General features: G+C 38.3%; 4 protein-coding genes across 7 annotated transcripts; 2 read left to right on the forward strand and 2 right to left on the reverse strand.

Moving 5' to 3' along the window:
- Positions 1–37,814: 37,814 nt before the first annotated feature.
- Positions 37,815–42,276, reverse strand: cbx5 (chromobox 5). The gene is made up of 5 exons (XM_005813559.3): positions 42,134–42,276; positions 41,433–41,613; positions 41,055–41,280; positions 39,817–39,917; positions 37,815–38,708 (listed from the first exon to the last, which is right to left on the reverse strand). Exons 2-5 carry the CDS (start codon positions 41,561–41,563, stop codon positions 38,567–38,569), a joined length of 600 nt encoding a protein of 199 aa, XP_005813616.1. The 5' UTR covers positions 41,564–41,613; positions 42,134–42,276; the 3' UTR covers positions 37,815–38,566.
- A 1,195-nt stretch (positions 42,277–43,471) lies between these two features.
- Positions 43,472–46,979, forward strand: LOC102223847 (heterogeneous nuclear ribonucleoprotein A1-like). 3 transcript variants are annotated; one of them, XR_002752978.1, is made up of 11 exons: positions 43,472–43,579; positions 44,060–44,176; positions 44,248–44,394; positions 44,491–44,701; positions 44,790–44,936; positions 45,031–45,078; positions 45,152–45,292; positions 45,373–45,516; positions 45,594–45,660; positions 46,734–46,786; positions 46,862–46,979. XR_002752978.1 is itself a non-coding variant. In XM_023336245.1 (10 exons), the coding sequence occupies exons 1-9, from the start codon at positions 43,568–43,570 to the stop codon at positions 45,650–45,652; spliced, it is 1,026 nt and encodes a 341-aa protein (XP_023192013.1). In that variant the 5' UTR covers positions 43,473–43,567; the 3' UTR covers positions 45,653–45,660; positions 45,825–46,134. The 3 variants fall into 3 exon arrangements, 1 of the variants encoding a protein (XP_023192013.1); XR_002752980.1 differs by lacking the exon at positions 45,594–45,660 and having other exon boundaries at positions 43,473–43,579; positions 45,373–45,559; XM_023336245.1 differs by lacking the exons at positions 46,734–46,786; positions 46,862–46,979 and adding an exon at positions 45,825–46,134 and having other exon boundaries at positions 43,473–43,579.
- A 7-nt stretch (positions 46,980–46,986) lies between these two features.
- On the reverse strand, positions 46,987–52,344 carry nfe2 (nuclear factor, erythroid 2). 2 transcript variants are annotated; one of them, XM_023336236.1, is made up of 5 exons: positions 52,172–52,344; positions 50,707–50,891; positions 50,548–50,620; positions 50,299–50,436; positions 46,987–48,349 (listed from the first exon to the last, which is right to left on the reverse strand). In XM_023336236.1, the coding sequence occupies exons 3-5, from the start codon at positions 50,593–50,595 to the stop codon at positions 47,102–47,104; spliced, it is 1,434 nt and encodes a 477-aa protein (XP_023192004.1). In that variant the 5' UTR covers positions 50,596–50,620; positions 50,707–50,891; positions 52,172–52,344; the 3' UTR covers positions 46,987–47,101. The 2 variants fall into 2 exon arrangements, with proteins under 2 accessions (XP_023192004.1, XP_005813625.2); XM_005813568.3 differs by lacking the exon at positions 50,707–50,891.
- A 6,570-nt stretch (positions 52,345–58,914) lies between these two features.
- On the forward strand, positions 58,915–62,943 carry copz1 (coatomer protein complex subunit zeta 1). The gene is made up of 9 exons (XM_005813562.3): positions 58,915–59,009; positions 59,397–59,465; positions 60,524–60,605; positions 60,732–60,823; positions 61,276–61,331; positions 61,419–61,496; positions 61,620–61,671; positions 61,762–61,800; positions 62,467–62,943. Exons 1-9 carry the CDS (start codon positions 58,992–58,994, stop codon positions 62,512–62,514), a joined length of 534 nt encoding a protein of 177 aa, XP_005813619.1. The 5' UTR covers positions 58,915–58,991; the 3' UTR covers positions 62,515–62,943.
- Positions 62,944–71,700: the final 8,757 nt, after the last annotated feature.

Below are 71,700 nucleotides of genomic sequence, written 5' to 3' on the forward strand. Positions count from 1 at the left end.
GCAGACCTACCAAGACATGATCATCCTCCTAAACTGATGTACATGATGATGAAAAAAGAGGGTTAATCAAAGAAGTATTCATCAGTTCAGGTGTGGAGGGAGAGAACAGTTGTAAATTGCAGAAATTTGACCTGTATGGATCCCAGATTTGTTGAATTGTTGAAGGTAAGGGGTAAGAAATCATACTTACAGTTGGCCACAAGCAATTTAGTGCCTCTGCAAATATTTGAAGAATGGTGCTCTAGTCAGATGAGATTGAAATTTTGTTTATTGAGTTTGGTAGAAAACAAAATCCCTTAACACATCATCCCAAGAATGAAACATGGTTGTGGCAGCATCATGCAGTGGGCTGCTTTCCCTTAGCCTGGTAGGGAATCTGGTCAGAGTTGACGGGAACATGGTTTGTGCTAAATAAACAACAATCCTGGACAAAACCCGGGGTATGGATGTTTATCTTCAGGAGTACATTGAACCTAGACATATAAATATCAACTGAATGGTCTTAATCATTGTGCGTTTCATTCAGCCTGACTGAAAAACCAAATGAAATCTATGTACCATTTGCCTTCCTACCTACTAGCTAAGTCTGGAGAGACTGGAATTTATTTTACTTTACGAGAGACGAAGGTCTTACAGGATTTTTCTTTTCCTTCAGTCTCAAACAAGTGAATTCAGTCAACTGTAGCAGTAAATCCACACAAAATCAGAGCAGAACACTGCTCCACTGGGTTCTGTATGAAACACTCTACTGCACAAACAAGAGTGTATCATTTCCAGTCTTGTGCCATATGTTTGGAGTTGCTGTATACATTGCCAATATTTACTATAGGCAAGGGGACCAGAAAGCTAAGAGCATTTAGTTGTGTGCGCAGCCCAATAGCTCAGCCCGGGCTAATGAAAGGAAACAACAGGAGCAATTAGCAGTGTAAACAAACTGCTCGCTGAGGCCCCAGACTCCAGCCTCCCCCCTGACAACACGGGGACTGGCAGCCTGGAGAAGGAGGTAATTGGGAGCACTAGGAGCCGAGACAAAATCAATGGCAATGCATGGACAGGCCCAGCGTTATTACTCACCTTCCTACTTCTCAACTCAGGGGACTCAAATGCAACAAGATACAGTAAGGAGTTTGAAGTTTACACCCAAAACCGGAAGTGCGCCGGTTGTGTCTGCAGAGGCATTTGTATGTGCAGGGAACAATAAACAGACACGTCTGCTCACAGGTGTATTGACAGCTGACACAACACAGGATACAAGCACTGCACTCTGACCACTGCCCATATGAGAGCATAATGACCTTCCCCTCAGTCTAATTGATCTCATCTCGGTGCCATTTATGTGTCTGCCTGTACACTAATGTCTCCAACACACTCACTCATTGGAAAGTATCTGCATCTACTGTGCGACCGTGTGGCTACAGCCTACAGACAGCTGTAGAGAAGCCGCGGCCGTGTGCGTCTCCTCGCTCTCCCTGAGTGGAGCCACAGGACAGAGGAGCATCACTAATGCAGTTTGCTGGCTGGGATTTCTACTCTGCAGGGCACATTCTGCTGTAGGCGCAATGCTTTCGCTGTCTGAGTGCTGCCCAAGACAGTGATCAGCAAGAGACACTTTCCTGCAGAGTGTCATAAAAGTCCACTCATTAGAGGGGAAAGTGAATGTTTAATCTGAATAAGAACTTCGTGATAGTTTGATGTAAAGTTTGCAAACATTGTTGCAGCAGTACTGACTGTAACACTGGTGGAGTTTTATTGAGATGGTAATAAGAAGGCACACCTTCAGCCAGTTTTAGAGGCTTAGAATGATATGGCCTTTACCAGGTCTTAAAACTTTGTTTTAATCTAACGTATAGCTTCCCATAAAATCCCACATTACATTTTAGACCGTCTTTGCTTGAGACAAGAATACAGTCTCATTTTGTTCAAGGTGGGTTGAGATCACAGTGGAAAATCTGAAAAATTAGGCAAACCTAAAGATCCCCAAAACATAAAAAAGATATGTAAAACCACAGAATTGAAAGTTCACTTGCTATCTTTTTTGGCAGTCACTATAGTTTATACACTGACAAGTCATACAATATTTTGCCAAAGTATTGGGTGACCCATTCAAATCACTGAATTCAAGCAATTGCAATCACTTCCAAAATCACAGGTAAAAGCACCTCAGCACCTAGACAATACTGACTGCTTCTGAAAGAACGGGTTGGTCCAAAGGCCTCAGTGAATTCCAGCATGGTGCTGTGACAGGATGTCACCTATGCAATAAGTCCTATCTTGAATTTGGTTCTCACTAAATATTTCACAGTTGACTTTTAGTAGTACTAAAGAAAATCGGGTATGATTTGGTGTGGTTTGGAAATTGACTGGTCACAAAAAAAATCACAGAGCAGTGTCAGCTGATTCAAAGGTCAACAGCTTATTGCAGAATGAATGGCCACAAATCTCCAAACCTCACATTAGTTCAAGAGAAGTGCACAGAGATCTTCATGAGATGAATTTCCATGGCTCAGCATGTGTATTCACAGAGTGCAATCAAAAGTGTCGGATGAACTGATGAAGAACACAGCAGCACTGGGCTCTAGAGCAGTGGAGACATGTTCTCTGGAGTGAAGATTTATGGCTCTGTGTCTGGTATGCCATTGGACGGGTCTGGGTTTGACAGTTGACAGGAGAATGGCACTTTCCCGATGCACCATTTCAAGTATGCAGTTTGGTTCGGATATAATTATGGTGTGGATTTTTATTTTAGAAGTTCACTGGAATAATGGAATCAGAGAGCTGAGCCGATATCAATTTTACTTAATGGCAACGACATGACTGCGCAGTAGTCCGCAAACACAAGGCCCATTGGATGAGTGAGTTTACTGTGGAGGAACGGAGCTAGTCAGGGCAGACCTCTGACCTCAACCAAACAGAAAACCAGGCCTAATTGTCCATCAGTATCTGACCTTACAAATGTTCCTCTAGAAGAACAGTCAGATATATTTTTTTATAAACAGACGGTCTTCTCAGAACACATTAATCTGTTTTAAGGCTTAAAGTAGGCTGTCATTAAAGCTTATATGTGTGTGTGTAAAAGCAAAAAGACCTAATAAGTTTGTAAATGTAGTATAACATCAAGACCAGTGACAGCTAAGTAATTTTTTTGATTACAGCACTTGCTAATGAGTTGAACATTATTTTATGTATGAAGTCGTAAAAAGGTCAGATGCAAAAAAGTCGACAGGAATCACTTTGTCAAGATGACTGAGTCAGCGCATCTCCAAAACTAAAATGATCACTTGAATACTGCTTTTTGTATTGTTTTGTATTTACCCAGGTAATTTTTTGATGATCCGAATCATTTGATTAAAAGAAAAAAAAAAACATTTGTTAATAGTACAGTATTTTCCATTCACTTTCTGTATGCAGTTATCACCTTTCATCAGTCTTGATGTTTTTACTAAAAGAAATGCTTTTCTCTTGAATGTTGTCATGCATAAAATGTCATCAGTACCAAGAACTGAGCAACAACACACCTGTATGTAGAGGCTAAATTTTGAATGAAATTCCAGACGCACGTGGACTTGGAGTCGATGCTCCAGCTTAATTTGCACCAAAGAGACTTTCATCATTTACGTTTTATCATTTATGATTCAGAAAATTGGAGAGGAACACTGCATTCATCACCTACGTCAGCCCCCTTTTTGATTTAATGGTCAAATGGATGGATATTGACTATATTAATCCTCATTATTACTTTAAATTTCAGCTGTACCGCCAGGTCGGCTCAGCGAGGATTATGGACAATTATTAGCAGAGCCGAGACGAGACTGAGCTTCCCCTCGCCACTTGTATGGATGCAGAGCAGACAAAACTATAAGGGCAGAGGAAAGAGGAGTGAGATTCGACTCCACATGATATTAATACAGGAGACAGAGTTCTGATCAGGGTGCCAAGCATTCCCATTCAGCTATACTTAACAACATCCTCCATAAAAGCAGCCTTTGGTTCAGGCAACCAAATGTCCGGATGTTGATAGTGTACACACACACACACACAGCCTGCCTTCTAAATACCAGTGCATTATTGCTCTGCAGCTCATTGACAGAGCTGCCACTCATCACAGAGATGGATGCATCTCCTGAGACGGTTGCAAACCTTGTTCATTAACTCATTTATTTTGCTGATCTAACTACCTTTAAAAATAAAAGTGAAGGAGAAAGCTTTTGAAGAGAGGAAGCGTCAGTGTTTTTGTGGATTTGTGCTAAAATGTGACCACAATTCTCTTTATGCTCCTAAAGCACACTCGTGGGATGTGCTAAGAGTCGGTACAGAATTAGAAAGCCTGGAACCGGCCCTTTTTTCCCTTCTACCCAACCCCAAGTAATGCGCTCCCTCCTGAGATGATGCTCTTTTATTCATGCTTCCCTCCAAATTCTTTGATTAAAAACATGTAAATGACCAGTGTGGAACCCCCAGCTTTCAGGGGTACACTGCATTAAGTTAAACAAGACTCAAATTTGCATTTTCATTAAACTAGAGGGGACCTGAGGATTCTAAAAACACCTTCATCTTCTGTCAATTTCCTATCGAAGTAGGTCACTACAGCAGACTTCAAACACACATAGGGGCAGCGCTGCATTCATCACACACACACGGCCTTGTCGATAATCGCCTGGCTGAGCAGGCTCATAATGAATTTGAACAGTTGCACACCTATAGCAAAGTCATTTACTTTATCGGCCGATAAAAGGAAACGATAAGATAGTGGCTTGGGACTGTAAGAGTATCAGCCTCTTATTCATCTTGCAAATATCTGCAAATGGCAAAGCTCATCCCTCACTGCAGCCACACTAGACCTTTATCTATGGATTAAAAAAAAAAGTAATATCTCATCAGCACGAGTGCTTATGAAGCCCCATGTTTTCATATTGATATCAGCAGCTGCATCTGCAATGCAAAGACTGATCAATCAATCAAATGTTATTTGTACAGCTTTGTCAAACACAATCTGCTTTACAAGATTTCAAAAAAGACACACGGCTCAGTAAAAAACAAGAAACAGACTAAATGCTTAAAGCAAAAGAGGATAAACCCCCACAAAATGCATTTGAATATGAAACTGTAGACCAGATGACGGCGGATGATCATTTTTTCTGTCATTTATTAACAGGAAAATGCTGAAGAATATAAAGTAAAATGATTTATAAAAATAAATAGAACGCATTCAAAAACCAAAATATCAGAAATCAGAAATATTTCTAAAATTTAAAAAAAAAAAAAAACATTTGAAAATGCATGAATAAAAAAAATTGTAAATAAAAAAATATTTTTAGTAAACTCGCTTATGGTAAAAAATAAGACATTTAAAAAATATTTTATAATTACAATGTCATATTCAATACATTTTAATATTATTGAAACATTAATTTATTTCACAAACTCAATTCACTAAGTGAAACACAGATAGACTAATGCTGTCAAGATTTTATTTCTGGTAATTATGATGATTTTCCACTTCGACCAAATGAAAACTGAGCATTTAAAATTAGAGTATTACATCAAGCCAATTTTAAAAAATGAACACATAAATATGGGCTTAATGAAAAGCATATTTACTACCTGCTGAAAGGTTGTTTTTTTTTTTTTTTTTTTAAAAAAAGCATATTCTAATTTACTAAATATGACTGTATATCCTCTAGGAACAAACCATTAAAGATTGAAAAAGCCATAATTATCTGATTGCATTCATGTGCACACCCTACAACTTTTTAAAGTATGTCTTTATTCAAAGACTGAGTTCAATCTTCTTTGATGTTAGGCTAAAAGCATTTACTAGCTCAAATTGGTAATATTTGGTTTGTGAGGACATCACTTAACCACTTCTTCAGATGACCTTAGAGTTAACCAAGTCAGTTTGGTTTCAAAACTAACTAATATTTGGAGCTGTTTATAGTTTTTTTAAATATTGACAAATACCCCACATTCCTTTGAAGAAAGGCAAGCCCAGATTATGATGCTATTACCAACACATGCTTATTAAGATAACTAACACTCACACCTAACACTTAATAAGATAAGTGATAGGTGTGAGATTTCCTTACAATTAAGTATTTTGCACTTGATATAGGCCAATGTCAAATTAAAGGTGGAAAACATTTTGAAACGGGGTGTAAAATATGAGGCAGATTTTACACCACAAAAGCTTGGCCATTTGACACTTTCGATTTTTACACTTTTAAGATTCACAAGATTTAGGTTAAAATGTTACCTAATTATTGTTCTTGCAATGGGAAGAATACACCCAATGTAGGTGAGTCTGCTCTAGGGTTGAAGGATTGTAAGGCACTGTTCGTGTTTATCTCTGCTCTCAACCTGGAGTGTCGGCCAGAACACCACTTAGGCCAGGATTCAGCTCAGGACCAGATGTCAGGATGAGGTGCAGCAGATGGAATAATGAAGACACGAGGCAGGATCCCTTTAACTGTTCTGTATTCCAAACTGTGTTACAGATCTCGATCCAATTGAACATGGATGGGCATAAATGTGTGTTTCGGTGTGTCTGGCTGAGGGTGTGTGTGGTTTCCTAGAATAAACAAAAATACAGAAAATAAGTTCAAAGTGTCCTATTATTACACATTACACCAAGTTATTATACCTTAGATGACCTAAGAAGGAAATACATAAAACCTAAATAATCTCAACCTCTAAATCACTATTAAAAAGCTAACTATGACAAGTTAACTAATAACCATGTTTCTACTCCCGCTAAGTAGATATGTATGTTCAGCACAACGCTCTACAATACACACATATAGCAGATAGCTCGGACTTAGCAACAGGTGAAATAATAGCAAACGAATAAACTTCAAATCCCTCAATTAGCTGCAGTAAACACTCAAATATCGCAACTTACGTATCATTGACGCACACTTCTAAGGAAAACACACATCTCTTGCGAATCTCTCCCACGTGTTAGCACAGCGGCTCAGCTACCAAACTTGCAACCAGATATCAGCGTGTTGACGTCATCGCTGCCCTAACTACGGTATGCCTTAAGGGACAAAAGTACCGCTGAACAGAAATCAAGTAATACCAACAGTAGTACTCAACGTCAAACTTAAACCATTTACGGGTCTTTTGAACACCCAAGTTAAACATTATGAAAAACTAAAATAATCCACCCATCCATTTTCTGTACACCCTTGTTGCTAGCGGGGTCGAGAGTGAATGTTTCGGGCGAGAGGCGAAGTACAGCTAAAATAATTCTTAAACTTAATTAAAGTAATTTTAAAGTTTATGGACTATGCTTGTGAAGAGCTTAGTGTATGGGTTCTAAAATCTACCCTGAAGATAAAAGGGTTTGAATGAAGAGCCTTTAAAATTAGTGTAATGTTAACCGTCTTCAGTTGAGTTTTTGCAGTGACTCCAGGCAGAGCTGAAAAAGAAATATATTTCTAGGAGTAGTTTTACTGTACAACACATTTTTACCTCTACTTGAATAAATGCTTTTGAAGTGGCACAACTCTTGCAGCTTCTGGCCTCTCTACCTACCTTTAGTTACTTCACAGTATGAAGAACAAATATGTTTTAACCAAAAATGCACTGGACAAAGACAAACTCTTTGTTTGCTTGACCTCTTGTGTGTACCCAAGTCTTATTGTTGTAATGTTGTTTTCTATCTACTCACCCATTCATGTCTTTCCATCTACCGTTGTGTTATTTGAAGGTCAAGTGAATGTTATTGAAATGTTATGCTGCGAGAAATTAGTGTTTCTTTCTCTTCAGTTATCTTGTATTGTTGTTGTTTATTTTTACTGATTTTAAATTTTTGAAATACCAGAATTTAAACAACTTCAATATTTTGTCTGCTTATAATTGTATCTATCATTTTGGAAATTAAATCAGATGTACATTTTTTGGATGACAACATTTACTTCTACTTGAATAGGACTACACTGAAGTGATTCTAATATTACTTGGGTACATTTTTATTGTGTACTCTACCAACCTCTGGCTGTGCTGTGGAGAAATTACATTGATAGATACCCTTTGGCTCCCTTGCATCTATTCTGCTACTGGCTCATGGAACTGATAGAAGGACACAGGTACAAATGCGATTTGGGCCTATTCCTCTTATGAAGTTGACCCTTTCTGTAATTGACAGAGACACACTGACAATTTGATTAGCTCCTGTTGCTGCTGGAGGGCTTCTGACTATGAAAACTTCACCATGTGCATCATGTATGTAGCTCCACCTACTGATCAAACAAGGGAATATCAGCTAGAGGGAAGGAAAAATAGACTTCTCTTGACTGACACCAGGACTGAAATTAAGCTCCTGAGCCAAATCAAATATTTAGAAAACTAGGCAACGTCTGAACCACACGCCTCAACCACTTATTGACTCTTAACCACTCTGTAGGAGGAAGTAGTATAATACATAATATAATTTAATCGTTTGCTGCTCCCTTTGTATGTTTTTAAAAAGTAGTTCAAGTTTAACTGCCTTTGCATCTCCTTTTCCACACATACTAGCCTATCTGTGTTGAATTTGAAAGCATACAGAGATGCAAAAACAATAATGTTTGAATGCACAATAAGCATGTGTGTGTCTGCAGCCGTCCCGTGTGTTACCCAGAATGCATGTGCCATTAAAGAGTACTTTACCCTATTATAACAAAGAAAACTGATAAGAGCCTCTTGAAGCACTTGAGATAACTTGCTGGGCTTAAGTGCACTGACACTGTCACTAAACCCGCACAAGGCGTGGGAATGCAAGCAAAGAAGAAAGAGAAACACATACACACATACGCACGCATGCAAACACACACACTTCAATGGTGCATCCATCCACGGCACTAAACAGGAACAAGTTCAATAGCAAAACATTGTGTCACACGAAGGGAAAATGACTGTACATCGATTCATCAAGAGACATCGTTAAAACTGTCAAACATCAAAGGCGCTCTGATCACAGCTCATTCTCAAGAGTGACACCAACAGCCTCATTTATCAGATTTGTTTGAGTAAGGAGAGGTAGAGAAAAGAGCCTGAAAAGGAGACCAGAGAAAGTGCTGGAAGGAAAAGATAACAGGGGAAGAAGTTTAGAAAGAAACATGTTCGAAGGCATTAACAAGGAAAAATTAGTGCGAACAACTTGAGAAAATAGAGCGGTGACAATAGATCAGAAATAAAAGTAGAAAAGAAGCTTGGAAATAAAGAGAGTTTTTTTTTCTCAAACACAAGCAACAAATGGGATTACAGGATCTGTATGTGAAGCAGGACTCCACCTGGACTGAGGTCTGGCCCCCGAGGCTCTGTGAGCTCTGGCTCACACAGCACACACCTGCACCTCACCAAAAATGTGCATAAAGCGCTATCTCCCCTTCCATCATGTCATTTTTATTATCTGCATATCTCACCTTCACCTTTGTTTGACCTCGCGAGGCTTCAAACATGTTGCTCGCACCGGTTCAGATTTATTATCATCTATCATTTTGCTAACATGGGAAACATTTCGGTGGGAGATTTTTATTTCCATCCAAGCTCCCCTTGTAAGCGGGACATCTTTAAAAGTTTACGCAGCTCGCAATCAAATGTTTTTTTATATATCCCCAGGCTCTTGTATTCTCCAAATTGCTCCAATAAATAACTTGTAAGTCTAATTATGCAGCAATTAATTGCAGCCAACATCGAATGCCCATCAATCTTGCATCATGAAAAAGTATTTTCCACCCCTGCCTGACAGAGCAAATAAGAAACCTGATTAGATTTTTATTTTATTTTATTTTTTTTGCAAGCATGTATGAGATTGTGTGCATGTGTGCCAGCTTGTCATTATGTGTGTGGCTGAACATGTGCCCATGGAGGTTACAGAAAGAGAGCTCCATCCCAGCAGCTCAGTGGAGCTGGGTCGTCCAGTTGCTATGGCAGCAGCAGCGATGAAGGCTGTATCCATGGCCAAAGGAGGAAGCTGGCATCCTCTAGTAACAGACCTCCCACCCCTTCCTCTCTCCCCGATATCTCCACCCCTCCCGCCTCGACTGGCTCCTGACCCGCCGGTGAACCTGCCTGGGGGTCGGAGGTCAATGGCTCAGAGCTGCAGAGTGACAGTGAGGGATGAAGAGGGAGAGAATGAGAAAGAGAGGAGTTGCACCACACAGATGGGGAGGGGAGATGAGAAAATGAAAAGATGAGACTAAATTTGATTACTATGAAGAGGTAGGGGGGGGGTGTTCGGATTGCGGTGGTTCCGAGTTTTCAGAAAATGGCTACGATTTCCAGAACACATTTTTTTTAAGATGAAGGTGTTGCCACCGATCTCTCTGTTGTGTTTGTTTACGGTTTGGTTTAATACGTGTGTCTGGATGTGTGTAAAGCTACAGAGATTTAAGTGACAGCAAAAGGATAGAAACGAGGACATTCACATCTATATTGTTTTTTGTACTGACTAATCAGGTGATCTGCAGAGTTAAAATGAAAGTGATTCTACCCTCTCTTGTTTCTGGTGAAAGTAAAATTATGTTTGGAGGTTGTTTTCTGTGGAGAAATCACAGGGGTTTACATGGTTTTGGGGAAGGGAGGGGGTCAAGTGAGTTGACCCCTGGCCTTCCTGCCCTGAAAGAGGTCAGACAGTCTCAGGTTTGCTCTCAGACCACAACATCGTTATCTTCATTCACCTCCAAAACTCTGAGCTGTCACATCTGTGTTTTTGAAAGATTTGCAGCTTTTTTCTTGTCTCCATAGCAAATTTGCAGACATGACTTTCAGAATTTATATTTGCCTATAAATCTTGATTTCAGTTAATTTATGTTAACTTTTAACGTGCATGATATACATATATATATATATATATATATATATATATATATATATATATATATATATATATATATATATATATATATATATATATATATATATATATATATATATATATATATATATATATATATATATATATATATATATTATACTGTACTGTACATTATATAGGCATAAAGCCTATATATTAGGCTATATTGCTATAGCCTAATATATATCCGTATATTGGTATATTGTTTGTTTATTGTTCTTTGTTTTTGTTTATTGTTCTATGACATAAGTTGGAGAAATCATATTTTTTGTTTGCTTCCTGCTGTTTGTTTTATGTATGTTTTTCTCCTCCTAGTCAGTCTATCTCAGTGTGAAGCCTTAGGAATTACTGAAGTAAAAGAGGTAAAGACCTGCACTCCTCCAAACAATCAACACCTACAGAGTTACAGTCTAAAATGACCTACTACTGTATTAGACCGAGCCATAGTCACGCCGTAGAACACTGCTCTGAGGGGGGATAACATTACCCCCCAGTGGCTAATGTTCGCAACTGCACCCTGATACTCATGAGTGAACCTCACCATCAATCTCCATCTGTAACACTCTGAGGTCCAACGAGTATATTTATAATAGAGTCTCTTAAACTCTGCTTTTTCTTTCTGATGCATGCAAAATGTCAGCACTATCTACTACATTATTTTCATTCATTTTCATCATCTGTATTGGCTGGTGTGGAGTGCCGGAATCACTGCTTTTGAACTATCAGCCTACACAGTAGCAGAGAGGATGTATGTTTGCTTTCCACAAATAAAACAGACACACATGCATGTGCTCAAGGCGCTACGCACGCAATATACGCAGCCCAGTTCACTGGTGCATTCTTTTTCTTCTGCATGTTCTCCAGATGTCGTGTCCTTTTCGTCACACCGTTCCTTCGCTCCGCTCTGCTCGGTTCCCTGCCTGGAGACTTGTCACAGCCCCTAACCGCATCAGGAGCACCGCTAGATTGGATATACATGATCTGTCCATCCATCAACAATGAGAGGGTGGAAGAGGGAAAGGGGAGAGAGAAATGGGCAGTCTATCTGAGAGGAGTGAGATAGAGATGAAAACAGAAGGGAAGGAGAAAAATTAGGCAAGGATTATCACATGCAAGCACAAAACACACACAAGGTAAATTCAGGACAAAAAGAAAAAGAAAATATACTGTATATATATAGTATATATATATAGGCTTCATGGGTTTATTTAAGGGATCATATTGGAATAAAATTGTGCTGTTTGTGGAGAAGGTTCAGATATGAATCTGTCCCTTACCGTCTGTCTCATCGGACTGGTGATGCTGAATCACTGCGTGCACTGAATGAGCTGGAGCACAAGTGTTGTGGCTCCTGCAGAATGTGGGCACACATAGGCAAAGCCTCTGGGAGCTGAGCCAACACTAGTTTGCACAGTTTTAAATCTGCAGGTGCTACAGTGTTTATTCCCTGTTGCAGACATTCTTAATCTAGCAAAACTACGATCCAGAGCAGAAGGCTGGGAGGATCGCCACAAAAATCAGTCCTTCATTGGATAGATTTTGCTTTTATGATGTTGAATAGAAATCTGAAGGCGAAACTAACCACAGGCCCATGTCAGTGTTACTTGTTGAATTGCCTGTTAAACCTTCAGATATGTGGTGACATGTAGCTGCTTTAAGCTGAATATATACTGTATAGGCAAGGTTCAGGCTGAGGTTGCCCCAACACTCCATTGTTCTCTGCTGTGATATCCATCTTATGTCTGCAGCTCTATCTTTTCCATACATTTCCAGATGATGTGCTATCACAAGCACATCTGTTTATCTCCTCCCTTTTCCTCCTCCATCTCCATCTTGCATCCTCTTTTCCCCTAAGTCTCCTTCTCTCTCTCTTTTCCCCACACCTTTACCTCTGTCCTCTCCTATCTTTGCTTCCATTATCGTACTGCCACCCTCCCTCCATCCCTTCCTCTCTGTCCCTGCTCTGCTCTGTCTTTCCCACTCTCTCTCTCTCTTTTCGCTGCGTTCTGATGAATTGCCTTCCCCTCCTGGTGAACTCGACCGATAATCCTGGGGAAGCAGTAAAAGACCATCGATCAGCCCCGCAGACAGGCCCACAAGCCAACAACAAGCCTCTGCACTTGGCTCTGCGTGCACGTACGGGTGAGTTTGCTCTGGCATACATGCAAGCATGTATATACCGATGCAAAATGTGTGTGTAAACCAGCAGGTGCCGTGTACAGCTGTCCACCAAAACACAGCACTTCTATCGTCTCAGTTCTTTCACATGTGCAAGCCACATGTGCCAGCGAGCTGGTCCCTGCTGAATGCGTTTCATGTGCCTTGCGTAGCTGCATGGAGTCACCAGCACATTCAGCGTACACTGACGACTTCCCTCTGTGCTCATCCTCTGTACATCCTCACGTGATCAACCCCCTGCTGTGACTCATTCTTTCAGAACATGTGCATATATGCCCTATGTGTCCATATATGTGCATAATTAACATTTTTGTGCTGTATTTACGTTTACGCATTTTCCTTTTTGTCAACATGTTTGTGTATTATTTGCCTACAGTATCAGCCATAAGTATTTGTAATGTGTAAAGTGCTTGAGAATTAATTTGTTTGTCATTACAGCAACATAATCTCACTGATATATATATATATATATATATATATATATATATATATATATATATATATATTAGAATAGCCCAATCTTTAATTTCATTATATTTTTTCAGTTAGGGAAAAAAAACAAGTTAAGAAACAATTCTTCACAAAATTACTAACAAGACAATCATGGTTCCTGATGTTGCTGAAGCATTTTTAGATGTAAGTTTTAAAACTGATCAAAGAGATTCTTATTGGTAAATTATGACTTTCTCTACAAATATGACACGAAGGCCATTTTCATTTGCCCAGTTCTTAAACTGAGAAGACAAAATAACATAGCATTCACATAGGATAGATGTGAGTCTGGCAGCAAGAAAAAATACTTGGACATCCAAGTGGTAATCAGATATTATCTTATATTATATTACCATAAATATCTAAAAACAGGAATCGCCTTTGTTTCCTCACTGATTGATATTAAATCAGACTAAACCTTTCCTGTTTTAGGTCCATTGGGGAAAAAATAGGAAAAAGAAACATTTTTGTATTACTTTCTTATGAAATGTACATACTGTAAACATATTTTTGTATTTACATAACATATTTTTCCTTCATAGGTTGCTCTGAAATGATCCAGTTACAATCATGTAGAACTTTTAGGGTTTTGCATATCAAAATTAATAAAAATATGATCACTTTGACTTTGTTAAAAGTAAGTAAACATCAGTATTTTTCACAATCCTGTGAATTTGTCCCAATTTCACACCCTTTCAGTTCTGATTGAAAAATTGTATGGGACTGAAATTAACTAAACTGGTCATACATTTGGGATTCTTGTTCATTTGGAAGAAGCATCCATGCCCATGCTTTGACTTCCAGGCAGATGTCTAAATGTTTCTTCAGTATTTCCACATGTTCTCATGTTGCCATCTATTTTAGGAAGTACTCTATGCTCCTTATGCAGTACTCAGCTGAGATTCCCTCCCAGTGTTCACTCAACATGATGCTGCCATTCCTGTATTCGCCTCTGAGTGACCGTTCTGCCCATGTTAATGTAGAACATGTTTAACTGTGGATAATGACATCCTCTTACCCACTACACCCATTCTCTTCACAATGTCCCTTAGTTTTGTTCTGGGGCTGATATGCACATTTTGAACCAAATGTGACATGTGGCACCTTCAGGATTTGGGAATGAAGCCAACTTGTGCAGGTTCATAATTATCTTCCTGATAACTTGACTGATTTGTTTTTATTGTTTCAATAATGCCACACAAGTAAGCATTGTGTGTGAGGTATTACCTTAAAATACATCCACAGGTGTGCTTCTATTTAAACTGAATGTTGTCCATGATCTATCAGAACATATGATGTCATCTTACTGGGTTAAGCAAATTGTTTAATGGGCTTAAACTTGTGACTGCAGAGACATAAGAAAATATCATTCTTAAGAGATTCAAATTCAACCATGAATTATGAGTCCAACTTATTTATGTGCTTTACCATATTCTAATGTCGTTTACCAACCAGATGTGTGACAAACAATTATAAATGATGGTTCACATTTATCTTGTCATCTACCCAGTCAGTGGGTCACCAAGTCTCCATCACAACTGTTAGATGCCATCTGAACTCCAACCAGATCATTTCAGAGTGATGCTAAATAATAATTAATAAAAATGAAATAAATACTATCCCAAACATAAATATGTTTGCTGAATTCAGCTGGGCCTTTAAATAGAACTGCGTGGTTTGCTCAGATAAAACAATCATTCATCGTTTTGACTGAAAACAAAACAGGCGAATCTGCAAGTGAATCTTTTTTTAAAACCCATGTTGCTGCAAACAGCTTGGTAGCTTGCATGTAACAACCATGTTACATGAAAATATATTTATTTTTCACTGAAAAGAAAATAAATAAATAGTTAACATAATTCATAAACAACTAATTTAGACAGAGGAAACACCTTTCTGCGTTATCCTTTTCTTATGAATTAATATTTTCAGTAGGTAATTTGAGAAGACACGTGCAATAACTAATTACATTTGTTCAGTTAGAGCCTATTTACTTAAATAACTTTTTTAAATGAATGTCATCCTATGAGCAGTTTTACAGTACCTCACTATTTGCATCTGCCTGACTAATATTATTTTGAAGTAACAGTACTCTACTTGAGTACAATCTCTGGTTAATCTTCACAGGCTGTCTCACTGAATGCATAATAACCTCATCTGTTAAACCTGCTGTACTACTTGGAGCTTAACTGAACATACAGTAAATTATAGTAACTGTCAATGGAAGTACTTCGCTGTGCTCTAACTACTTTAAGTCAGAGTTATGGTTTCAAAATATTTATGTTGTAAAAAAGTGTTATTTGTAAATGTGTTTCTCGTGCCTGAGTTGGTTATTTTGTTATAATGTAATTAAATCACAAGTTGCAATCAAACAGTGACTTATTCTTTGATCAGTCTTTGTGCCAAGTGCTCTTTTTTAACTCTTGCTTGAGTATTTTTTATTTTTTTTAATCACTATTCATTCACTTCTACTTGAGTAAAAATATATTGGAGCAGTGCTTCTCTTACTTTGAGTGCAACCTTTGCTACTCTGTCCTCCTCCGATTCCATTTTAGTTGACAGAGCTTATAAGCAATCAAGAATAATTGGTTTCAATTTTCTGAGACGTACTGTGAACAAACTGAGATCACAAAGAAAAGATTAAGCTTCTGCGCCAGATTGTAACTATATTAGCACAATAATAATAATAACAATAAAGCACTTTTTAGAAACGTGCCAATTTCTTTAAAACTATTTTTTTTTATCAATGGTAAAATTGATAAATCAAGTTTAATAATATTCTCAATCTCAATAAACAATGTTAAAACATTAGATGTATGACTGCGCTGGAATTCAAGCATTTTAGGTAGGCCCCTGATGGTTTGGGGACCCTAAGCAGCAGCTTAGTTTAGCCTTGAGCTTGCGCTGACTGAAACCAATAATTTGTGCAAAGCTTTTATTGCGGCGGGGCCAAGAGATCTTTTTTTTTTTGCAGCAACTAATACAGCAAGATAGTTTCCTTATTTTCACAGATACATATAAGGATAAGAATAAATGGTTACCACTTTATGTGGTGTGGTGTGATGTAATCCGAACTGTGCAAAACCAAGTATGAATTGTTTTCATATTTACTCTTTATTTCACCCAGAAACAAGACAATGAGTGATTCCAGCTCAAAGCAGCCACTGGTCATTATTCTACCCACTTAAACATGATGAATTGATGAAGGTTTATGTTGAGTCCTATTCCTTACATGCCGCATTACAACATTCTGCCTTCGCCTGTATGGGAAAGCTTGACCATAAAAAGCCAGTTTCTTTCCAAATAAATCTTTGTTCTGACATCCAAGGAACTGCTTTTCATTGAGGAGACTCACCACTCATACTTTATCTCACGTTTTTTTTCCATTTTGGAACTGTTTGTGATTTGTCCTTTAGTGTCTTCCCTCTCGCTTCCTTTGTTGCTAATGTACTGGCAAGCCTGACTTCATTAAGCCCTGTATGCAGCAAACACATTTATGTCCTATTTTCATTTCCTCACCTCTCTCCCCCCACTTTCATTTTGCTGTCCTACACCACAGCACCACCACCAAAGCGGAACATAGAGCCACTTCTGAGCTGGAAGCCTTCATCTCTTCGTGGATGAGGTGACACCTTGTGGCCGACGCTAAGAGCTGCAGCTGATTGAAATCTGACAAATACAGTTAACACATTGTGCTCTGCAGCTGGTTGTTACCAGAGGAGTTGCCTGCAGTTATCATGTGTTTTGAACGAATAGAATGAGCCTCTTGTAGAACACAAACAAGACACGCACAGACACCTGCAACAGGTATCTGAGGCATTTCCTAAGCGCGGGAAGGCGTTCCTGGCCCCGATTCTTCTAATGCTTGTGAAATGACTTAATGCAAGGGTGTGCATGAAGGTACGTGCGTCCCTGGGAGCTCTGCTGAGAGTGAAACGCCACCACGGACATTGACAGATCACAGGAGAATGTTCAATTGCAGGTTGTTGCGTCCTGCTGTCATTGGGCTCATCTGTCACAGGGCAAGGCTTGCTGGGAGGCAGGAGGAAGCAGGAGAGAGGAGGCGTCACTCCTCCTATGGATGATGATCACAGTGGAGCTCCTGCCAAGCCGGCTGCTGGCCCTGTCTTGCTCCTGCGGTCCCTTGGAATTCCTCTCTTTCACAGTCAGCTCCACAGCAATAATATTACGGCTTTGACAGAGCACGTTGTAGACAGAAGTTGTGGGCAAGAGAGGGATTTTCCCACTTGAATACACTACAGTTCTGTGTCTCTATCTTTCCATCTTTTGGCCATAGCGCTGTGTTGACGACTCTGTATCTTCGCTGAGATTAATTTGGCAGCTTGGGGGTTGTTTTGGCTCAATGTGTAGAAATTTATCGCTACAAATGCCACACACAGATGCTCTGTTTCTGTGATGAGTCAGTGCAGAGCCCTGCAGCGACTTCACTGATCAGACATGCTGCGGGAGCGAGAGACGAAGAGAACTCTGATAACCTTCCCCTGCGTCTCCCCCTGCCGAACGTTTCTGCGTCAACCTGGCCTTTCTATCCCCTCTTCCTGACTGTAAATCTGGTGGCACCCTAACACATGATGGCTGCACTTGCACATGTGCACCCTCTACAGATAAAGCTGGGAAGTGCCTTAGTTATCACATGAGAAAACATACAAACAGGAAGGCCAATTACAACCCAGCAGTCATCTATCTGTCATACATCTGACAGGAACATAGCAAAGCCAAATATACGACTGCCCCATAAATCACAGCATCTCTCTCTAACTATCCTGTCTCGTGTGAATAATTAGTACTATCATGCAAAAGCATTTTGGAGTCCCAAAATACCATTAGATCACTTTGCTTTTGATTTTCCATCACTTTTCTCCAAAACTTGCGCTCTCAAATAGCCAAATGTTCCTGAATATTGTAAGCATAAAACTGATTTAAGAGGCACTCAGCAAATCGATCATGCAACCGAATCGTTTAATGTTTAAGGAAGGGCCCTGTGATTTGTGGATGTGGAAGTCGAGTTCATATTCCACATTTTGAAGATTAAAAAAGAAAAGGACCTTGTATTTTCACAGTCAGTCCTATAACCACCTCATACCCCCTTGCAGCAGTCCCGCCCTGAGAGCTCCACTGCGAGTGCAGATGCTTTATGGTGGGCAATTTAGCTTCAGCTGCTATCTGAGCCATCTCAGGAATGGACGCGCTTAGAATCAAGTGCAATAAAGCAGAGAGGGAAGTGTAGAGAAAGAAAGAAAAAACAAAGAAGCACAGAGAGACGAGGGGGAAAAAAAGAGACAACAAGCTTGTCTGGACAGCCTCTCTGGACAAAAGGTTTGGGGGGTAGGGTCTCCTGCAGACACACAAACACAAACAGGGGATTCAAAGCTACTTGCCTTGATGAGGTGGAGCAAAATTCGCTTGCACAGGAGATTCTAAACAAAGATGGTCTCTGATAAAAAAAAAAGGAAAAGATTCACACTGTTTTTTAAGTGTCCATACCAGTGTGATTTCATACTATGTAAAATGGCTTTTTTAGAAATTATTTTATTTGTCTTTATGGTTTAGGTTTAACTAAGAAATTTGAGAAAATTGACAAGGATTAATGCCGCACAAAGTTAGTAAAAGCAGGCATTTGCAGTATTGTTGTTGATTACCACAGTTAATCTATATTGCCCTTACTCCTCATTAGCTTTAGTGGAGGTCAAATTTGTTGTTGACATGCAAATGGTGAATGCATGGCACTTATAATACAGTTACTTATCAATTGCATTTAAGAAGTCAGTTGCAATTGCGCCATTGCATACATGTGAAGTGTGAACCAACCCTTGAACTTTGACATTTTTATCACCAGAGAAACTCTGCTGTCTTGTCTACTTCAAATGACTTTTTTTTTTTATTAGATTTTATCATGGAGGTAAACTGATCTCTTAATCTCCAAAGAAAACACAGCATTGTTCTCAAATCAAGCTGATATTTTATAAGGATGTTCCAATTTTCAAAGATTTATCCTATGTAATGCCACATGAAACTGTTTTGGACAAGACGAAATCAAAGTTTAAAAATATATATATACATATATATATGCAGTATATATATATGCAGTATATATATATATATATATATATATATATATATAAATACTGTATATATATTTGATTTTGTATATATATTTGAAAATCAAAATTCATAAAAATTAAAAAATAAATTCTAGATATAACAAACTATGGTTAATTACTATGACATGATTATGTATCGTACTAATAAATGTTTTTCTTTACTGTGAATCAATATTTAGCAAACAAGGTTTTAAAAAAGGGTAAGAAAAATTATAAAGTCACATCTGAGAAATCTTCTGGCTTCAAAGAAAAACTATAATTGTTTAATCTAAGACTGTTTAGCTCATAATATGTTGGATAATATGTTGCAGCTTCCACATTGCCCATTATTCCTACTTTTTATTCCTACTTTCCTGGTTCCACACTTCAGAAATGAGAACTTTTGAGTTTGGGAAACCTCAGAAAAAAAGGGAAAAAAAGCTTTGGAGTCAAGTCACTTAGATAGGTCTTTAGAACTGTGTATGTAACTATTTTGTGTCTAAAATCACGTCGGGTAAAGTTTGTTTTCTTTCTAAGTTACGCTCCACAAGATGCCATTTTTGTATTTTCTCTAATCTCAGACACATGCTGACACCCTACCCTCAGTATTTTTTTTAACAAGCAGTCTTTGCAATAACAATTCATTTTCAATTCCAAAGTGAAGGATCTCCAGACATCTAAAACACTGTGCAATAAAGTCCACCACTGAATGACCCGAATGTGACCTCCATGGGACAACTTAAAAGAGCTGTGCATGTCTGCGGCTCTGTCTCTAAGCAAAAGAAACATATCTGTGGAACTCTGCTGTGAGCAGCTGACAGCAGTCTGGGTCAGACCCAACAGGCATCTTACCCGAATGTCCCGAGCAAATACCGTCGAGAATCGGGGTTTGTCACATAAAAAGACAAAAATTTTATCTTCTCCACTTTTCCCATCCTAATCTCCCTTCTCAGATTAGAAACTGGTTCTAAATCTATTAAATGGAATGTTAGAATTCAGTTTTCTGGAGGCTTAAATTAGCTTAATTTATAAAGGAAATAAAGTCATATTCCATTCTAACTCAGTCAAATGTAGAGTCAAGTCCATATTTATTTATTGTCCTATTTTTTATTTGCCATTTCTTATTAGTTAATAAGGATTGCTTTGTTTTATCCTTAGTTCGTCCAATAACAACAAATATCGATACAATATGTGATTTTTTTCCCTTAATAATTTTAATAAATTGCTGTTCATTATTTCAATATACATGAAACAAAAACATAAACAAATCTTTTTTCAAGCTCACATTAAACTCGTTGTAAAGAAAATCATTTATCTAGAGATGACTTTATTTCTGTGCCACCTATTTGATTTTGACAATAACTGTGCTCAGCTAAGAGGTTACTGAAACAAAAAAAAAAATCTGGTGAGAATCCTTGCTAAGATGGAAGCCCAAACCTGAGCAGGTTTGGGTGTTTACCATGTAACATTTGATGCTGCACATTGGCTGGGGCTTTTGTTGAGTCTGCTGAGCCCACAGGAAATCTCTTGAGACTGGGAGACAGATTTACACCCTTCCCCCTAGGAGGGCTTTAAAGCCTGGGACCCAGCAGAGCGAGGAAGAGCCAAGAGCACAGAGTGAAAAGCAGTGTGATGAGACAGGGAGGGAAAGAGGGGAAGGTAGAGAGAACAGATGAAATATGGCGGAGGCCACGATTGTGATATCGATGGAATGCAACATGGCTGCTATTTTGCTCGCTGCCCTTCACCTCTACTAGCATTCCCTCTCTGTCTTGTACCTTCTGTCTCTTGCCCTCAACTTATCCCTGCTGCTCCCTAACATACACACACACGCGCGCACACACACACACACACACGCCGACACACAGAAAGCTGTGGCAATAAATCTGCCAAAGAGTGCTGCTGGGATAGAGACACCTAAAGACAGACCCTGTTCTGTTTGGAGAGAATGCAGATGTACCTGCCTCCAGCGCATCATTGTCTGTCCCTTTCACTTCTCCTCTATCTCCTCCCTGCTCCTATTTTGTATCCTCTTGATGTCTTTCTGGAATTGTCTGTCTCATGATCTTAACCTCATTCAACCTTAACTTGTCTCATATCTCAGATCTGGCTCCCGACTTCCCCTTCTTCCCTTTGCTCGGACTTTAGGAGGCAATGCTCTCCCACTTAGGAAGAACAAAACGACTCCAGCCATATCCCACGCTTTTTTTGTGCTCTAGCAAGGCTAAGGTGACAGACAGATGATACTGGTCAGGATTCTCTTTAGGAGAGGTGCCATGTGCTACGGCAATACAAATACGAGGTCTGTGCTACCTGTGTGCTGCAGGTCCTTTGTCTTCATGCCCATATCCATCATCCTGTGACAGTCTAAGTACCTGCAGAGTGATAATTAGTAATAGCTATTCACAGCTATCCACCTGTACCTAATATGTGTGGGATAAAGACAGACAGAGTCATGAAAAGAAGTGAAAAGGTTTAGAGCAGGTTTCATGTTTGCTCATGATGGCAGGTGTATGTGTTGAGGGGATCTATAAAATGCATCTTTGTTAGTCATACAGCACAATAAGCCAAGCTTGAGTTTCGTCCCATCTGCGCGAGCTATGAAGGCCTCCAGACAAATCAGAGTGCAGCAAAACATTAACACTTATGCCTTGACATTATCAGTTAGGCCTCACATTGTCTTCCAGCAAAAACAAAGACTCAAACACAGGCGCACAAGAGTAAACACACGCCGTCCAAACAGATGTGGCCCCGTATGACCTGATTTACGGCGAAGTAAACGATTTAAGCTGCACATCTCACTCCAACACCTAAACATCTGACAGGGCTCTCATAAATAAGGCTGGCCAGAGACTCCCTCATAATTTACACCTTGGTTATCTCCTAAGTTAACATGTAACAGGTCTCCACTCCATATTTCACCAACCAGAGCTCAGCACTCAGTGGGAAAAGATAGACGCGTAAATGTAAGTCCAGAGGAAAGGGGGCAGAAGAACTTCAAAGACTCGGGGTAAGGATTGCATTTTGGGATGTGGTGTGGCCTGGGAGTAATGTATGTGCATTTGTGCATCAATGACCCTGGCCCAGGGCGTTGCCTGGACTAGAGCTAGCCACAGCCCAGCTCAGATCAAGGCCGACATCCACGAGTCCCACTCCAGCGCTGTCCATAAATCGCCCTGCTTTTGTCTGTTCTCTCTTTTCTCGGCTGAAACATATCCTCTTCCATTAAGAGTGATGGATCAGCAAATCTAAGAGCATGAGAGACTCTGAGGTTACAGGTCCTTGTTGAGATTGTGCTTTGCACTGAAAATGCAAAAGAAATCCTCACACAGACTTTAAAGATGGAAGGAGTCAAAAAGAATACAGCTGTCTAAAAATGATAATGATTAGTCCAGGGTTTGTGATCAATCACTGTGATTTATGAAGAACAATTATCCCCGCTACTGTTGATTTCCTTTATTATTATTTTCTCAAAAGCTCCTATCAGTTTGACAGCATCTGTGCGCCCTCTGGTGGACATATCCACCATTTGTCTGGATATGTTCACACATCCAGACGATCTAAGATCTTATATCTTTTTGTGGCTAAGCACGTTTATTGAACATCTCCAATATCAAGTCGACAATTAATTTAAGATTATGCGGCAACAATTTCCCGAAAATAAAATAAAAGTTGGATCCTGCATTAATTACACCAACACAGAGAACTACAAACACATAAACCAAAACGCTTTTCCTGCCAAAAGGAGTTGGTTGCAGATCTCTGTTTGCCCCTGAAGCATGAGGAAGATAATAGTTTGACAAAAAACATTACAGGGCTCCTGCACCTGTTAGAACGGCAACTTCACTCAGCAGATGTGGCGTGTCTGTGGGTGAGTCTGTTTATTTTAAAACATGGTAGCAATAACAGGGAAAAAAAGTGCTTTGCTATGTTTCTGGGCCATGTATTAAAGTGGGAGCTGTTAAAAAGATTAAATACCCAATATATCACTGCAGGATTCTTTTTTATACCTCATCATCCATCATTTAAATTGCAGAATTCTGTCATGAAACAAAGCAGACCTGAAGAAAAGTAAGAATCTATTTTGTGGCAATAAAGTTAACTTGGGGTGTAGCACAGATCAACTCTACACAACCCAAACAATTGCATGTTCAAATACATCACAGAGCTGTTGCGCAAGGCTGCAGCTGCATATGCCTGAATGATGTTGCCCTCAGGTGGTGAGAGTGCAGCACAGCAGCACTGAATGTGAAGTCCATCAGATGGCTCAAAGATTCACAGCGCCGGCTTCTATCAGCTGCAAGTTTAGCACCCTATTTGTGCCCTGAACGAGTCGCGTTGCTATGATTTAGATAGTGTGACCGTGTATTTGTGTGGCGCATTCCTTGAGCCTGTGTGGTGCTCATGCGCAGTCCAGTGGAACTGGAGAGAGGCGGCCTTTGTTTGGGAATGTCGCTTTCGTGCGCCTGCGCGGCCCTTTGCTGGACAGAGAAGGCACATAAAGCCTGGTAAATTGCACCAGGGCAATAAAATGGCAATAAAATGACACAACAGTGCATTAATCCATCAGCAGGGAGCGCTGAAGGTACTGTAAAGAGCTCTGGCTGGAGTCGGGAATGATTTCTAGGTTTATCAGCTGAGGGATGCAGCACCCAAACAGTTTGTCAGGGGGCAGTAAGGAGCAAAAAAGGGCCACGACTCTCAGTCACAGTAGAGCAAGCAAAAAAAAAAAAAAAGTAAGATAACAGCAATAAAACAACTCTTCCGTTTTGTCATTGAATGTTCTAGTTTGTGTTTATTAGAAGAATGAAATAATGTAACAACAGTCTCATCGAACTGAGAGATGGTCCCAGCTCCTCCTTTATCAGTTTACTTGCAACAGTATCTTTCATGCATTCTCTCACTTATAAGCAAATATTCTCTGCTGAGTTTCAGCCCCTTTGGTATTTCACCTCCCCTCCGACTCCCTGCTGCTCCTGGAGAAAGAGGAGCTTTATTTAGGAGCACCTGGATTTATGTGGAGGAACCAGAAGCAGCAAGTGATGGAAACTGCTGGCGCAGTAGGTTGGCCGTGGCCAGGGGGTTCTGGCAAGGTTGTAAGTGGACCCTGTGGGTCACACAGTCATTTCCTGTTTCCTTACCTCTTAGTTCTCTTTTTTACCATCTTTCTATTCCAGCCTGCCTTAATCTACTGCCGTTGCTTTCCTGCCAGCATTACTTCCTCCAATAGGAAACAGATGAGCAGCTAAGAGTCTGAAGTGGCCGGGATTTGCCCTTCCCATAGTCAAGGCAACACATCTGACATAGATTTTCACATAGTTAGAGCTAAAATATCCCTTTAAACATATCATTTTGAAGTGATGCAGTCATGCTGACAAACATTTCAAAGGAATATTTTCTTGGCCTGTTAAAATCTGCAAAGCTTTTTTCTTTTTTTTCAAAAACTGTCATTTTAACATTTGACTCTACCAACTAGCTCAATGCTGAATGTGTAGCTTTGATTTTGCACCAGCGATAATAAAGATACATCTCACCAGTGACATGACGACCAGTTTCTGAAAATAGCAGCTTTTCAGTCGGTGGTGTAAACGTTTCAGAGACCTTCTCAAACCCAAAGCTGGTAGCTATTTCACCAGAAAACAAAACAGCTCTAAACTGAGCCAGGTGTGTACATGCCAGAGCGAAAAGGTCAAAAGTAAAAACACATGATTCCCTCTTTCTTCTTGTTCCCTGCTCTTCTTCCACTAATAGCCTCTACCTGGTTAAATGAATAACAACTTTCTTCTAAAAGGGACCAATAAACATTCCAACAACACTTATGTAATGAGACGTTTGGTGCCTGGTCAACAGATTTTTAAGCCAGGCAACACAACTTTGGTGAAATGAAAAAGAAAGGAGGAGTGCTGTGGAACAAATTGGGTAGCAACAAAGAAAATAGAACTGTTTGTCAAAATGGTGGTGAGAACCATGGTGGGACACGTATGGATGGTGCTACTTGGGAGGCCTTTTAGTGGTACTAAGAGGAAATTTTGGTACAACTCGTTTCTGATCCTGTGCCAAGTCATTTAAAAATCTGCATCTTCTGAAACCAAGCCCCAAACAGATGCTTCATTAAAATCATGCTTTGTAGATATTTTTAAAATATATGGTCGATGTTAGTACTGTTGTCGTGTCCAACTGAACTTACTCAACAGTCACACAATGCGTACTACAATATCTGTTTTATTTGGGAGGAAACTATATTTCTATATTGATATATTTTGATAGAAATCTTGGATTATTTGCCGTGTAACATATTTTGTGCAGTCCCCGGTTTATCCTGTGCAGATAAAACTGCAAGAAAAACTTCTTGTTCTCCAGCTTCATAAATTTGGCACTGTGCATTTAACATCATAAAGTATATTGAGTAGTGTTCCAGTTCTCAGCTATCCGTCTGGAAAACACACACTGTTATCAACTCCACAGGAACAGTAGCAATTGGCTGTCCTGAATATCACTAAAGGTTGTTAATAAGTGACAGCATTGCTTAATTTCCGTACTTGGCCATGTAAATGTAATGGATGATGAGGGAGAGAGGACTAATACAATTATAGAGACACAAACTTGGTAAAAGCTCTAAGCATGCTAAGAATTACAAGCAAACTTTCAGATGATTGGTGTTTTAGTGTCACATCTCTCTGTTCTTTATCTAGTGTTGAGATTGTCAAAAATGTTCCAAAAAAAAAAAAACTCTGACATGGGGTTTTTAATGCTTTTATTTTTAGGGTTTTAGATCAGTTTTTAGAGGTCTTGTATGTTTTTTAAGCTTTTGAGTCACCTTATGTAGAATTTGATTAAGTTACAGCTTTGATGTGTGGGGGTGTAGTTCTCCTGATATGCCTGAAACTTGGAGGGGCTGTTGTTTGACGACTGGGCCTTGTGTCAATGGAGAAGGACCCTCACCAGAACCCAGTGCTAGCTAAAATGGCTCTCCGGAAGTCTTATACTATATCACAGCATCTTGCTAAATTTGCCATTTGTTCCTTTTTTGAAAGGAAAGTCTGAATGCTACAGAGTAGATCAAATGACACAAAGAGAAATGAAGCTGCACTCATCAATATACTGTCTGTTTCACTGCTGATGTCACTGTATGGGGTGAAAATTATTTGCAATGCTTTGCACATGAAAGCACAATTATATATATATATTTTCCTTTGTCTAGCTGATAGTAGATGCACATCTCATTGCTGTGCCCGATTTAATCTCAAACAATAGGATGCCTGCAGGTGCTTCACGCTGCAGTGGATTCTGTTATATTGAAAGGTACCTGTCTCATCACTAAATTGCAGCGGTCTGAGAGCGAGATGCTGTAACAGAAAGAGAGAAAGTAGAAAAGATAATGTGGTGAGAAAATGCAAACAGAACCAATTGCAATTAGCAGGAGAGAATATCTGGCCCATTGTCATGACAAAGAATAGATTTCATATGGTTTGGCTCTGCATAATGTTTCAGAAAAAGACTGAAGCCTGGCTCCCAGTTTGGTTGGCATGCTTTGAACATTGAAAGTTTGTCTCCATACCTTAAAATTTTCTTAGGTGTATTGCATCGAGCTCAAACAAGCAAAAAAAAAAAAGTTTAAACATATAGCAGCGTATTGTAACTATGTTAACACAACAATCATACAGTGAAGATTAATTCTTGCACTTTTACGTAGTAAACCTGCGTTTACATCTTAGCTAATAAAAAATGTTGTAGCTTATACTAAAACTACCAGAACAAATTTAACAGCATTCTTATTCTGAATAAATAAATACATTAAAAAAAATTAGATCAATGGTTAGAGTTAAAATTCAAGCATTTATGAGAGGCCCCTCATAAATACTTGTTGCTACACAGCAACTTCGTTCACTGATACCTTGGCCTGTCTAAGCCCATACGCATAGATAGGATTGGATTAGGACGTTCCTTGTTCCAACTATTTACGAGGTAAATATGAAGCAAATTAGCTATGACACAGAACTAATAGGCCTAAACAGTCAAAAGGATGAGTAGTTTAAGCACAACGGGCTTTGTGTTAATGACTCCTTAAAAAGTAAACACAATCCCTAGTGGAAAAACCAGTCAGCTTTGCCAGTTGTACTCAATGACCAGGGTAATTACTGTTGGCAAAACAAGCTAATAGCAGTTTATATGTCTACAGTTAAGGCTTTCAAACATTGAAGGAGGAGATCTATTTAATGAGATACAACCTGTCAGAAATGTAGATGAATAGTTCATTACCACAGTAATATGTTTGAAATACATATGCTGTTTTAGTGTTTGAGGAACATCTATTATTGCTTTATAAAAGTCTGCCTTTAGGGGATCGCCCTATTTACTTTTACAATTTTAAACAGAGATTTTTTTTTAATCTTGAAAATGTAATAAGAATTTATAGGAGGAAAATGAGCGGGTCCCAGTGATTTGTGATTCTTTGTTGTGACAAAACGCAGTTAAAAACCCCTAGCCCCTTTTGTACTTTTTTAAAATGTATTGACTGTGTGGTGGTAATTGGAAAACAAATAGTGAGGAGTTAAAGTTGGAATTTCTAGTCGTCCACAAGCAGGAAAAGTATTGGTAGCAATATGAGCTGCAGATGATATTGCATTATATTCAAACACTAACTGAATAGTTTAAAAAAATATTTATATGATCTACCCAGGAAAAATGCAATAAAATGCAAATTGCCAGAAACAAATAAAATGTTTCTTACTGGACGTACCTCTTTGTTTTAATATATGTTGAATTTTGAGGTCAGGGTTGTGAGGAACCATTTTCCTTGTAAAAATTAATGATGAATTTAGGGAATCTTGATGTAGATTTTTCCTAGTAGGGTTTTGGTAACCTTTACTTTGAACATGCGTCACAAATGGATAGAAATGTTGTCTTTTCTCACTGTTTTCTTTAAGTAACATTAAATTTCTCACTGATGTTGTACTATTTTGAAGGCCTTGGTTCTGTTGTATTATTTGGAAAACAATTTACTATAGAGGTTCTTGTTAATAAAAGTCTTAGAACCACTGGGAACAACTGTGGAGAGCTCGAAGGTAAAGTAAGAGGTGTCAGTGCTGTGGAAAACACATGTGTTTGGTCTGCTCTGTTTCCCAGATTCCTTCACATCTCCTGGAGCCCTCCGTCACACTTCTGTGTCTGGGGTTTATTTCTGGCTGGCGGTGGAAATGAGTGACTCAGTGTTTAGACATGAGCTGTTTGGATAAATTGGGCCACGTGTGTCACAGATCCTGCAAGTAAAAGCTTGTCCTGCTGCGCCCTCAGAAGTACGCTGTCCTGGACACGTTATATTTCACTGGGACCCGCTCATGAATCAGCTCACGGAGCGTCCTAATCTATTTCACTAAGTTTTATTACGAATGTGTTTACTGCTAATCAGTGTAATGGACTCAACTAATAGCACTTGAATGTGTGTTTAACTTATATATTCTGTGGGCCTTGAGAGATGACAGGGCTCTCATAGGGACGGTGGTTGTAACATTGAATTATAAAACCTATTCAACATCCTGACAGGAGCCAACCTTATCTTACGAGGAGTAACATCTATGCCTTCTTTTATGCGTTAGATTTGTTATGCAGCATGGCTTTATAAAGTATTTATCGAGGCTTTATAAGACACTAAAATTCTAATCAGTTCTGGAGCCACCTCCAGCAGCATGTTGTTGAAAGCTCTCTATTCTGAGGCTTGGGTGAGCCTTGCAGCAATTTGAGTTCTGCCAGAACTATTCCTTATGGATCAGTTAATATGAGACTCCATATCTCCTTTTGAAATCAATGCCACTGCTAAAAATCAAAGGGATTTCATGGCTTCTCTGAACTCCAGTTCTCGATAGCAATAGAAGGCATTTGGACTTAATGTTTATTCGGCATCCTATGATTAAAGTGTAAGAACTATACAGTTCTGCAGCAGACAGATGTGACTCTTTCCTACTTAAAAAGAATGAGCTGGAGTTTTCTTACTTGGTGGTAAGCATTCCTCACTGTACCTCAAGCATATTATACTTCGCATTAATATACAGTGTAACATTAGATATTTTACAGCTCTACATTATGTCAAGGCTGGCCGTGGCTGGGAACACGAATGAAGGGGAATGTTATGGTCAGCATCGGGTCAGAAACACTGTCAGCTTAGGGTTGGCGGGAAGCCAGCCTCTGATACGTGTCTGCTTCGAATGTTAATGGATTAGCGCTTACCACACATCCAGCCAGGCCAGGGAAACTCAAGATGACTTTTAACGTGAAAGGCCGCCCGTAAGTCGCCGTTGTAAATTCAGTGACACATGCTGTCTGTACAAGCATGTCCAGTCAGGAGGGTTTTTCCTTCCACAGGGCAGGAGTTGTGTGATGGGGGAGCAGGTGGGCTCTGTGTTGGCTGACCTTACCTCCAAGCCTCAAGTAGATATGATCAGTGTGCTGGCAGCAGTGGCTTTTAAAGTGTGTAGTCTAATGTACCCCACCTGAAACATAGACATCCGGTTGAATGATTGTCCCAGGGACTGAGTTTAGCAAGGAACCACAAACCTAAACCTTGACATCATCTCCTCAGATGTAACAACAGCAAGCCCATGCTAAGTGAATTTACTTGCTAACAAAAATTCAGGTCTTTGTGTTTTTACTCCCACTTAGATGAATGCTCAGTTGAATACAATACATGCAACATACGTAACTTAGCATGATTCCAGCCCTAATAACAGCAAAGTGCTTCTAATACTATCATCAGTTTGTGTTAAATATACAGAATTATTCAGTAATTTACGAGAGGTTAAGGGCATGCCCTGGGCCTCCTGGTTTGTTGTGGATGTTTTGTTTGTGTTTTTTACAGACTTTTACATTGTCAGATACAAGTCTGGTGTAGATACTGTAACATTTTGGGTAATTTTTGGATGGTTTTCAGAAGTTATGCTGTCCTTTGGGAGAACACAATGAAATGCCTAAATACATAGTGCTGCACTGTGGAGCAGCTGTTAGCACTGTTCCCTTGCAGCAAGATGGTCCTGAATTTGAATACTGGCCAAGATTTTTCTGCATGGAGTTTTCAAATTTTTTTGAGTCCTCCAGTTTCCTTCCACAGTAAAAAAGCATGCATGCCAGATAAACTACCCACTCCAGATTGTCTTCAAGTATGGATATGTGTGTGTTTGTTCTGCGTCTTTGTGATGGACTGGCAAACAGTCATGGGTAATCCCCCATCTCTTCCCAATAATGTGTTGAAGGGATCCACTATTAGAAGAACATGTTGGCCTAAATATGGTGTCATTTTCCTATTAGCTAAAAAATGTGTGGTCCGTAAAACCTCATAATAACTTCAAAAATTTCATATATTTTATTATATTTTTCACCCGTGGAGGTTGATAACGCAATGATGTCCCTTCTGTAATGGAATCTACCGAGTAACTTAGGAAGGCTAACTTTACCCAAGTTGTTTTTTATTATATTGCATTTGACTGGTGTAAATTTAGACAATGCCACACTGCATCGCTGTTGGCTGTAATTTAAAAAAAAAAAAGAATTGTGAGATGAGTCTGCATCTAATCCCACATGAAAACAAAAAGAAAGCAGTGGGAAAGAGCCGAACACAACTTTCAAAGGACCCACATTTGTGCTCTCAACATTTCTCTCCAGAACACTTTGAGCCATTTGTACGAGCAAAATTGATGAAGGACCTTACAGATGGCTGTTACCCTCGCAAGCTAAAACCAAATGCCATGCTAACAGTTTTAACCACAAGCGCCGAAACCCACCCCTTTCCCTCCATTAGCTGGAGAAACATCACAGACAGGCAATGATTGAATCTCTTTTAAATATTAAGGAAGCTATTGCTAGTCCTGCAGGCACTGAATGTGAAACCATGGACCTGACACCAGACCAAAGACCAGGCCATAAACAGGTGCTACCGGACTGAGGACCAGACCTGACACAGAGCATGTCAGCCACTTATTGGATCACACAGTCCAAGTCATTCATCATTTCCTTCACAAAGTTGAAGTTGGCAGCAGCAGCACAAACATCAGCTTCCTCAGCCAAGTCTTTTCTCTTTCTCTGTTTGGTCCTCTTCTTCTTCAGTACCTCTTGTGATTTCTACATTGCCATAAATTTCAACGCACTCTGGTTCAAATTGAAAAGGCTTAACGGCATTACTTAATGCTGTTTTGGCTGAACGAAGCTAGAGCAATCAGATCTAGCCTACGTCATTTACCCAGAATTCATTGCAGCGTAAACAACATGGCAATGTCCATCTGACAATATTTTATTTAAATTTAGAAAAACCAAACAGCCTACAGTTTTTTACCGTATTGATTTTTTAAAAATCTAAAATAAATATTTTTTAACTAAAGTCTGTTGTTACAAGTAATGGTGGATCCATTTAAAGACACCAAACACCCAGAAACACTGTAATGAACAAGCGGGTGTAGAAAATGGATGAATGTTTGGACAAATATAAACATTAGGAAAATGTGTTCTCATGTGTGCAAGGTCTAAAAACTTTAAAGTGAATATGCGCCCATCAAACTATTGGAATCCCCACATGATAAAGAAGCTTTTTTGAATGCTTCTTTTGCGAGGAGTCGGACCTGAACAGAGCGTAGAACTGACTCTTGCCCAAAGGTCCGCATCTTCCTAAATCCTGCCCTGCTCGCACACAGTGTTTAAAGCCTACAGTTTTAACATTTTATAGTGCAACATAAGGCCATTATTTGACAGACTTTTCTCTTAACTGTTGTAAGCAAGCAACTTATGCTTGTCTAATGTGAATTCCCACATGGCAAAGAGAGCTGTCAAGACACTGTGCTGCGACAGCGTCAATTGCTATGTGTAATTTAGCAGCAGGGGACAATGAGCTAATCTTGCAGAAGAGCGTATACTACCAATTTAAAATCAATAAAGATGCATTGTTTTTTTTTTTTTAAAGACCTCCGCTTGAGATGTGCTGTAAATAAGAGCTTGGTTTGGAAGCCCACAGTTGTCTGCCCTCTGTGGAGGTAGAGGGGGTTGTGGCATTTAAATCCACTGACTGATTTAACTGCAAAGTTTCACACACATTTTGACAGTAATGTACCCTATTTTTCCTAATCATTTTTGCTGTTTCACCGCAAGCAATTGGGTATAACAATGTCAATGGATGATTTCTCGTCCTGCATTGATAAAGTGAAGCTAAGAAAAAATCATTAGCTGCATGGTTTTAAATTGCGGAAAGAAAAACAAGTGACATGCCTGGGGAAAAAAAACTTATGGTGTTGGAATTTGTAATCCAATTATCTTATTCTAGTAAATAAAGCACTGTAGTTTTCTATGATTTTCTGTCTCCAGCATCCACTGACTTACTTAATGCCTTCAATCTTTTTTTTTTTTTTTTTTTGCTCTCTCTGTTCTGTGCAAATTAATTTATGGTCTAATTACAAGACAAGCCCCCAGATATGAAGGAACACAAATCACTGGTCCTTACCAGATGGCAGAAAAACGGCACAGGATAATTGAAAATCTCGAAGTGGATCAATATTTAGAAGCCCAAGGTTACACAGAGTGTGACACTACTACTAACATGGAAATATGATGCATTACATCCGCAGGCAAATTGGCTTCAGTTATTTGATGCTGAATGCATTGTTTCTGGGAATCTGTTTGTGCTGGTTCCCCAGTGGCCACACTTCTAAGCAGGTACGTCTCTACTGCCGTAGCTTCCAATACGTGTGCAGCCATGTTCGCACTCCCGCTCGGACAGTGGAACTTGGTGCAGGTCTCAGGGTCTCCTTTATGACACAATGTGCCATGAAATCTTAAAGCCTCGTGGTGTCACAGACTATCTCTGCCCACCCAACCCCTCTCTAGCATTTACCTCTGGCCTGTTAAAAATGATATCAGCGCATGGAGGGCAAGCATTAGCATTTGCATTTTATTGGAAGCACAGAGATTTAGAGCGGAGGATATATCAGCTCTGAGCAGACAGAATTAGTTAACAATGCATTACCTGCCTTTTATGGTGGCTATAACTCTTACCCCCTGGTGGGGAGAGGAGATGAAGGGAGGAGTGTGGAGGAGGAGAGGAGAGGTGGGAGGTGGAGGTGGAAGCACAGCCAGCAGAAGGTGGGTGTTGAGGGCTGTGTGGCGCACAAGAGGGGGACATTACGAAACTCGAGGCTTTGTCTGTGGTGCTTTACTGCACATTAAGTGTGATCGCCGCACAAATTAGAGCATCACTTTGCAATCACCTTCACACAGATCAGTGCTCGGCGCTGAGGGGTGATGAGCCGATTGTCACTGCAGACATTTTTATCTGCATGTAACAAGGAAGAGGAGACCCAGCTGGTTTGCAGCTGTGCTCACCCGATCACAGCAAAATCAAATTTCACACTACTTTGTACACATTTTCTCAATTCCTTGCTTTTGTTTTTTTCTCCTGCAAACAGCTGGATGCCACAAATCTTGCTTTATGCCCTTTTCTGCACCCTGATATGAGTTTGCATTATTGGCGTGAGTGCACATTTATCTGTTTGTTGTTTTAGCCGTATCCTTGAGCAAACTTTGATTCTGATTGGACCCACTGCGTCAATCCGTTCCCTCTCACCACAGCTGCACAGTAGCTCCCCCAGCACTCGTTTATTGTAATGTGCTGTGCAAGACGACCCCACCTCTGCTGTGGGCAATGCCCCATGGAACTCATTTGCACCTAGAAGTTACTGGTCGGGGGAGTACGTTTGAAGTGCAAAGAGCCTGTTGCGAATAAATAAAAAAAATTTACAGCAAGGCATAATCGCCACTGAAATAAAGAGGGTTTTCTAAAAGACACGCATGGGCCAAAACAGGGAAAATGTTTTCGGTTTGGAATTAAAAACATCAGGAGGAGGCAGAGTCAAAAAATTGCATTTTAATGTCCAATATAGCTAGGACCTTTCAGACTGGGTTCTTTTAACTTTCCTTACATAAAAATGCAATAATTTCTGAGGGATTTTTTTCATTTAGAATACTATCTTTTATTATTATTATAAATTATTATTATTATTATTATTATTATTATTATTATTATTATTATTATTATTATTATTATTATTATTATTATTATTATTATTCTGTACTCCCATACCACTCATACTATGACTGAGATCCACAGTGGCTTTTCCCTTAAAAAATCTACTGGCTTGAGTTTGTCAGCAGACAGTTCCAAGCTCCATAAAACAAGCCTGCCGCTCTCTGCCTTTGCCCAGCTTAATGGTCCCAGGGGCTGGATATTTACTAGTGACCTTTGCATTCCATTTGGAGAGTAAAAGGTTTTTTGCAGAGAAAATTCTATCAGCTTCAGCGTATGGTAGCAGCACTGTATAGGTGTGTGTCTGAATACCACAAAGAGCTGCAGTCCAAGCCAGTTGCAAAAAAAAAAAATAAAAAAATAAAGGAGAGGTAATGGTGAGACAGATTAAAGAGAATAAACCCTGCAGGTCAAGCAAGTCTTGCAAAACAAAAGTAATACGAGAGTCTAGTGAGGTTTAACACAAATTGGTAAATTCTTCTATTTTTTCCTATACTAAAAGGAAGTTAATTCAGGCTAGGAACTCACTTTGCAATTTGTAATTTGGCGTTTGTGAAAACGATTTGGAAATTCAGCTGCTTCACACGTTACGGCGTCCAAGTTTTCCTTGTGTTCAGCTTGGTATTCAGGCTGTGTTATTTTCCCTCACTGACTGGTATTTTTGCGATGCTCCATCACTGCCTTGGAACCGACCATGCATGAACCATAACGACCAGCCGGTTCACATCCGACCTTCACCGTGAGTCACACTCCATCTCCTTCTCCACTCATTTCTCCACATTAATCTTAGAGACAATTTCAGAAGAAGAAAACAGCAAACAGGAGCAGGCTGACTTTCAGTTTATCTTTTTTTTATGAGTGTATGTTGTTATTCCAGGCAGCAAATTTTGCTAAAAGAGTTTCTTGTTTGTGTGGGTTAAAGGAAACAAGATGATACTTCCACTGCTGGGTCTAAGCAAACTCTAATTTGAGAGCTCCTTTAGGTTTTCGAGCTGAGAAAATAAGATGTCTTCTGGAGACGCCACTGGCTGCATCTAACAGCGCCATCTGCTGAGTGAGAATAGCTAGTGCACTTGAAATTATGAAGAAAGAATTTCAATTTCTGGCGCGTCAAAATACACTGGACTGCAAAATAGGTGCATGTCGCTACATGCATTGGTATGAGGAGGGGCGCCGTATAGGAGGGAGAAGTTATGACAATTCTAAGGGCCCCTGACCGACAGGGGGCCCTCCACAATTTTTTATTTTTTATTTCATAGAAATGTTAAAAACTTACAACCTCCTTGCATGCTGTATGTAGACTGTTTTATGTAAAATTCATGAGCAGTAAATATTGTGCTAGTTATCAGTATTAGAACAAAGAAAGCAATTCAGTTGCAAGCCTTTAAAATTGTGACCCTTTTGATAGGTCAAATAGACTCAAAAAATTGTAACAGCAGCTGCATGGGGGGGCCCAATTTAATTTTTTGTCAGGGGGGCCCAACATTCCTGGCGGTGCCCCTGGGTATGAGGGATTGCTGTAAAGTCAGCAGCACAATACAAGTGATTTTCTGCTGTCACTACATGGTCATCCAGGATGATTGAATGCTGCAAGTCAATGTGCTGAAGTCTGCTGGGTTTCCTTAGATAGAAACTTTTTAAACTACTTTGAATAGTTAATTGAGCTTGCTGTACTGTTTCATAATTACCATCAATTGTACTGTGTGTGATTGAATTGCCATTTTTGATTGTGCATGTCGCTTTGAAGCAAAAGTGCTTTGAAGTGACATTTGTTGTGAATAGAAGCTATATAAATATACTGCTCAAAAAAATAAAGGGAACACTTTAAGTGTTAAACACCTGTTTAAGTGTTCCCTTTATTTTTTTGAGCAGTGTACATTGATTTGAATTAGGTTGAAGTTTCTCCATTTCCACTGTTCTTTAAAACTCTGGAACCTTAATTTAATGTAAAAAGACAATTTTGGAACACTCAGAACACCCAGTCTTTCTCCTTAGTTTGGGCATTATGCTCCAAACATGGCCATTAGTTCATTTGTGGCTTAACACAAAGAAAGTGCTAGTTATGGTCCAGATCCTGGATACTTTGGTGAGAGGCAGCTGTTTGAATCACTGAATTTAGCTGCAGTTTTTTTTTTTTTTTTTGCAAATCTTCCTCAGAGTCTAATGAGTTTTGCTTCACAAATCCCTCAACACCATGTTCCATTTCTTCTTGGATACAGTTCCGTTAGTAGCCTTTTGTGACTTACCTTTTTTGAAGTGTGTAAATCTCTACAAGTCAGATCAGTAGTGTTTGTAATTTTGTAGGCATTGACATATTTTAAGCTCATGTAGTATTCTTAAAAAAATGTTCTAAACTGAAAATCAGCACATTTAAAAACAACTTCTTGAAGTAGTTTTGATCCATAACTCCATTTTACCATTACCGAAACAAATCACTGGTTCAATATTCTAATTTATTAAGATGCACCTATAAGCTGCCATGTAGTCCTTTGTCAAATTAAATTTAACCTACGGAACAAAAGCTTACTGACAGCAACTTCAACACTGAAAATGTTTATTAAAGGGTGCTACTATACACATACTGATATTAGACACAAACGTTTACTTTTTTTAAAAAAAATGGCAAAAATGACTAAGTTTTTGAGATTTGGGGGAAATAAAAAAAAGAAAAATAAAGTGAACTGCATGTATAAACAAGGGAATACAAACTCCTTTCCCTTACAAGGGAAATTATGCTAAACATTTGGTCCAAACTTTCCATGCTGGAGAACAGAGCAAACTTTTAACAGAAAACCAAACGGCATCAATTTTTAAAAATCAAACTGCTGGTTTTTAGCACCCATTAGATAAAAATCGTCAACGCCTAATACAAAAACATCCGACTTGCCCATATATATGCCATTACCATTAAAGACATACTTCAACCAACCTCCATGTCTTCTCCAAGTAGTAATGAGTCGCCATAAAAACAAAACATTCAGTGACCCCAACATTGATCTCAAAGTAGTTTACATTTAGCTGCCACTAGGTGGCAAACTCCAATAATGTCTGAACCATTTCAATTCTTGAATATGGTCAAGATTGTCTGACTATTAAATATTTTCTTAACTTGAGACTTCAGCTGGAGAAAAAAAAAGATAAAATAAATCAAAAGTGAGTAAAACATTTTATTGTACTTTATCAGATAATAGTGTAACAAAATTAAAAATCACATGAGAATAACTGGAAACATAAGAAGGAAAAAAATAAAGTCACTACGCAGAAAAAAAACGTTTCTTCAGACTTAGAAGCTGTATTTTGGTAGACATGACAAGAATAACAAAAAAGAAAACTCTCAAAAACTACATGATTAAAAACAGCTCTCAAAAAGGAAGAAATTATGCAGTCAAGAAAACACTCCGGTGGCAGCGTCACAAATATAAAAGCTAAGGTGGATTTAGTACGGGGGACATTGACCAGTAACAATTAATGTTTAGAATGGTAGTCAACAGGTAATACAGTTTGCTCCATATCTCCAATGACAATTTTTTTTTTAAAGGATTCAGTCTCTTGAAGTTACAGTTACATATTCCTCACTGCTATAATCCCATCCTTTTTGTTCTAAAAACATATGCTAAGATAATAAAAAACGTTCATCAAGACAAAGACAAGAACAGTAGAATCTTTCCCCATTAGCAAATCACCCACAGCCACTACAGCTTCTTTTTAGTAGGAGCCCCCTACCCCCTCAGCAGTCTGGGGCCATTGTGCTCCGATGGGGACATGGATGGAGGAAACAACCGTGTCTACCGTCTTTGTGTCATCACTGGACATGGTACAGGTGAAAGATGAGGGAGGTTTCAGGTGTGGGAAAAAAAATGTCTGACTCAAGGTTGTCCCTGCAGTGGAGCTTTTCCTCTTGAAAACTCACGCGCTGACAGCATCCTTCTCCTTCTTGTCGCTGTCTTCATGCCAGGTCAGACGCTCCTCGTAAAAGGCTATGACTATCTGTGGGCACTTATGATTGGCCTCCTTGGCGAGCACGAGATCAGCCTCATCAGAATCTTTCCTGAAAGGGATAATTGTAAGTTATATGCACTGTACCAGATCACCACGATGCTCACTAGGCACATTTACAATTGTAGATGTGAAAGTTTCACTTCAGTTTAATACATAAGGTGCTTCCGAATTTACGACATACGATTGACCTTAATACAACAACAAAAAGAGACACACACCATAACCATCAGATAAGGCCTTAGGCTCATGTTCTGAGATATTGCATCAACATCTGTGCTGATAAGTGTGTATCAATAATACTCTCCTATGAAGCCACTGGAGTCAACCCTACAAGAATCGAGTGTTCGAGATCACACCCAAAATGTACGTTTCTTTACAAAGTTCTGAAGATTTTATTTTCCTCATCAACTATCACTTATAATGAAATAGTGTAGTAGAGACATCACCATGGAAACGGGACATGCCCAAGCATGAATGAAGATGTACAACATGTAACAACTGAGATAATATGCAAACACATAAAGCTTTATGAACTGGCTTACTGTTTATATAGCTAGACAGCCATTTCATGCTAGTAATAAGTAATGACATAGTAAGCATCCCAAGCCTTTACACCTGTACACCAGAATTAAGTCTGCAAATCTCAAACAAGTAATATCCTGGAAGATAAAAAAACAAAAAACAAAGACCAAAACAAAAAGAACCCCTTAGGATCTCATCAGCCACATCACAAGTCCTCTTAGAATAAATGTTTTGTAATGAAAGAAGAATTTAAAAAATCTTGGGCCTTGATTTTGAATCAGTAGTTGTTTTAGGGTCAGAAATTTTATGGAAAACATGTCTTTCAAAACGGGTCTATTTTTTTTCATTGCAGCAGGTGTACTTTAGGTCAAACCGTTTGCTAAGAAATGCTAAGTTAGTCACTCATTTTTGTTGGGATTAAGGATTTCAGTCAGACATATTGTGCTAATTCTCCAGTCACCCAAAGATTGCTTGAATGGCTTGTCCAAGCAGAAACAAAACGGCCAAGACAACATCTAATCAGACAGTTTAACTGCAAAATGGACTTGTATCTAAATGAATCCCAAAGGAATGGAGTAATCTTAACAATACAAAGGCTTCCAAAGAATATGGATAACATGATCAACAAAACTTACCATTTCATGAGAAACATTAAGTCTCCACACGAGTCAGTCGCTCCTATGATCTTCTCTGGCTCGAGCCCCCTCTCAAAGCCACGTGCAACAAGGATTTCATCCTGAAATAAATAAAAATAATACAGTTGAAAACTAGAGATGTTAGAATTATTTGAATTTATATCCGTTTTCTGAAAAAGGATAACATTAAATGGACTGACCAAGATTTTTTTGTTTTGCATGACATTTCGATAAATGTTCATCTTAGATCATAGTGATATCCAAGGTAACGCTTAACTGCACTTCAGAGGGGCAGTGTTATGTGTTTTCCAGCCACACAGTGGCATTTTGTAGCAAAATCAAGTAAATATGTTGCAATCAGTCATTATAAAAAATACTGTAACTATCAAATACGACAAACAAAATGTGTCCTGGTAATGCCTTTAAATTGGGCCTCTGTCTCTTTAAGAAACTTGCTCTGACACTCTGCCTTCAGAAAGTCATCACAACGTCACTCCTCTGTTAACAATTTAACGTTTTTACCAGGATTGCACGAAAAAGTAGCTGCTATAATGAACTCGGCTGACGTGAGGTTCCACTAGGTTTTTACTAATTGCTGCTGGATAGTTTGAAGGAGCTGACTGGGGGCAGTCGAGATGGAGGGGGAGCACTCTGAGGTGGAAGCTTGGAAATTTGGTATTTGAAGGCAACACTCGATCCCCCCCCCCCTTTACATTTTTCACAGCTGAATGGTTGCCATGAGAGATTCAAGTATTTCTCAAACATGCATGAAAACAAAAGAAAAAACAAGGCAACACTCAAGGTGTGTTTTTGATGAGGGAACAACATAACATGATGCAAGGCTTTAAAAAAAAGTTTATTTTACACAACACTAAATTTAAGAAGCTTTCCAGAACAGGTATGCTTGCTAAAAAAGTCAAATGGAATTATTTGAGTGAACCAACTGAACTGAATGGTCCATTTCAAGATTTCACATCGAGAGACGCACAAAAAACTGATACCATACTGATCCGTTGGTAAATTTACATTAAGAACTAGAGTCAGTTAAATTAAGAGCTGCCTAACCCATAAATCACAAATCTCTAAATGAAGAGATTAATTCAGAACAAAAAGCTACATTTGACTCCCCTGTGAACCACAAAGGTGCCAATCCCACATATGCTGATGTATCAAATCAGACTCAACCTAAATGACCCAATATGTTGCATTGATTTGTGCATATAAAACGTACTATGTACCTCTTTCTTTTTCTTGGGCTTGCTACTACCCTCCTCATCATCATCAGAGCTCCTCTTCTTGGAGCTGCCGGATTCTTTGGAGCGCCCCGAGGGTCCAGTGGTGGATTTGCTGGCCCCGCTACTTGGTGTAGCACTACCAGTGCTGCCTTTCTTGTAGGTCTTCATGAACTCTGATATTAGCTCAGGACAGTCCAGATTTTTCTCCGGCTCCCATGTGTTGTGCTTGCTGCAAAAATATCACAGAAAATCAGTACTGGTAAGGGTTGCGATAGTATTTTGACACTATTTCATAAACTGTCTCAAAAATCAAAACTGCACATCATGTGCATTGCACTTTCTGTTTCTGGCCGTTGTTTTTTTTTTTTTTTTTGTACTTACTCCGAGTATCCTTTCCATTTCAGGTAGAACTCCACCCTGCCTTTCACCACCCTCCTGTCCAGCACCTTCTCCACAACATATTCTTCCTCGTCAGAGGATGAGGATTCTTCGTCGCGAGACTTTTTGCCCATGGCACTGTTCGGAGATTAGCAACACGTTGTCTCAAGTCGTCGATACTTCCCTGTTCAAAAGGAAAATAAACAGGGCAATGGTTTAGCAAAATGTGACTCGTATCGGTATTAAAAACACATTCAAACATATATTGTTGTAAAATTGTAAAAAAAAAAACCCTCTAGATATAACACATGATGCACGAATGAATTCTTAGTCGACCACTCATACACTCTTTTTGTTATGATTTACAAACGAAAGCAAGCGTCTCATTGTAGTTAGTTCAGTCTGCAACATGCTAAATATGGTGAAAACTCGATGAATAGAGTAGCCGAAATCGAGAAAAATGATTTTTCTACCCCAAACATACCTTCCTAAAAGAGAAATGGGTCAGATAGCATCAAGACATTAGCACATAAAGTGCACATTGAAACGAGGCATGATGCAGTCGTGAGCTAACCCAACCCGTGTTAGCTTGTCGTATAGCCCGACAAGCTAGCATTTAAACAAACACGTTGACTTCAGACATCAAACCACAAATCTATACTTGCAACAGCACAAGTCACGCTCATGAAGAACGTGTTTCTTACCGTCCGGGTGGAAGAAACAGCGTTTTTCAGCCCTTAACAGCAGCAAAGTACACCGTCTATTGTGAAGCAGCAGAAAGAGGCCAAACGCAAAGGCTACTTTAGCATCTAGCTTGGACACATAAAAGGTGCTGTGCGCAGAAAAAGCGCGCGTTAAGGCGCACAATGAATGTACCCGCCCCCTTTTCGATAACGTGTTCCTTTTTAATTTTTTTTCTTCTTGGAGTGCTTTTGCAAAGTTCTATATATAAAAAAAAAAAATTTTTTAGATATCATGCATAGTTACATTTTTACCCTTATAATACGTTTTTTATGTTCTGTTCGTCGTTTCATGGTCGAGTTTAATTTTTATTTAAATCTTAATAATACATCTCACTATAAACTTTGCCTCTCTTTGACCATTTCCTAATGTCATTTCTTTCATCTGGTTACTCTTATATACACAGCAATTTTATTTCTTCGTTTAAAAGAAGATAACAACAACAAACGGACTGTTTTCTTCACACACACATACAACCTGTAAATTTTATCTGCCATTATTTATCTATAATCCATTCCCTAACATTCTTATATATTCTGTATAATCTGTGCATATAGCTCCCAATATTTATATTTATACACAATATCTATATCTCTTGCTATAACCCCTTATAGTCCATACATACATAGTCTTGTACATCTGTAATATTATATCTCGTAGAGCACTTCTGGATAGATGCAAACTACATCTCGTTGCTTGTACTTGTGACAGTGCAATGACAATAAAGTTGAATTCTATTCTATTCTATTCTATTCTATTCTATTCTATTCTATTCTATTCTATTCTATTCTATTCTATTCTATTCTATTCTATTCAGAAGTGGTCATGTTGCAAGTTTAGTAGCCCTGGATGGTTGCTGGGTCTATTTTGCATTCCCTCGTTTATTTTAGTGGGATTCACATTGGATAGTGTCCACGTATTCTGAATGTCCTTTTTGTTCGTTGGAGTAAACAAGGGTCTTCCTAACTCTTTTCACCTATGTGGCCATTTACATCTGCCAATCTTTTATAATGCATACATAAAAACTAAGTACGCTAAATCAATCTCGGAATAAAATAAAAAGATGCTAAAGTAGCCTTTGCAGTTACATCTGTAATTGTAACTGCTTTGAGTCTACAGACTATTTTAATGGTCAATATTTTTCTTTTCCTTAAACATCAATAAAACACGTATCCTGTCTCGTGATTGGCTGTTCATAGTGATTGACAGCGTTTAGACCTATCAAAGTCCGATGTAAGACTCTAAGAGCCATAGCGGGAACTACCACCCAATGGCAGAGTAGAAGAGGCGTAACTTTCCCTATTTATTCTACTATCCAGGAGGAGTCGGATCGCGCCTGACGCAGAATTCTGCTCTGCGGTCGTTTTACGAGGAGTCTTCAAGGATAAACCTGCAAGATGTCAAAAGACGTAAGTTTAATGCATTTTTCCACCCATTATAACTCAGAAATTATTTTTGTTAGCGTTTAGACGAGTCTTAAGTTTCAATTTGGTGGCTGTGTTTGGATCGCGAACGCAGCGTCTGCTACCGTTTTCCTCCACAGTGGAGCCGCCATTTTATAGCATCCGGGCCTCGTGCTCTTTTGTTCGTTTGTCCAGCTTCTTACGGTACTTAAGTTTATGTTCTTAATAAACGTAACTATCAAATTCGTTTAAGAAGTAATGAAACAACACACTGATGGGGTTTACGTGTAATGACTGCGTTCAAGATGTAGTATTTAATGTAATTCAGTAGTCATGCTTTAATGGCGGCAGATCCCTCCTCCGATTTTAGCTGCTTAGTGAAAAGTGGGGGTTGGGAGGGAGCTGAAGGACACAAGCATTGTTTATACTTATTAAATCACGGTTAATAACACTTTACATGATCGGCTACCTTTTTTTCTGCTTCAGGTCCCACGTGAGCCGGAGCAGCTCCGCAAGCTGTTCATTGGAGGCCTGAGCTTTGAGACAACAGATGAGAGCCTGCGGGCTCATTTTGAACAATGGGGGTCCCTTACAGACTGTGTGGTAAGTGTCTGTTTATTTGTCCCTTACTTAGAGAAAGCTACGTTTTAGTGAATAACAATTTCTACCTTTAGGTCATGAGAGACCCCAACAGCAAGAGGTCCAGGGGTTTCGGCTTTGTTACATATTCGTCAGTGCAGGAAGTTGATGCTGCCATGTCTGCCCGTCCCCACAAAGTGGACGGAAGGGTCGTGGAGCCTAAGCGTGCAGTTTCTAGAGAGGTGTGTGTTGCACAAAATGCATTTCAAAACTTGGTGTGATCTGTAAATAACTATGAAAATTATTATTTTAATATCATTATTACTTTTACTCTTAAGGACTCAAACCGTCCAGGTGCTCATGTAACGGTCAAGAAAATCTTTGTGGGAGGCATCAAAGAAGACACAGAGGAGTCGCACCTTAGGGATTACTTCCAGCAGTTCGGCAAAATCGAGGTCATTGATATCATGACCGACCGCAACACTGGAAAGAAGAGGGGTTTCGCTTTTGTCACGTTTGATGACCATGATTCAGTGGATAGGATTGTCAGTAAGTACACGTCTTCTTTATTTTATTTTCTTGCACTTTTATGTTTAATTTATGTGGCTGTACTAAATTCTTTTTGTCTTCTATATAGTTCAGAAATATCACACAATCAACTCTCACAACTGTGAAGTGAGGAAGGCCCTCACCAAGCAGGAAATGCAGAGTGTAGGAATGGGAATGAGAGGAGGACGTAACAGCGGGGGGAGGCCATATGATTACGACAGAGGCTTCAACCAGGGTAGGGCTTGTAAGCAAACAGTTATGTTGCTGTGATGGTAATTATAATATATAACCTTAAATGTAGAATTAACACGGTTTTTCTTTTATCCTAGGAGGTAGGGGCAGATATGGAGATGGTCCTAATAACTGGAATGATGGTGGTAAGTATTTTATTGTTTAAATAGACATTGTGTGTTTTTTAGGTTACTGGCTAGTAAAACTGTTGTGTCATAGGTTACGGAGGGGGTCCTGGTGGTCCTGGCGGCTATAACAACGGCGGCAACAGAGGTTATAACCAGGGCTATAACCAGGGTGGTGGTGGTGGAGGTGGCGGCGGAGGCTACGGTGGAAACAGTTATGACAGCAACGGTTATGGTAAATAGTCATGACTTTTGAATTGACCTTTTTACATTTATTCAGGCTGTAGTTTCTTTGACATGGATTTTTAATCTCAGGTAACTGTGGAGGAGGCGGTGGTGGCGGCGGTGGGAGTAACTACAACAACATGGGCCATTATGACCCCCAGGCCTCTAACTTTGGCCCAATGAAGAACAACTTTGGCGGCGGCGGCGGCGGTGGTGGCGGCGGCAGGAGCTTTGGTAAGCCTCCAGAGGGGATGCAGCTGGAACAAGTTTAGCACAGGTACTACCGAGCTTCTGATGTCTTGATTTTTCAGGTGGCTACGGAGGTGGCTCTAACAATCCCGGTGGCTATGGCCGCCCAGGACGATTTTAGAATAAGTGGTAAGCCTCTGTCCATGTATTCCAGTTTGTATTTTGCCAGAAAACCAGAGTTTGTCATTGCAGGAAATATTTGAGTAGAGATAACGTAAAGCAAATACACTCTGGACGTCAGGTCGTACAAAGTCAGTGCATAGTTAACAATGTTGTTCCATATTGTTCAACAGGACTGAGTACTTAGGAGAGGAGAGCAAGGAGAGGAGAGCAAGCGAAGTGACAGGGCAGCTGCAGGTTTACCTCCTAAATCTGCTCAGCCAAACAGTTGTGGCAGGTTACAGCTGCTACAAGAAGAGATGTACAGTAGATAAATCATGGAGGGCCTTCAATTAAACTTTTGTGTCTTCTGTTTTTCTTTCATCAAAATGTGTTTATGAAAAAAGCATTCCAATGAGGGTTTTATGTTTATCTTTTAAGTCTGGCTTTTATTTGTAACTGCATCAAATCAATCTGAAATAAAACACCTTTCAGTTTTTTTAAGTCTTGTTAGATTCTTTAGTGGTTCGGGTAAGGGAGGGTGCATTACTAGATGCAGAGTGGGGATGAGGACAATTCTGAATGTAAGGCATTTGGGAAGGGAGAAGATCACTATCTACCATTGTGGTTGAGGAGTTGTGGACAGATGCTATCATCATAAAGAGGCCATCACTTGGTACAAACTCTACCCTGATTTCAACAAAGATCATCTGGAGGATGCTAGCTTACATGCAAAGTCTGAGGCTAGCCATGGGAGCAAGCTGAGGGAGAGAAGTAGCAAAGCCATCGCCAGGATCATTGAAGCAGGGGAGAGTGAGAACAGAGTCCTGAGGCTAGCTGACAGCAGCTACCAAAGGGCTTAAATGCTGACCGTAGGTAAGACCAGACTTCTCAACTACTGCTAGTAAATCTAACCTTTGAATCGTAGCTGGTAGTCAGTTATATAGCCACCAATGGCGTAAACTTAAGTTTGTATTTGCTTCAGTGTTGATGGTAAAATTGACCTCTGTAATTGTGAGTGGAGGTCAAATCTGTTGCATGCATTTATAAAAGAAAATGAAGCATTGCTATTTTTTTAACTGTCATTTTTCTACTTTTTTCAGAAAACTTTATGGTCCCTGAAATGTGACTTCATTTCCATGACAATGACTCACAGGTACAAAGGAAGGCTTGTATTGACATTTGCATTTTTTATTGTAACAAAATGACAAAACATTTTGTTTCCCAACAGGTTAACTGGACAGTTGTGCAATGCAGAAGTGTTTTAACTTCATTGAAGACTGGAGTGCAGATTTCTATTTTTATTTTTTTTTACATCTCTTTTTAAATAAACTTTAATACATTTTAAATGGTTTGGTTTCAGTCATTTTTAAGGAGCAGAAAATGTTTACAGTTACTTTTGGCAAGTTTACTCAAACTGTTGCAAAAATCACAAGCAAGTTGTTTAGTCCACTTGCTGGACTGAAATAGTTTAACACTGGTCTCTCTTATCCATTGAATGAGGTACCAAATAAATACTTCCATCAGGAGTTTGTTGTAAAGAATATTCATCTATGGAGTAAGGCTGGCCGTCTTCATCTCGTAAATGAGAGAAAACTTCCTTGTAGAGGTCTGTGAGTCGGCATTTGATGAAAGTCAAGCTGCGTTGGAACTCCAGCCGCTCCTGTGCCAGATGTTCTCTTTGGGCCTGCAGGTGGTTCAGCTCTCTCTCCAAGTGAACGATGCTCTCCAGCTTCCTCTTCCTGCAGTTCTGGGCCGCCACCTTGTTCTTTCCTCTGCGCCTAATGTCTCTGACCAGTGCGAGTTGAGTGTCTGTCAAAGTGTACTGTGTCAGGAGCTCATTGAAGTCATCCACAGGGAGATTGATGATTTTATCCAAGGGGAAGGGGATCTTCAGAGCCACAGCCTTGCGCTCATCTCTGCTCAGAGGAGCAGGAGAGGAGCTGCTGCCTTGTGACTTTGTGTGCATGCCGTATGAGCTCCCTCTGCTGGTCACTGTTGCATTGCCGTATAGGTCGGGCTGTTTCAGAGGTCGAGGATTCACAGAACAAGTTTGTGAATGAGAGTAACTGGGTTGAGGTGAAAAGTAAGGTGCGTGTCCACCTGAGTGTAGATATGGGAGAGTTTGACTCTGATAGTCCATTGGATAATGTATGTGGCCTCTTCTGCCATGCTCAGTCATGCTTTCTGGTTCACAATCACTATATTGTGTTCCCATATCAATATTTTGGTAACCTGGTCCACCCCCGACATGATTGTCTGGAGAAGCCAAAGGTGGGCTGGATCCCAGTGAGAGACCTGAATCTGATTCCAGATCATCCCCAGAGCGAACATGGGCGTTTTGCCCCAGCGTAGTCCACAGCATGTGTCGACTTAACCCCTGAGAGATGCTGGTGTTTGGCCTTCTATGGCCCTGAGCGGTACCTGCCATGTTTATAAGAGACGGCTGAGCGTGGGAGGAGATGGGAAGCATTCTGTGAGGCAGCTGTGAATCTGCATTTCCATACACCGCATCTGTGTTGTTGTTGAGACGATGGCAGGCAGGAACGTCTTCAGAGTAACATCCCTCGTAAGTGTCAGCAGTGCTCAGCTCACAGGCAGCAGCAGGAGGAGGTTCTGAATGGGACTGAGTCATCCCAAACTCTCCAGCGGGGGTGATGGGCTGCATGGATTGATAATGTGCAGCTTCGTAGGAGTTTCCACTTTGGACTTCGAATTCCTGTAATAAAAGAGCAGAGTTATTAAAGGCAAGCAGAACTACACAGTTTTCACCCTCGGCTATACAGTCCTGCCTGATCTATAAAATAATGTATAATGTTTTATTGTAACTCATCAGCAAGATGATTTAATAGTTTCATTTTGGAAATATGTCAAATTTTCACCTTATTTGAGGATGTATGGATTACTTTATCATATGAAGTTCTATTGAAAAATGTTAAAATAGGATTTTTGAAAATTGCTGAAAGGAAATTGAATATTTTCTTTAATTATTTAGCTGCACGTTGGCCCTTTAAATTATGTTGTGATTTCAGATTACAACACATTTTGTTAAACAAGATAAATATCACTGACGCAAATACCTAAAATTGCATCCCGTACCAACCTCTCGAAATTTCATGAAATTTTAAATGCAAGTTGGATTGTTTTTTTCTCTCTTTTTTGTTGAAGAAAGTTGTAAGCTGCAGGATCACACCTCTAAACTATGTAGCTTCTTTCAAGTGACTCGGCTCTTTTTGGTTTGCTTTCCTCTCCGATGACTAACTGTTTGATCTGAATGTTTTCATTTCTTGTAATTGGAGACCTTTATCGTGAAATTTATGGAGCATTTATAAGAATTTTTGAAAACATCCTGATCTGTATTATTTGTTTTTGTTTTTTTTATCATGTAGGACTTTATTCATAAAAGTTCATACAAATGCACCAACCTTTATCAATCAAATATTTTAAATTAGGGATTAGATTTATAAAGTGTTTTAAACATTTGATAAAATGTGTGACATTTATAACTTTAATCATATCTCAATGTCATTTCCAATAATTAAATTGTTGCCTTGCAGGGAAAAGGGCCTCTGTTTGAATCACAACCTGGGGGTCCATCCTAGATAGATTTTGTATGCTCTCTACATGCATGTGTGGGTTCTCTGGCCTCTTCATGGTCCAGGATATGCATCAAAAGTTTGTCTGTCCTCTAAAATGCCACTAAGTATTAACATGTATCTGCATTTATGGCTGATTGTCTCTGTAATGAACTGGTGACATAATCCAGACTATACCTTGCCTTCCTACCACATGAAAGCAGGCACCAGTGCACTTTCTCATGCACATCATCTAACTTCATTAAATATTACTTCTTATTATGGTTTAGCAAGTGATAAAAAATATTTGCATTTAATATAATTCTTTGTGGCTTTCAACAGTGTTTTAGGCAACTCACTTTGGGGAAAAAACTATAGCAGTCACATTTTAAAGACACGCTGCAGGATTTAATGCGCTGGTTGCTGTGATGCTTTGCAAATAACATTTCTACAAGCTACACTTCCCTTTTGACTTTGCGTGTGCAACTGTTTTCTTGCGTTCTTTGTCTGATTATTTCTTTTAAAACAATAAAAATCCTGACTGATTTTCACCAACATTGTGTATATTTTGTTCTTGTTGTTAAGACATTTTGTTATAATTTATGAATTTGTTGAGCAAATGTATATCATATTAGTTAAAACTAGTATATAAAACCTTTAATTGATAATGCATATGTCAGTGCCAAGTAAGGTATAAAAAATGTTAGCAATTTAAGGTACAAGACCGCTTAGTTTTTTAAATTTTTTTTATTGAATTTGACTTTGTACATGTAGAATAACGCTTTTTTTTACATGCTCAATGTGTCCCGCTTCAACTACTAAATACTTCTCTAATCTTTCCAAGGCGGCACATTTGCTCACAGATCTGTAACATAGGTACAGATCTGAATTTTTATTTGTCAATAAGGAAAAAATAACCATTTCACTTACATTTATTTAACACTTTGTTGTCACAAAAGTAAAAATAAAACTGTACAGCAAAAAAAAGTTAATTTTTATATCACATGTTATTGGTGGGTTGAAAAATTGTCATGTTCGTCTGTTATTAAAAGATTACTAAAGAACAATGATTATTTTTGGAGGTTTTCTTTACCTGGAGCTCAGTGATGGCCATCAACTCCTGCCAAGCCATGTCCATCTCCATGTCCTGTGGCGGTCCATGAGGCCTGACTCCATTAAAATTAGCAGGCATGGACAGCCCCCCACACAGCCTGCCTGGAGTAGCCACCACCTTATATAGCAAAACACAATATTTGTAATAATAAACAAAACACATTCTTGAACTTTTTTAGGCTACAGCATACACTGAGTTGCCTGTTTTCCATCTCATCTCAGGACCTACCTCACAGCTTCTCCTCAATGGGAGAACATAGTTGGCCGTTGAGCACATTTAGAAGAGCCGTTCACTGGTCCACCTGGTGGAGACACATAACTATTTGTTACAGTGATCTGCTGTCGTCTCGCCACGAACTGTTAGGTGACAGCACGCTGCTCCACGCACATCTCAAGGAAATTACACATCTGGTAGCCTGTCAGTTGTAAATAAGAGGCTGTTTGGGTGTTGTGTAGGTTCTTTTGAAGCTCATAAAAAGTTCATTTCAGTTGAGTTGACTCCTCCTATCAGCTGTTCCAGTGAGTGTTATATGCCAAGCCCTGATAACACAATCTGCGGGAAAACAGCGTGCTCTGAAAGACAGAGTAAGGACAGAAGGCTGTTTGGGAAATTTTGCTCTTGATTATTCCAAAAATTTTCAGGTTATTAAAGTTTAGCTGGACGCCATGGAAGGAGATCATCTGTAAATCGTCTTTCCAAATTCGTCAGGAACAGCTGGCCACATCTACTTTACTGTTTGGGGATTCCTTGTCTTAAATATATGACCAATAAATAAATAAATTACTTATTTAACAGCAGACAAAATCTGTAAGGAGCACCAGTATGACTTGAACATTGCCTTGTCATAAAAAAAAATTAAAAAGTTAAAAGGAGTTGTATTAGTCTATACTATACCATACCACTGAAAAATTGCTTTCTAAAATATTTTCAAAAATACATATTTTTGAATTTCTATGCAACATTAAACAATTTCTGTTCATATTTGGCATTACAGTAAGTAAGCTAATATGTTCTTCCTACCTAAAGTACAAATAACAAAGGTACTTGTTATGGTGATTGAATAATTTATTGAGATAAGGTATATATAAATTTGCATCTACAATTACAAATAATAAATAATTTAATATGTTAATTCTGTGCATTTTTATCCAGTCAAACATTTGTTTATTTATTTATTTTTATTTATTTATACCATTAGTAGTTTCATTATGAAACACAGACTATTTTATGTGCTTTATTGCAATAATTGTACATACTGAAAAAAGTATAAGTGGAGATTTCTTAAACATAAAAAGTCAAAATTCATTCATTCTATTTTTATTATCATCTTATCGCTTTGTATTTTTGTTAACATTAATGTATAAATTCAAGTAAGCATATATGCACTTTTTAATATACATCATTATAATTTCTTTGAAGCATTAGTGTGTAGTGCCGTGTGTAAGTTATTGCACGATGTGTGATAATGTGAAGTATGACATTGTAACAAATATGTTGTACAGTAAAGGTTGCTGTATTTGTTACAAGTTTCCTGTTTTCTTTGGTTGTGGGATCAAAATGTACCTACATAAAACAAGAAAATTTTATTTAGTACGTTTTACTTATTTAAACATTTGGATTGAAATGTTGTACTCCTTCAGTTGAAATTGCATTTGCTGTGAGGAGAGCATTGTTATTTCACAGTTATGCAATAAGTTCAATACAAAAAATTCTCCAGCCTAATCACCAATATTTTATTTTTAATGTCTACACACACAGAAATGTAATATGTAAATATTTCAAATGGCATTTCTGGAGAACATCGAAATGAAATATTTCTCTAAAAGCAGAAGGAAAACATAAATTAACATACCTGAGCAACATCTTTATCATCTTCAGCAGGTGATGAGGAACAGCAAAGACACATGTGTCAGTCCTGGAGGTGAGCACAAGAAAATTACTCAAAGCCTTTTTGACGATGGCAAGAGGTGTGACACGTGAGGCCTCTTGTTCTATCTCTTCTCTTACTGTGAACCTCACTGTTAGGCTGCACATTCAGCCACCAGCATAAATGGGATGGCTCGATGCAGACAAACGCAATCTTCCTGTAAAGCACCCACACCAGCACACCGCCCCCCCACCCCCCTTTTTTTTTCTCTTTTCTTTGCGCTCTTGTATCCTTAATTCAAACTTGCGCCCCAACCTTCAAATTTCCCTTTTGCCCTCACAAGAAACCACAAGCCAACAGTGTGGCACACACCACGGCAATTATTCTGTCAGTCCACAGTGAAGCAGGAAGATGTTTACAAATCTAAAAAATGAATAAATAAAGCATTTTTTTTTTTTTTACTCTTAACGGAGAAGTATACACCTATCCTGGTTAGATCAAAGATGTAAAGCAGAATAAAAACAAGCTACATTGATGTCTCTGTCCGGTCCAAAACCGCACAAGAACATTGTCCTCCCAAAAGTGAAAAGGTATGAGGAGTGTGATTTGGAGCACCTGGAGTCAGAGGCAGCATTGCAGTGAGGGCCCTACTGGAGGGTTGGAGGCAGGATTGAGACTCAGTTTAGCGGAGCTGGAATGCACACCCCTCCGACAGGTAAGAAAGCCTGCATTGTTCCTTTATCTGGCAGAGCAACCGCCAAGGGAGATACAGGAGCAGGGGGAAGAATGAAGGGAAGCGTGTCTTACATAGCAAGTGACCATTGAAATCCCACACAAAAAAATCCCCCTCATTGCCCAGATCTAAAACATTGTGAGGACTGAACTCACAAAGGCTTTTTATGTTTTGTGTTACTGTCATGTTGTGCTGTACCTTACGCACAAATTAGTGACAAAAAGGTCCATGCTAAGTTATGTTTATGTATTTTTTTTGTCTTTGATAACAGAACACCTTGTCTTACGGTAACTCTGATTACTCTAGGTTTATGATAGATCACATCAAGTTTTGTTCTATGTAAAACGGATGAATGATTGTATTAAAACACTTGGTTATCATAGTAAAAAAAATTATAATTTATTCACTTTTCTGCATAACATACTCTGATATCTTGTGCTAAATTAAACAATGCACTCTCATAATAACATAACCAAAAGCTATATGCACTTTTACTTCTGCCAAAAAACAAAAATAACTACATTGTTTAAAGAAAAAAACTATAACTATCAACAATCTAAAATATTTGTTAAAGAAAAATTTGTTCCTATTTTTTAGGTGAAAAACAAAGTAAAGATTCATTACTGATGCAGGCTACTTAGCGTAAATACACAAGGGGACAAAATTTTTTACGTCACATACATTTAAATTTCAACAACTTTATTTTTGTGGGTTTGGAAATCCCTCACTCTGATTTCCACAAACAAGCGTTTGAATTACTCATGAAAAGAAAAACCTGGAGAATAAGTGCATGTGCATAGGATACGTTTGCATCAACTGCTGAGTAACTTGAAATGCAAAGTTAACACTCTCAGTAAATCATGATGTATTTAATATCACGAGTGGGATTACAGTATGACATCCCACTGAAAGCACAAACCTTTTATTGTTAACATTAACATTGTTTTCAGTTGGGGGAGGAAAAGTAGGTGGCTGACAAAGTCAAGAAAGGTGAACGTCTACCAGGAATCCAGGAAGGGACTTCCCAACTCAAGTTCCTAGCACCCAGCCCCTGACTCAACCGATGCCACAGCATGCCCTGTTATTACTGCAACCACAGCGGTTAGAAATCTGGACACTGTTCCCAGGTCAACGCCCACATTCCCAGTTTGTGTTTGTTTGCTCCAATTAGTCTTTGACATCTTTGCCTTACAGCTCTGCCTGGAGCTCACAGGCCCCTTCACAGTTTACTTCTCGTGCTCCTCACTGCTTCACAGACTACTTTACCTTCAAAAACACAGCAGGCTGAGTAGTTGGCAGCTGCCCACAGTTGACTAAACTCAAGATTTATTTCTCCCAATGTCCCTGAAACCAAAGGCTAAAAATAGCAGCTTGCGTTTTGTTTGTCTCTTCCACACATCATAAGCACACTTTCATGGCTTTATAATTTACTGCGAACAACGAACATGTAGCCTGCTGCACTTTTAGTGTCTAGAAAAACTTTATCAGACACAAATGGAAAAAGTAACAACTCCATATGCGAGCAAAATGGGTTCATACAGCGGGTTGTGGTATCAAAATGGGAATGTTTTCAGAGTAAGCTTCTCGGAAGGGAATAAAAAGCAGAGATGGTAAATCATCTTCAACAAATAAAAGCCAGATTTTAGTTTGAAGATTAAAGAAAATTATTTTTACTTAATTTTGAAATGTTACATATTACCATGTTATAAAAACAAAATTAAGAAGATAATCCTAGAATAGAATAGAATCAAATCTAATCTTTTATCTGTGCCTCAGTGTGTCACTGTGTCTCAGCAGCTACGTGAGAGGCAAAACAGAATGTGTTATACATTCTGAAACAATGGTCATAGAAGCAGCATAAACAGGAAAGATATTTACGGCTGTGCAGTAAAAGAATATAAATCATAAAACCAAAGTGAACTGCACCAGTTCTATGTGAAATGAGTTTTTGTGTTATCTACTTGACTATAGACAAGATATGTTTGATGCAAAGAATACAGGAAGAGAAAAACATAAATTTATGCAACTGAAACAGCACAGTTCACCAAATGTGATCACATGAAGAAAACTATGAACTGAAATTTAATATTGATCTGTTGAACCTCCCTGAACCCCTGAATGTTTTGTGTGTCAAATTTTTGTATGTATTTTTAATTTTTATTTTATTTTAGGTTTTTCTATGTAGCTTTAGCTACAACCTCAAATCTTAAGCTATTGATGCATATGTCACAAAATTAATGCAAGTTTTGCATCTTTTTTTTAGCAACTGAACTAAATCGAATAGTTTTTGTCTTTGTCAGCATTTTTCCAAACACTGTTAAAATGCATTTTTAGAATATATTACACCTGCAATTTGACTATTTTTTTGTCTTCCATTGTTGTTAAGATCCCTTTAAAACTTTTCTATTATTATTGCTTTCTGTTAAATTGAGTCATATGTAACATACATTTTACTACTTAAACCTACCAATTTGCATGTGACTTGGTAAAAATAAATATGTATAGAAAAATTCTTAAATTCTCATTTAAGGGCTTAAGAATTAAAAAAAAAACAGAATTATCTTTTATGTATGTGATGATTACAGTTGGTAATGGGATTTTTTTTAAAAAAAAAGTGGAAATAGAAAAGGGACAGATGAATGAATAGATGGATGTTTCATCCCATAGTTTATGGTTGTTTATTTGCTTTGTAGGGAGCCTCCTTGACTGTGGGGACTAATAGCTGCAGCGAAGACTGACCTTTGATAACACAGATGTCCGGTTGATTGCTTTTTAAACTAAAATATGTAACAATCTTTGACTACAGACCGTATGAAGATGTGTAAGAAAACATAAATTAATTTCAATGAGATTAATTCCTCTGTCCTTCATTACTGAAGCTCTCATGACGTTCGGAACGTTATTGCGGCTTGAAGGTGAGAAAATGAGGAACCTGAACATGCAGCATCATTCTTCTGAATGTCTCAATAAAACCTGCGCTTATCTCAAGATGTCCACATTATGATAAAGTTTTGCAACAGCGGCATTGCATTTCTGGATTATTTTCTGCTAGCTTTCAGTTGACCTTTCTGTGTAAATGTCTCTTTCATGCACTAATCACGTTAAAGTAACAGTTGTAAGGTAAACAAACTTTCACGACAAAAGAAAATCTAGTTCATCCTTTGAGGCTGCATTGATACTTTTATGTTTATATATGCATGAGCGTGAAGCATGCAAAAGCTGGTTGGTAATGCAGACAAAGAGGGAAGGCAGGGAAAGGAGGATGTTGGCTGGCGGAAGCTCTGCTTAATGCTGATAAAAGGAGCGCTTGGTTCTGAGGAAGGGAACTGCTAACTGCTGTGGTCGCTGGCATAGGCAGTGGAGAGGGGAGCCGTCTGCACTTTACCACCACTTCACTTCTGCTCACGTAATTAATTTGCATTGTTTAATATTTGTGAAAAACGCCTCTAGCTTTTGTCTAAAATAAAATGACCTGCAGCAACTTTTATTTTTTTTCCTCCAATAGTGCTGTGTAGGTGCATATTTTCAAAAAAAAAACCAACAAAAAAACAAAACAAATGGCTTATATAGAAAAACTATATATCATAACAAATCTCTTTGAATGATTTTTGTTGTAAGCCTTAATAATAATTAATATTCACCTCTCTGCAAAGTTAACAATCATTATCTGGTTTTGCATGTTTCATTATGTTGATTCATTGTTCAGGTTTTACTCATCACCCACTCTACCTGTCATCATTATTACTGTGGTATTTTGAACAATCACCTAGAAACTCCAATATATTTTTGATAAAAGAGAGGGCATGACATCTGAAGTCCTTTAAACTCTGAGCAAGTTAAAGGCAGCATGCTGTTTCCTCTCCACTCGGGGCAATTGTGAAATCTTAGCAGCTAAATTGTATAAACATAGTGCTGTATGGTTCATGGTTCTTTACCACAATGCTGTTATAAGTAAGTGTCAAATAAGTTTATATCACTTCATTGCAGTTACTTCTCTAGATGATTAATTTAGGTACAACATTTTGTTTCCAGTAATACTCAAAACACTCATCCAAAAGGAGCTAACTGTAAGGCCAAACAATGATGTCATTTATGGACTAAGACAGAGGGAAATCCCCATCAGCCAGCCTTTTCCAAACGTTTCCCAGAAGTGGGAAGTAAGATAATTGGAGTTGGTTAAATGTGGGAGGATCCAGAAAAAAAAGATGCTGATGAGCAGGAGAAAACTGAAAAAAGCCCAGCAAATTGAGTGATTTCTGGTTGCTATGATGCTTTACAAATAACAACTTTGTTGTGTGACACAGACTGAGGGTTTGCCGTAGTTGAAATGAGGTTTGAGAATATAAAATAAATTTCTTGGTAAACCTGTGTAAAGCAATTTAATCTGTATCTGGTATGCCACTCATATAAAATAAATATTTGAACAAATATTTTGCTAATCAATTTGACAATTATTTACAATGCAATAATCAATTTGAGGAATATTGCCCCAGATTTGGAAGTCATTATAACACAAAAACTGCATTGATGAAAGCTACTAAATATATTGTCATTAACTCGGGTGTTGGATTTTTGTCTACACTCATTAGTTTGATCAAGTTTACCTTAGTAATGAGTTGAATTTCACTTTGCCTTCAGAACTGCCTCAATTCTTTGCTTTCATATGCTTAGCAAGACATCAAAAACCTTCGTCAGAGAATTTTGTTCCATATTGACATGCTAAGATCAGGCAGTTGTAGCAGATTTGTTGGCAACAGCAACAATGGTGTGAAATGTAACCTTTCACCTCATCTCTAATGTGCACTATTTGTTTAATATCTGATGATTGTGCAAACCATTGGATCACAATGAAATAACGTTCAAAGAACCATCTTGAGAGGATTTGAGCTTTGTAGCATAGTGTATTATCCTGTTGGAAGCAATCATCAGACGACAGGTACACCGTGGTCATGAAGAAACAGACATGGTCAGTAATAGTAGTCAGGTTGTTGTCTCTAAATTTTGCTCAGATGATAAGAAGATACCCCAGATGTGGGCTGTTAGATCTCACTGTTGCATTAGATGCAATCGTAAGTGACAGAACCAGGGTGAACACTGGAAAAAATGTAAGTTGATGGAGGCAATGTGATTTTTTGGCAATGTTCTGCTAAGAAATATTGGCTCCTGTGATCCATGTAGATGTAACTCTTTTACATTCTAAGCATTATTGCATAGCAATATCTTTCAAGAAAACATTATCGACACAAACCTTTTCCAGCAAAAGTAGTTCAGGAATGGTTTAATAATAACTTCTGCTAATGTTTTTCTGCCAGATACCACATGGCACAGTTTCAAATAGTAAGTTGATAGGTCAGGAATGTTTTGACAGTTAAATTGGGAGCCATGGCAGAACATCATAATGTTAGTCCGAAATTGTGTAGCTTGTGATTGTATTGAATTGTATTGTTTTGAATGACATTATAGGACTGCAATGTATTGAACAGTGAAAGTATATTAATTCCTTTAAAGTATTGGACTTCTTATCTCATAATATATATTTTCTTTTTTACTGAAATGAATTTGTCTTAATCTCAGATTTGGAGCTCGGTAAGAATCTGTTCTTTGTAATTTATTTATTTATTTATATTTTACAGTGTTGAAGGATAACTTGGAATATAAATTTGAGCTAGAATAAATTGAATAGAACTACATGAAACAAATGGATTTTTGTTTGTGTCATTAATGGTGCATTTTATTGGTAGTCTGACTGGGAAATTTCGACTTCCCAATCGGAAAGATCAATTGAACTTGTTGTAACACTTACAGAATCAAAATGAAGTGTGGCTATGTATTTAAAGAAATATTAATTTGTCATTAAAATATCTAAAGTAATCATTAATGTTTTATCATATAACTTTCCAATCAAACACAACGCTCTAGTAGTCTTTAGCGGCTCTCACTCTCATGTGACGTGATCTTTGCCCTAAACGTACGCACAACGTAAGATGCTGCGTGAGCCAATAGGGAAGAGCCTCATTTTGGAAGTAGTAGGCTGGTGCTAGCCGGGTAGCTAGTTTGCTAACGAGAAAGAAGATGGATTCTCCAATACTGGTATTGTTACCGCTTATATTCTTTCGTCATATTATTCCGTTTTACGGTAAATAACTAGTTTTAGCAATTATAAATAAATAACTGCAGTTATAAACATGGTACAATATCGGCATTATGCTCGTCAAGGAGCTAGATTGACAGGGAGCTAAGTGTTGGCTAACCAGTTAGTTAGCTTCGTTTATTGCTGATGTGGAAGTCCAGCGTCATTTTTACGACCTGTCTAGCATTTTAAATAGTTAAAAAATATTTTATGAACAATTTAACATTAGCTTTGTGACATGGTCCCTCTCCTGACATAGTTTTCGCTGTAGTGTCCTGAAAGGGACAGATGTGTTTATAATTCCTAAAATGATCGCTTAAAATAATGGGTTGTTGGTGTCTCCACAGGAACCTTCCCTGCACACAGTCAAAGCTGTACTGATCCTGGACAACGATGGAGACAGGCTTTATGCCAAGGTAATAATTCTGTTTACTATGTAATGTGATTATATAATATTACCGAGATTTTATGCCTCTGAACTTCTCCTAGCATAACATACTAATTAAAATTAAACAGTATCTAAAATAAGTATAATAATGGTGACATACCTTTTTGTTTATATTTTCATATATATATATATATATATATATATATATATATATATATAAATCATTAACAATACATCAGCCACTTACAAGCTTTACAAGAACGTAAGTCATTTTAAGGGAAGCGGGTTCTATTCAATACAATTTTAGGTCAGTTGCAGGCCTGCAGTAAATTTAACAGCCAAACTATAGTTTTGTGCACTTCATAAAGAATTTTACCGAATCCAAAATCAAATATTTAAAATTAAGAAACTTTGTCTATTCAGGACCAAAACCTGCTATGTTTTAGTTGCTAATTTGTGTATAATTAGCTGCTGTTATATTGTTTTTGTGTATATTTTGAACACTGCTTTTTTAAACAGTAAAAGTTAGGGTTTTTTTTTTTATTACAAGACCAAAGCTGTCTGTGTGGTCAAAAGAACAGATGTGATTAAAAGAGATTTAAAACGGAACAAAACAAGCTGCAGACAGTGCAGAGTAAACCCTCCAAATTGTGTTGGCTGTAATTATGTACTTTTTTTGACAATGGCTTGTGGTATTTGAAAAGTAAAGTAAAACATTTACTATGCTATTTTTCTGTAACCAAAAAATATTCACCCTAAATGTCATTGAACTGAAAACCCATACAGTTAATAATTATAAATATTATTGTATTGTTTTTTGTATTTGACTGTCATTAAAAAGAAACTTGTTGACGGAATCCTTAAACGTATATGTGAGGAAATTTCTACATGGGTTTGATTTTTAGATTTTTGTTCAAAGTACGAGAAAAAAAAAAATTACATGACAAGTGAAGTCACAGCAGCAACACTAGCTGCTTATTTGTAATGTTCGTGAAGATAAGCCTATGCCCATGGTTTAAAATATGTCCAACCTGCTTATGGTTGCATTTAGATTCAGATAAATACACAGTGCTGATCTATTTACAGTATTATGACGACACATATCCGACAGTGAAGGAGCAGAAAGCTTTTGAGAAGAACATATTTAACAAGACTCACCGGACAGACAGTAAGCAATGTTTTCTGTATAAAAAAAATTATTTATTATCAATACAATACCTCATTTCATATCTTAAGAGCATTGTGATTATAATGGTGTTTGTTTATATTTCTTTTTTTTGTTCTATCCTTTAAGGTGAGATAGCATTACTGGAGGGCCTGACTGTTGTGTACAAGAGCAATATAGACCTGTTCTTTTATGTGATTGGAAGCTCACATGAAAATGAGGTAAACTTTAGATTGTGCATTGTACTATTTAGGATGTAAATCATCCTTCTGAAATATTACTAAATTTCACACAAAATAATAAAGTTTTGTTTTATTAGTTGTTGTTTTTTTTATTCAAAATGTTATTTTGTTTCATGGTTAACATTTAATAGCTGTTAATGTCTAATGACTTAGCTAAAATAATTCTTGGTTAAATGTCATCGTGGTGTTACAACAATTTATGTAATACAGATATGTTACGGAGTACCACGCGTCGCACAATTTAGCATGCTTAGTGAGTTGAAAAGTGGTTTTATTAATATTACCTGGACTGATATTTATTTAAGAAAATGTAATATTTCTGCTTTTAAACTTCAAGTCTTCATTACTTAGCCACACATTAAAATATTATTTTAATTTCTAAAGGAAACAAAGTGTGAGTTTTAATATCTTCTTGTTTCTGCTCTTTACAGCTGATGCTTATGGCTGTTCTAAATTGCCTTTTTGATTCCCTCAGTCAGATGTTGAGGTATTTTTTTAGCACAATATCAGTCAACCATTTAAAATATTGTCTAGGAAAGCTGTGGTTTGTATTTATACATTTTTTTTTCTGCAGAAAAAATGTTGAGAGGAGAGCTTTGTTGGAGAACATGGAGGGACTCTTCTTGGCTGTGGATGAAATTGTGGATGGAGGGTATGTACAAAATTTGACAGCATGAAACCTTCAATGCCAAGAATTGGTTTGTTTTTTTTTTTCACTTTCGGCTGGTGTCTTTGTGTACTTAATAATTTATTGAACATTTTGTGTCTCCTCCAGGGTGATCTTAGAGAGTGACCCACAGCAAGTTGTGCACCGTGTGGCTCTCAGAGTAAGCTCTGCTCACTAACTTTCCTTGCAGAAATAGTCCAGAGTTTGGTCTTCCTTTTGTGAACTGTGTATGTATTATTTTTCTTTCTAGGGTGATGACGTACCTTTGACAGAGCAGACAGTCACTCAGGTATACAGTATATCCTCACTTCGGTTCACTCTCTCCTACTAAGTTTAAAAGATTCGTTAGATTATAGATCTTTAAAAGTCACTGTTCTACAATCTGGTATGAAGGCCGATTGTAGAATAGTGGACATGACGCGATGTTTCACTTCATGTCCTCTTCTCCCGCTTTGTCAATCGCCTTCAGGCTGCTGTTTTTTTGTTGCCTTATATGCGCAATGGTGTGCATGATAACTAATTATTCAGTGGTAGAAGGTAGCCAGTAGTAGTTCCTGTCTTTTAGTTTCTATGCAGCTCTGTCTGTCTGTGGGTGTGAGCTCTTCTTGATTAATGTTGTCATTTAGGAGATCTGAGACCGGCCAACGCCATTCCTCCTATTGCAATGATTAATAGCTGTGTCCAGTCTCGATGCTTTATGGTTATGATTTGGCTTTCATTCAATCAATTAAGATGATTAATTAGGTCTTCATAATTCCTTTTCATTTATATCACTTAGTCATTTTTTTGTGGTATTACTTCATTTTTTATCATTACGCTAGGGTACATTAATTTTGTTTTTCTTTCTTTTTTTTTTAGTTCACTTGAATGTTTGTTGCCATTATGGTTTGACTAAAATTTTACTGCACACAATTAAACCTTGTTTTGTGTAATTAAAAGTACTTCTCTTTCGCAGGTGCTTCAGTCTGCCAAAGAACAGATCAAATGGTCACTTCTCCGATAGTTGTCTTTACGCCAGCGTAACCAGTGAGCCGCTGCTCGGCACAGACCACATGGCACTGATCTCCTCATCTAGCCTACATTTGAGTCAAAGCTGTAGCAGTGCAAACGGCTGATCACACTTTCGGACTTCTACTTTCTGAAGTTTCCTTTTTCATATTTTTTCTTCTGTCTTTCTGCTCTGTTTTTATTATCAAAGAGGCTAAAATGTGTACATTCCAGTAATGACTGGCCTGTTTTGTTAATTACTTTTTTAATTGTTTTTTTTTTTCTTCCAAAAATGTATCTACAAATGTGATACACTGATAGACATCAAAACCTCTGAAACCATTCCATGTACCACTCTATTCAGACATATAACCCTTTGAACAGCATGCTGTCGTTCACAGATCACTGTAAAAAATAAAGTTGTGTTAAATTTACATTTGTTAAATATTTGCACCCAGTATTGCATTCATTATATGTTTTATTTCCTAAATCGTTTAACATTTGTTACTTTTGTGTGCACTGTTCTGTTTTCCAAAGTGTTACAAATGGTGAGGAAAACATAAAGCTTTATAGCTTTACATGGATTTAATGTTTTTAAAAAAAATCCTCATCAGTGACCCTTTGTTCTTGTTTGGATAGCTGTACCTTAAGAAATAGGAAAGGAATTCTTATTGAAGTGAAAGTGTGCCATCTACCGGTAATGGGAAGGAATTACATAACTTGACAAAAATATTTTTGGGGGAGGAACTTTATTCCTTCCACTAGAATCAAAACTTGATGTTGAATCTTGTAAAATGAAAAGTTGTATAAGGAAGATAACTATCTTATGCATGTGTATCTACTGATGTGCGTCTTGGATGCCATGTACACCCAGCTGTCACACACTTGCTCCCTTCACTAAATATTTATGAAGGGGGTGGGCTGAAAGAAATGCAAGAAATAATAGACATGACATCCATCTGATGTACAGTAGATCATTCGAAATTACCTTCCTGCCAGTTAATTCCAGATTTTTTTTGTTTCTTCATATTTTTTTCAATCTTTATCCCAGGCAAAAAAGGGTCTGCAGTACAAAGAGATAAAACAAATGCATACAAGAAGTTAAATAAAAGAAACAAAATTTAAAATTAATAAGAAAAGCCTATTTGATTTGCTTTTGCAGCAAATTGATTTCAGCCTAGAATGAACAGTTCATGTGCAATCGCATGTCTATTCTTCTAAAGTACATAAATTGGTTTATATTGACATCCTTAAACAAGTATAATTTAAAAATACACAGAGGGTTTTAAAATACTAACAAAACGTTTTCCATTTGAGTTTAAAGGCTTTTCACAATCCTCTGTGTAATGGCATTTATTATGTAGAAATTATGTTTTTGTAAAATGCCTCGAGACATTTGTTGTGAATTAGCGCTATATAAATAAACTGAACTGAATTGAACTGAAAATAGAAAACATTAGCCTGACCCATTAATCATATTATTTTGGCTTTGCTCCATTTTATCCTGACACATGCCCTAAATAAAATGCTAGGATGATGCTATTTACTAAGTGTTCAGTGGACAAAAGTAGTAAGAAAGAGGATGGTAATTATTATAAATGGTCCCCATTAACACACCAGTTTACTGTTATCACGCCAGTTTGCTGGTATAATGAGAACAGCTTATGTCTCAGTGTGCGGCTTTAGTGCAAGACGTGGGGGCAGGAGGGGGGTTTGAAGGTTAAAAAGGACGAGGCCAGCTCGGGTAGGCAGCAGTAAATGTAATTAGATGAAATCCCAGGAAGAGCACAGCATGGAAGAGAGCGGGTTAAAACACAATCCCACCCGAGATGCTTCTCCAAGCTCTCACTTTTCATTGAGATGGGCCTGCAGCACAATCGGCATCTCAGTGACATGCTGTCATCCTGTAATTACAGTTGCACCGTCATAAAAAGCAGCCAGGTAATTTATTTTAATTATACAGGAATGAGTACAGCAGTTAGAAGCGTCATGGCCTGACATACTGTACATAACATGCAGTAAAATTGTCAGAGACGTGTGCGTTAGAGTCTCGTAATTGATCGATGCATACAGTGAAGGACTCGGTCCTTTCTCTTGTGAGAGTGTGTGTTTGTGGGGAGGGGCGGTGGGACTTTGTAAATTAGTCAATAAATTCTCATCATCTGCAAGCTTACAGAGTCTTTATGCCAGAGTCAATGGGCCCCAGCACCCATTCATTAGTATGTCCAGGTAAACGGACACAAATAGGTAAACTATGCATACATGGAAACGTACTTACAGCACCATGCACAATATCACCCCTGGTAAAGATCTGTGCAAAGCCTTAAAATAAATGCAGGTTTTATTTATTTATATATAAAAGGTTTATTGCTCCTAGAATAGCGTTGTTCATGGTGGCAGCATGTTGCAGCAGCTCTGTTATGTTCTTATTTACTCTTTTTGTTTTCATTTATATCCATAATTTTCTGGTTTGCAGCATTGGATGTTTGGATAATTAATACCTTTGGTTTTGGATGTTGTGCATATGGACGGATTTTCACTCTTTTTCTTTTCTCTTTTAAACTGTCAGGCAGTTGCTATGATGCATAACTGTAGCAATAAGGTATTGTTTTTACAAGTGGGAACAGCTGAAATAGCATCCCAACAGTTCAAATAATACTTGAACTACAACCCAAATTCCAGAGCAGTTGAGGGATGCAGAGCAGGACTAAAGAGCAGAGAGAGGAGGTAGTTAAAATCATCTCTTCCATTGATTATGACAAGGAACAATCATATCACCAATTTCAACGTCTTTGTAACCGGTCAAAGATTTAAAGAGGAACGGCGAAGAAAATGAGGTGTATTAACAGTGCTTGCAGACAACTGATGGTATCATACAGAGCATGTTACTCTGACATATTGCCTCTGAAATTGAGCTGTTTGCCTGTCATTAGATTGTCACAGAAGAACAGTTTTCAGTCAGAGGCCTCTTCAGATTTAGCAAAATCACTGGTGAGGCGGGACAAGGCATGTTCATTTGTATAGAATTATCAATACACAAGACAATTCAAAGTTCTTTACAGAAAAAGGATTAGGGTTAAACAAATTTATATTAAAAACAACACTAAAAATAGCAGTTTCAGCCAACACAGAAAAGAAAACATTACGCTGCATCTATGAAATAAATATGCAGGATATCAACAATTTAACTGCAGTAAACAAATATTTGTTCAGTCCTGATTTAATGAACCCATCAGTTTCTGCATATCTGTTTTTTTGAGCGTTTGTTCCAGAGCTGAGTAGCATATAAACTAAACGTACCCTCACCCCTCCCTTTTACAGGAATTGAAGAATTGTGATTGTAATCTGACAGTTCTAAAATGTATTTACGACCAAGGCTATTCAGTATGTTAAGGGTTCAAACAAGATATTAAAATCTATCCTTTTAGCAAACAGTGAGCCAGCAGTATAGTGATTTATGGTTGCATTTAATATAGGCCATTTTTCTGTCACTGATCAGAACTCTGCTAGCAGCATTTTGGAGGAGCTGCAGCTGTCTGACTTTTATAAAGACGTCAATGCAATAATCCAACCAACTAAGAAGAAATATATTCACCAGTTTTTCTGTTTCTTGTTTTAACAGGACACTATTTATTCAACTAATGATTTAAGATGAAAGCAAGCTTAGGAATATAATTTGTTATATTCCTAATATAATAAATTGCGTTATTAAAACTTTGATCTGAGGTTACAATAACAGCCAGATTTCTTGCATTCTTTGTGGTTTTAAGGCTCATTGAATGTAGTAGAGTTGTGATCTCCAACATATCTTGGAATAAGAAAAGACTTTTCTTTTTTATGGCATAAAGTCTGAGGAAATTATGGACACTCCAGCTCAGTTACTGTACATGTGGTGACATAGAAATATAAAATTGTGTTATCAGAATAAACATAAGAAATGTTTTAGATGATACTCTATTATGTGAACTAAGTGGAGAATATAGATGTGGAATAGAACAGGAAGGTGAATCTTACCTTGAAGAATCCCATATTTGATCTTTGTCTATTCAACTTTATATCTCATTATAAAAATATAATTATAATTATGTAAAACACAAAGAAGCCCCAGTTTACATAATAAGCTGTCATTCAGATTAGCACACTACCAGAAATATCTCCTTGTTTTTCCAGTAGTCAATCTGTAAATGTAGCAGAGATCTATCCAGAATAAACTGATGCCACTCTCATAGGGACCCCATACATTCTTAGAAAAGAAATGTATCTAAAATGTTGAAAATGTTTTTTTTCCCATGTTGATTTTATAGTCTAAGGACATTGAGTTAGCTACTTATGATTTAAATGTTTAAAACAACTGTAATGACTGATGTTTATTTAACCACAACACAGAGTGAAGAGAATGGCAGAGAAGGTAAAGATAAAAACAAATTCCCATGGCTCACGGCTAAAGAACCGCTGCAGCTCATCCGAGTTTTACAAAACAGTAGAAGAGTCTGTATACAATTTCCTGGAAGCAGAAGGAAACATCTGTCCGTATACCCACGACACTACAAACCCCCGTCTTCCCCCAAAAAACAACAACAATAACCAGGAGGATGCTGCATGGATAAACATTTAGAAATAGGCCATTAAAAGCTACTTAAAGTGCTTGCAGTTGTGAATGTGTGCATGTAGAGTAGAGGAGATATGTACCCAAGCCTGCTTCCCCCCCTCGCCTTCGCGGCAGCATTGTGGCAGCCTGACATGGTTTATGGCCCCGGTTGCCCTCTCTGGCTCTGTTTATGGATTCCCATAGAAAAAAGAATCATGGCCACTCCAAGGAAACCCAGCCAAAAACAACACCTCCACCGTTGCACTCTTGCCTGCCTTTGCCATAACTCAACTCAACTATTTATGTCTCTAGAAAAAGGAGAAAAAACTTTTCATAGTAATGACATAAGATGACTGTAAATTCCGATGATAATGTTTAATTTTTTTTGTGTCATTGTAAAATAAAAATGTCACCACATGTGTGTGGTTTATTGGATGTCGTTATAAGTTGGTAAAAGAAAAAAAGAGAGAAAAAAGTGGGATTTTCTTTTTTGAAAAGGAACAGGGTAACCCCCAACCCCACTCAGCCGTCACAGCTCTGATTTCACAGAACCATTTATTTCTTAGTATACCTGTAAGATTTAGCTCATGAAAATGCTCAACTCTTATTGGATAATGAAATCACACCACCAAGGGAATTGTTTGCTGAAGAAATATCCCTTCATCTGATGTGTTTTGCTTGGGCTTTTTTTCTACGTTCCCTTGCTTGTAACTCTTTCCAGAAAGCATTGAATTGGAAGATGGTCGTAGAAACTCTTTATTCTGGGTTTAAATGCTCCATGAGCATGCCGTGCTTCTTCCAGGCTGAAAAAAAACCCCCTCCAGCGTTAAGCCTTGTTTAGGTTTGCTCTGCTGCAGGGGGAATTCCAATGTGTTCTGAACTTGCACAACTGGGGCACATCTGGTAGAATGTGCTGAACTGGACTCTGGTTTACCCCCTGCTTCAGACCCCCACAGGCAGGCTGTAATCCAGAAGGCTTGCCACTAATGAAGTTGTGTCACAAAAGTCAGAGGCTACTGCTGTTATCAAACAGCCAGCACAAATTTTGGTGCAGATATGATGCAAAAGAGCCCTAAAGAAGGCCCATCAGTCAGTTTTTATTGTAAACAGTCAACATCAGACACGTGTATGGTGGTTGTAAACCTTTATGAGGGCTATTCCTTAGCTTCAACTGCATCTGGAAGAAAACCAAAAATTATTTTTTTTTTGCAGTGGAGACTAAGCCCATCCTTCCCCATTTGTTAGTTTGCTACAGAATTTGCATTTTTCTTTTTCCCTTTGTTCATCTTCGAAGATTGCAGAGAAATAGATTTTCTCTGCATACCTCCACCTTCACTATATTTCCTTATTCACTTTTCCTCACTCTCTTCCCCTTCTTCCCCATGGATTCCCCCAGCCACACCAAGACACCGTTAACAGAGCAGCCCAGACAGATTTACAGCCATCGTCTTTCCATTGGCCGCCACTGTGACAGCTGAGATTTAACGCTGCCTTCTCATTGGCCAAGGCGGGACAGGTTAATTTACGGCTGTACTGTGATTTGATGCCTCCTGCCTTTGAAGTGAGTTACTGCTCTGTCGCTCATAGGACACAGAAACGGTGTCAGGTTGCAATCGTAAAAATCTTATCCCTGAAGGGAGGTGGCACTGGAGTACAATAGTCCTTATATCACTAGAGCTTCTTGCAAGGAAAGAGATACAGCAGAAAGAGAGAAGTGTCCAAGTACCAAGTTGTTCATTTGAAAATGTTTTGAATAAAACATCATGTCTGTACCCAAGAGAGGAATCCGATTATGATGCAAAATGAGGGAAAAGGTGATTTTTATGTCAGCAGACTTAAGAATGTGTTATTCCTGCCTCTTCTTTTTGGACCTGAACATACCTGTGCATTGGCTAAGTTTCCTTCACTCATTCCAAATACCTCTAACCCTTTTTTTTATATAACTGATAACTTCTTTTCTGAATTTTAATCTTTAGCAGTCACTATATTTATTTATTTTAAGTTTATTTGATAGGACAGACACACATCGACACAGACAAACTGAACAAAACAGCAGTCCCATGTTTGCGTCATAGTGCAATAGCAACAGCTAATTCGCAGCACTTGTCCCTAGATGGGCTTTTAAAAAGTACCTCTAAAAATTTAAGTGATAATCATTTAAAGTAGCACTGCATAATGTTGACAACATCTACAAACAAACAGTGAAACATAAAATATCAAAAATGGGTACAGTTCTGTTTTTGACATAACCAGAGTTTTATTTGTTTCTTGAACGTACTAAAACTGGTTACGAACTTTAAATCAACAGGAAGTGAGTTCCAAACTGCAGATCCTCTCACAGACAGAGCACTTTGAGCAAAAGTGGTTCTTCGAAAGGAGACCTTACAATTTCCATCTGAAGCCGCTCTAGTAGATCTGCTATTGCCCTGCAGTCTCTTTATGCAGTCGCTTAGTGGTGTAGGTGCATATCCATTTAAACCCTTAAAAATCTATTTTTAAAGATTATAATTGATAAAATCAGGATTTAGCATATGCCACTTCTTCCTTGACTGAGAACCAAGTATTAGCATTGCTGCCTTGAAGCAAAAAGGTAATTTGTTCAAATCCTTGCCAAAGGCCTTTTCTAAATGACCTTTACATGTTATATTCATGCAGCATGCATGGGTTCTCTTTACATACTCAAGCTTTCTTTCACTGTCAAAAAAGTACACATTAGGTCACTTGACCTCTCCATAATGGTTGGTCATCTTTGTGTCATTCTGTAATGGACTAGTAACTTGTCACCTCTCGCCTATTTACTGCTGGAAATAGGTTTGGCCTCTCCTAAACCCAATAGGTATTAAGTGGATATAGACAATAGCTGGATGGATGAATGCAAACAATTTCTGCTGGTGAAACATTTTCAAGAACAACGTAGTACATAAGGTAACAGGAATGCATGATGTCCGTTCTGGTGAAATATTATTAATCACAATTTTCTCCCATAAAGTACTTATTTCAATATTTTTAGCAGATATATGTTTTAGTTGTTCATTTTTATATATAAAAAAAGATATTTTATTTGTCTGATAAGTGTTGGTGGCAGTGCATGGAGTGAGACACCTGCGTAAAATGAAGTTGGTAGTTTGCAAGTATACCACAGGCACTCACATACATACAAAAAAAAGACATACAAAAAAAGGAGTAGATGGCTTGAAAAGCTGGCTACTCGTCTTATTATTCATGAAAGGACAAAAGATGGACAAGATTATCTTGTTCACTTTTGGGTCAAAAAACCCCAAAACAGCCAAGTAAATCCTTTTATCTCATAATAGATCTGCAACCATGTACTTCCACAGTCATTTCCTATCTGCCTGTTATATCTGTTCATATAAAACCATCATCTATCTGGAGCCTATCTCTCCATCAGCCTGACAGACAAATTCAAGATGATGCAGAATGTGTCCCTGTAACGGCCTTGACCCAAGGAAATCTCTTAAGGGGAAATAGCATGGGGTGTGCTGCCTTGCCTATCAACCCCGAACAAATTCTTGCACCGTCTACCCCTGAATTTCACCCCCCCACCACCACCACCTTTTACTTTCACGCTTCACATGCCGAGGTTGTGTGCTCAAGTAGAAAATTGTTGGGAAAAAAGGGACTGAGGAAAGCCCTGGACTTGCCTTGTCAAGTGGGATTGCACAATTTCACGAAAGAACTTGATAACTTGGAGATTACACAGTTTGCCCCCCTGACATCGAGCCATGCAGGAGAGAGAAAACAGGTTCTACATCTTAAAGTGACATGATCCCCCTGAACTTTAAGAGTGATGGATTGTTCGGCGGCACTTTTGAAAAGGCTGTGACAAATATGCCTGTATAGAGTTAACCATTTCTGCGGGCCTTTCTTGTAGAATCATGCTACTTTCAAACCTTTAAATTAATTGCTCTGACCTGATAAACAAACACAAACCTTTATATCTTTAAATTCTTGAGTTATTGGAAACAATGATTCAATAGGAATATAATTTTTTACTTTTCATATTAAAGAAAAGGAGATTAGTATGTGACTTCACTCCTTTAGTCATTCTTTGATATGCAGAATGTAAAAGTTGCGGCTCCTTGGAAATGTATGCCTTCCTACGGGACATTGAGGATCGACCTGAGCTCAGATGTGGTTCTCTTAAAGTGAAGATAATTGTGATGATCTGAAAAAATAGCAATCTGTTTTTCTCTCATCATGTTCTGGATACTGATAGTGAGAATAGCCATGAAAGCATTTCATGCACTTCTATAGAATCAACAAACACGATATAAATCATCTTGTGGTAGACATTTACACCTGTACCAAATGTCATGGAAGTTTATCAAAAGGTGTTAAGGCTCCCCACTGAAAACCAGAAACATCTCAATGTAAAGTAATAGGGCACTTACAGACATCACTAAACTAACAGCGATTATTTATCCCAGTCACATATAGATCTAATATATGTTAGCCAGTCCACCCAGTAAATGGTAATAAATATTTCAAGGGGTAAATTTAAAACTTGAAATAGCATCTGTGCAAAGAAAAGCATTTTTCCTTTTTCCCTGGGAAAATGATATAGGTCCTACTTATCCACATTAGACACATGTG

This window comes from Xiphophorus maculatus, chromosome 1 (genome assembly GCF_002775205.1).
Source record: "Xiphophorus maculatus strain JP 163 A chromosome 1, X_maculatus-5.0-male, whole genome shotgun sequence".
NCBI lineage: Eukaryota > Metazoa > Chordata > Actinopteri > Cyprinodontiformes > Poeciliidae > Xiphophorus > Xiphophorus maculatus.

Coding starts and splice junctions, on each gene's coding strand:
- copz1 (XM_005813562.3), top strand. Junction 61,497..61,619: donor GATGAAATTGTGGATGGAGG/GTATGTACAAAA, acceptor TGTCTCCTCCAG/GGTGATCTTAGAGAGTGACC. Junction 61,801..62,466: donor CAGAGCAGACAGTCACTCAG/GTATACAGTATA, acceptor TCTCTTTCGCAG/GTGCTTCAGTCTGCCAAAGA.
- nfe2 (XM_005813568.3), bottom strand. CDS start 50,595: ATGTGCTCAACGGCCAACTATGTTCTCCCATTGAGGAGAAGCTGTGAG. Junction 50,437..50,547: donor CATTGAGGAGAAGCTGTGAG/GTAGGTCCTGAG, acceptor TTGCTATATAAG/GTGGTGGCTACTCCAGGCAG. Junction 48,350..50,298: donor TGGCCATCACTGAGCTCCAG/GTAAAGAAAACC, acceptor CTTTTATTACAG/GAATTCGAAGTCCAAAGTGG.
- cbx5 (XM_005813559.3), bottom strand. CDS start 41,563: ATGGGCAAAAAGTCTCGCGACGAAGAATCCTCATCCTCTGACGAGGAA. Junction 39,918..41,054: donor AGCCCAAGAAAAAGAAAGAG/GTACATAGTACG, acceptor TATTTATTTCAG/GATGAAATCCTTGTTGCACG. Junction 38,709..39,816: donor TTAATGTTTCTCATGAAATG/GTAAGTTTTGTT, acceptor TATCCCTTTCAG/GAAAGATTCTGATGAGGCTG.
- LOC102223847 (XM_023336245.1), top strand. Junction 44,177..44,247: donor GGTCCCTTACAGACTGTGTG/GTAAGTGTCTGT, acceptor TTCTACCTTTAG/GTCATGAGAGACCCCAACAG. Junction 44,702..44,789: donor TTCAGTGGATAGGATTGTCA/GTAAGTACACGT, acceptor TCTTCTATATAG/TTCAGAAATATCACACAATC.